The sequence below is a fragment of the Saccostrea echinata genome, unplaced genomic scaffold (assembly GCF_033153115.1).
Source record: "Saccostrea echinata isolate AGI-Se365-2 ecotype Australia unplaced genomic scaffold, CSIRO_AGI_Sech_v1 ptg000006l, whole genome shotgun sequence".
Lineage (NCBI taxonomy): Eukaryota > Metazoa > Mollusca > Bivalvia > Ostreida > Ostreidae > Saccostrea > Saccostrea echinata.
In genome coordinates, this window is record NW_026889755.1 from 2,036,466 (window position 1) to 2,108,554 (window position 72,089).

General features: G+C 33.5%; 1 protein-coding gene and 1 pseudogene across 1 annotated transcript; both read left to right on the forward strand.

The window, feature by feature from the left end:
- Positions 1-20,315: 20,315 nt before the first annotated feature.
- On the forward strand, positions 20,316-24,432 carry LOC133180146 (uncharacterized). The gene is made up of 6 exons (XM_061314719.1): positions 20,316-20,484; positions 20,843-21,082; positions 21,622-21,759; positions 22,091-22,231; positions 22,693-22,816; positions 24,270-24,432. The coding sequence occupies exons 1-6, from the start codon at positions 20,316-20,318 to the stop codon at positions 24,430-24,432; spliced, it is 975 nt and encodes a 324-aa protein (XP_061170703.1).
- Positions 24,433-33,956: 9,524 nt separating this feature from the next.
- LOC133180148 (multiple epidermal growth factor-like domains protein 6) lies at positions 33,957-47,487 on the forward strand (annotated as a pseudogene).
- Positions 47,488-72,089: the final 24,602 nt, after the last annotated feature.

The following is a 72,089-nucleotide window of genomic DNA, read 5'->3' on the forward strand; positions in this document are numbered from 1 at the left end:
TCCCTCCCCCCCCCCCGGGGGCCTGAGGGGTGGAGCTAAAACCAGCAAAATTAACTTCAAGCAGTCAAACTGTTGGCATGATTGTAATAAGCATTGAATCCTCTACTAAAATTGTGAAATTCATGGCCCAAGGGTCAGGGGTTCTGGTGCTAGGGTGGGGCTATATAGATCATATAGTGAAATTGCATTATTTCTTTAAAAATCTTCTTCTCTGCTCCTGGGAATTCAAAAAACTAACTAAGTACATAGTTATGGTGAGCATGGCAGCCTTTTCAGAAATTGTGAATTTCAATGCCCCTCTGTCAGGGGTTCTGGTGTTAGGGCGGGGCTCTATTAATTATATAGTGAAAATGCATTAATTATTTGAAAGTCTTTTCTCTGCTCCTTGGTATTAAATAAACTAACTTAGTGCATAGTTATGATATGCAAGAGTGCCTCTTCCAAAATTGTGAATTTCATTGCCCCTGGGTCAGGGGTTTTGGTGTTAGGGCAGGCTCTATTGATCATGTGGTAAAATTGCATTAATTCTTTGAAAATCATCTTCTTTGCTCCTATGCATTAAATAAACTAAGTACATAGTTATGATGAACAAGTGTGCCTCTTCCAAAATTGTAAATTTCTTGGCCCCTGGGTCTGGTGTTAGGGTGGGGCTCTATTGACTATATAGTGAAAATGCATTAATTCTTTGAAAATTTTCTTCTCTGCTACTGGATATTAAATAAAGTAACTAAATACATAGTTATGATATGCAAGAGTGCCTTTTCCAAAATTGTGAATTTTATGGCTCCAGGGTCAGGGGTTCTGGTGTTAAGGTGGGGCTCAATTGAATATATAGTGAAAAATACATTAAATTCATTGAAAATTTTCTCTGCTCTTGGGTATCAAATAAACTAAGAACATTGTTATGGTGAGCATGGCTGCCTTTTCAGAAATTGTGAATATTTTATAATCCCTGGGTCAGGGGTTCAGGTTTAAGGGCGGGTCTCTACTGATTATACAGTAAAATCGCATTAATTCTTTTAAAATCTTCGCTGCTCCTGGGTATTAAATAAACTTACCTAGTACATAGCATGGTTGTCTCTTCCAAAATTGTGAATTTCATGGCCCTGTGTCAATTAAGGTTCTGGTGTTAAGGTGGGGCTCTATTGTTATATATAGTGAAAATGCATTAATTCTTTGAAATTCTTTTTCTCTCTCCTGGATATTAAATAAACTAAGTACATAGTAATGATGAGCTTGGCTGCCTCCTCAGAAATTCTGAATTTCATGGCCCCTATGTCAAGGGTTCTGGTGTAAGGGCTGGGCTCTATTGATTATATAGGGAAAATCTTCTTCTCTGCCCCTGGGTATTATTCAAACAAAGGAAATGCATGTTTATGATAAGGAAGAATGCCTCTTCCAAAATTGTGAAAAGGGATTCTGGTGGAGGGGAGGGGGGCTCTATTGATTATGTAGTGAAAATGCATAATTTCTTTCAAAATATTTTTTTCTCCAACTCGTTATAAAGCAAATAAACAAGTGTATAGCAATGATGAGCAAGGGTGCTTCTTCCAGAATTGTGAATTCATGGCCCCTTGGTCAGATGTTCTGGTGTAAGGGTGGGGCTTTATTTATTTAATAATATAGTGAAAATGCATTTCTTTGAAAATCTATGCTTCTCGGCATATTCGAGGCAAACAGAGTAAAAGTTTTATTATGCAAAGGTATTTTTACCAGAATTTTGAACACCTGGACCATTTAGTCAAGTGTTCAGGTCCTGGCCAGGGCTCTATTAACTTGTATTCTGCTGAGCAAAGTTATTCCCCTTTGCCGTTCACCTTTGATAATTAATCACTGTAAACAATGTATTTGAAAGATTAATAGAATACGAGAATTATGCAAGAATATTTATTGTATAATACAAAAAAGTACTTTCATAGTTTAATGATAAGGTAGACTTGGAAATAATAGATGAATAAAAATGAGACAAAAATAACTTATCTTTTTAAATATTCTTCAAGGGCCAAGGAAAGCCAATGTGAGAAGTAATAATATGGGGTTAAAAAATAGACATTCTTTTAATAGTCTGCATGTTAATGGGACAGATAGATACTATACCAATTATTTTGTTGATACTAATCATACTATTTTTCTTGCTTTTGGACAAAAAAGCCTCTTTATCAGTTTATGGATCCTGTAAATTGTTGTATTGTACTCCGGTGTCCGTTAAGGCCCTTGGGCCTCTTGTTGTAAGGAGTGACGATGGGGTTTGGTTGATCATTTGCTGGACCCGGTGTTGTTTCTCTGTTTGTAAGGATTTTTATGAAGTTTAGAAATCCAGTGTAGGTAGGGTAGATCGAACTCATCCTTGTTGACTGAAATGTTTTAATTATCAAACTGAAATGTGATTTTGAGTTTCATCTTTAGAAAGGGAACTGTTTGTATAAGTTAAATTTCTAGACGTGGAATTAAAACCAAGTTCTTCTAAACTACAGTTATAATAATGAGCCTTACAAACAAAGATGATATTGTTACAAGCCTTGTCAGCTGAAACCATATCATATTATTCATGTAGTCGTTTTAATTTTGTTATTCCTTCCGATTTAGTGAAAACGGAAGGATATATGGTTTGCATGAAATATATGGAGATTACGAACAGTATTCAAGCTCATAAGTCCATCAAACAATACAAAATAGGAGCAGAGCAAACAAGGACCTCCAAACATTAGAGGTGGGATCAGGTGCCATGGAGGAGTGAGCATCCCCTGTCACACCCGCCGTGTGTTCCTTGTCATGATCGGGAAATAACGGAAAAATCCGTCGACAATTCAGTGTGTAAATAATGGCCTAACAATTAGTATAAAAAACGTTAGTCAGCATTGGACTCAATGATAAATTGTATTTGCTGACAAGGTCATTGTTTCGACCATAGAACTTAAGAAATGATGACTTTAAACGAAACAGCGGATATTCTTGTTTCATCAACTTGTTTGTCAATAATTTACCTCGTTTTAGAAATTGTACGAGACATATACATACGTAGAGCATGCTCTTGCGTATCGAATCAACTGAGAGATATATACCCCGTATGCAGGTGATAAAGGTATATTGGTGCATAAGTAAGGGAAGTTGACGATTGAAAAGTTAAAGTCATCACGTTTATCATAAAGCTTGGTTGTTAGATTACCATTAACGTCTTTTTCAAGTAAAATATTTAAATATGAAACAGATGTGTCAGACTCTGTGGTATCTTTTATCTCAAGCTCACCAGAATATATCGTATCTACATAAGAATGGAAATAGCCATTGTTAATTGACAATACGTCGTCGATATATCTAAATGTCGAGTTGAAGGCCACATGTATGTATAAAAATGCTTTTATTAATTTTGTTTTCTTCTGTTCTGTGTTCTTTAGTAGCTGATAATGTATTAGAAGCAAAGGCTTCAGTAAGACGAAACGTAAAGATAAGGCAAAGGAGATATATATTACCGTATTTTGGCCTACATAACTTTTCTGATAAACATTTACCTGTCGTCTTTTCGCTGTCGTCTGTTAGTTTTTCACATTTCGAGTTTATTTTACTTCTTAAGAATAAAGACACCATAGCTAGGGCAAGCCGAAATAAGGGATCGTAGGCACACATGAAAATGTTTAACAAAACGAACTTTATGAAATCTTAGTCAAGAAATATTTAACAAATTTTAGGCATATAGAAATTTATTAAATAATTACGAAAAAAAAAAATTCACATCTTTATGAATTTTAAATTTCTTACTGAAGGTACTCTGCACAGCTGCTCTTTCAAAAAAGTCACTGCACTTTTGTACAAGAAATCACTAATGCAAATGTTTATGGGGTTCTGTTTGACAGCGGTCATCTGCTCTTTCCTCCTCTGTTTTTTTTTTTTATCAAAATCTTCATTAGTTAGTTAAAAATGATATCCTAGTTTAAGCATTTTATTTCTTTTTTTTCAACCTTTGCCAGTTTATTACTTTTGAACTTGATCTTTAATATTGACACACTCTTGGATCAGATCATACATGGCATCCAAAGAAGCCCGCCTCGTCTTTTAAATTGTTCGTAAGTAGCACATGCTCTCTCTTTTCGAATTAAGAGGGAGATATCAAACTCATATACAGGTAAAAATGTTGTACATTTACTACCACATAAATAGGAGAAGTTGAAGAAAGAATGATGAAGTCATTATACTCACCATGAAATTAAGTTGTTTGTTTGCCATACATGTCTTTCTTTAATAAAACATCAAAATATGAAACAAAAAAACTCAAAATGTTTTAATTTAATTCTTTCACCTGGGAAAACACGAATAATTTGAGAATATTGTCCTTTGACACAATGCATAGCCACATCTAGAGACAAAACTGAGAACAGACTAGCGTCCAAATCATATTTCGAATATCTTGCAGTATATTGGGATATTTTGACATAAGGATTTGGCGAATTTATTACTAAAATCTGTGTTTGTTCTGTCTCGGGCACAGAAAGTCTCAACCAGTTCATTCAACATTTATTGAATGAATCAGGTAAAAAGCTACAAAATTAAGAAAGTCACATTCAAATGGTTGTTTTTCTATCAATAAAAACACTAAGTTAAATTTATACATGCAAAAAATGTTTTGACACAAACGGCGTTCGATAGTAAGAAAATCTTGAAAATCGCAGGAATAGGAAAGTTGCTCAATATGAATAATTCTTTTACAAAAATGACATTATGGTATACAAATATAAGGCATGATAAGAAGAATGTGAACTACAGAGCAACATTCTATGAAATAACACCAAAAACAGCTCGGGTGAATAGTAACATGTTGACAACATCAGCGACCGTAAACCATCGGTATGCAATTTTTCACAAGAGAAAACTTGCTGTAATAATATTCATGTTACTTAAACAACATTATAATATCAGTAAAATTATAAATACATACATTGTTGTGGTATACAAGTTCCAAATCTGAAATTTCCGAGCGTGGTACTTCCACGTGTTTACTTACTATGAAGGGAGATAATTCTATTTGAGAACTATGGAGCGCAATATATGTAATGAAATCCACCACACTCCCCACCTGATATTGAAAATATCACTAATATATATAAAACATGAAATGGAGAATTCACAGGTTTCTACTTGAAATAAAATAATAAACTAATTATTGAGACATGTTTATCATGTGATACAGTTACATTGTTCAGAAAGGTTAAGTCTCAGTCCCCCTTTTTCCAGCGCTCCCAGAATATATTAGCCAGATGTTGAACACAGCGCCACTGTGATTTATACATATCCTTGATGCTGAATGGTCCAAAATTCGTCGGAATATTGTAAGTTTTCTGGTTTGGGCTGAGAATCATAGGGGCTTCTGGATCAGACGACGCTGGGACAATTGGCCTGGAATTAACGATGGCACATACTTGGGCCATAAGAGTTGTCAATACTTCATGAGTAAGATGTTTTGAATGCAAGTCCATGAGCATTGAGTCGAGTATCCTCCGGGCAATCCCAATCATGCGTTCCCACACTCCACCCATGTGGGAGGAATGTGAGGGATTGAAGATCCAAGTCACCTTCCGATCTGATAGAAATTCCTGAACAGGCTTGTCTTCCACATTTATGGCATTGACGTTTAGATCATCAATTGCTCCAACGAAATTTGATCCACGATCAGATCGGATTTCTTTCACATTTCCTCTGAGAGCAATAAATCTTCGCAAGCAGTTGATGAAAGAAGAGGATGAAAGTTCTTCAATCACTTCTATATGAATGGCTCTGGTGTATAAGCAAGTGAAAAGTACGGCCCATCGCTTGCTGTTCGACACTTCACCTCTAGTTTTGTGAGTCGAAATTGCCCATAGCCCAAAAGTATCTAACCCAATGTAAGTGAAAGGAGGGCATGGTTGTATTCGGTCTGCTGGTAAGTCAGACATCAGTTGACTCTGGTATTTTCCACGTAGTCGACGGCACTTTACACATTTGTGTAGCAGTGAAGATATTAAGCGCTTCGCTCCTATAATCCAAAATCCTGCTGATTGCAGTGCCTCAGCTGTGAAATGTCTCCCTTGATGCTTTACCAATTCATGAAAATGACGTATTAGTAAGACAGCTGCATGATGATTCTTCGGAATGATAAGTGGATGTCTCCCGTTGATACTCAAGTATCCTCTCTTCAATCTACCTCCCACACGTAGCAAACCGTTTTCATCAATAACTGGATTCAAAGAGATGAGGCTACTACTTCTGGGCAATGGCTTTTGCGATTGCAAGCACACAATCTCCGAAAACCTCCTGCTGGACCATACGTATGATGAGGTCTTCGGAAGAAAGCGAGTAGTTTGAGACTGCAAGGTCCTTAGAAGAGTGATTCTTCTGAAATAGTGTTCTCAATCGGTCTATGGATCTCACTAATACTTTCCAAGTAGAGAATCTCTCCAGCCTATGACTTATGTGAAATGTCTCAAGTTGATCATTTTTGTTGTCTGTAGTTGTTTTCAGAGTTTCAACCTCTCTAGTCTTGCGAATTTTAGTGTCCTTCTCAGGATCGCAGAGATGATATTCTGTATTGAGATTATCTTCGATTGGTTCTCTGAGTTGTGGTGGGCCTAAGATCCACCTGTTGTCGATAATGGTTTCAGCAGTCACATTTCTCGTGCCAGAATCTGCTGGATTAGACTTGGTTGGAACATAATTCCATTGGTCAGGTGTCGTAGACTTCCTGATTCGTTCAATCCGGTTTTCTACATACTTATAGAATCGCCTGCTTTGGTTATGTATATAATCTAGAACAACGAGACTGTCGGTGTAAAAACAGACAGAGTTTAAGCTCATGTCAAGTTCATCACTGATGATATCATATATCTGGACAGACATCACTGCTGCACAGAGTTCCAAGCGTGGAACATAATGTCCTTTCATTGGTGCGAGCTTACACTTTCCCAAAACAAATCCCACATGAATGTTGTTTGACGCATCAACTGTACGTAAATAGGCCACTGAGGCTATGGCTGTTTCCGAGGCGTCCGAGAAAATATGAAGCTCTGTGGACAAGGTCTCTTGTAGAGAGATGGGCGCGTATGTTCTTGGAATATGCACATCTTCAAGGAATTTCAAAGAGTCTTTCCAATTAGACCATCTGTCCAATAGATGAGGAGGTAAGGGATCATCCAAATTGTACGAATCTCTTAACGAATCTCTCATCAAGACTTTTCCAGAGACTACAACTGGCGCAACGAATCCAATGGGGTCAAATATCCCATTAATTGTTGACAACAGTCCTCGCTTACTGAAAGGCCTTTCTCCCACTGATAAACGATAAGTGAATGTGTCAGATTTAAGCTCCCAGTTCAACCCTAAGCTCCTTAACATAGGAAGTTCGTCAACACTTAAATCAATATCACTGAAGTCCTTTGCCCTGTCCTCAGGTGGAAACGCATCCATAACATGTTTGTCGTTTGATGCTACCTTATGTAAACGCAGATTACCGCCCACCATAAGAGCAGCTTGTGTTCGTTTAAGCAAGTCGATTGCTTCATCAGCCGTTGGAAGAGAAATCAATCCGTCATCGACATAAAAGTTTCGACTTGCAAAATCTGTCACATCAGGTCCAAAAATATCCTCTTTGGCACAGGCAGCCTTCCGGAGGCAGTACACAGCAACAGCTGGTAAAGGCGAATTGCCGAAAACGTGAACTCGCATTCGGAACTCTATCAATTGATTGTTTATGTCATTATCTTTGTACCAGAAAAAGCGGAGGAAGTTCCTGTGTCTCTCGTCAACTAAAAAAGAGTGAAACATAGACACAATGTCTGCTGTTACAGCTACAGGTTCTTTCCAGAAACGCAAGAGTACACCTAGAAGTCTGTTCAAATCTGGACCAGAAAGAAGTACGTCATTCAATGAAATGTTCTGAAATTTGGCAGAGGAGTCAAATACAGCTCTAATTTGGGATGGCTTTTTAGGGTGGTATACCCCGAATATGGGTAGATACCAACACTCTTCTTTTTCCTTAAGAGGAGGTGCGATTTCTGCATGGTTGTTGTCAAATATCTTTTTCATGAAGGACATGAAATGCTCTTGTTTTGTGGGGTCTTTCCGGAGACTGATATCCAAATTTTGTGCTTGCTTGAGTGCGTACAATCTGTTGTTTGGTAGTCGTTGTCGCTTTTCTCTAAATGGCAATGGAGCTTCCCAATTACCTTCTACACTGAGATGAACATCTTGATCCATGGTTCTGATGAAGTTCTTATCGTCTACCGAGAGACCAACTGTATCGTCATCCTTTTGTTTCATGAAAATAGAAGAATCTAAATCTTGAGAATAGTGACCAGTATCTTTATTGTGGACTTCTATGTGTATGTCATTAGGACATGGTTGAAACATGGATGTCCTCTCATTTGGTAGCAGGTAAGTTTTGTTCACTACAACAGATTTGGGATGATGAACCTTGTTTAAACATGATTCGCCTACTATCACCCAACCCAAGGTAAGTTTCTGTGCAAAGGGTGAATTTCTGTCACCTGTTCGCTGTTCTACTACGTGGTGCGCTTCTGGAATATCACGGCCAATCAAAATGAGAATCGGAATGTTTTCATCAACTTCAGGTATGTCATCTGCAATGTCCTGAAGGTGAGTATATGATTTCGCTACATCTGGTGTGGGTGTTTCATTTTGGATATCTGGAATGTGGTTACATTCTATGACAATGGGTATGTCAACTAATGATGATCCATCTAGAGATGAAACAGTGAGATTTCGGACTTGTCTGCCTATCATGTCAGTAACTCCAGCACAGGAAGTTAACTGATAGTCCGTCATTTCACTTTCAATATCGAGCTGATCGAAGACTTCTTACTTTACCAGTGTTCTATTGCTTTGGTCGTCTATTATTGCGTATGCCTTTAGCGATTTACTTGGATTGTTGGTTTTGTGCAAGTTTACCAAAACTACTTTTGCACATGACTTCCCTGAGAATCCATCTCTACATATCTGGGTGCATGCTGATGTTGTGGAATTATCACCAGTCTTCTCCCCACCCTGACAGACTGTGGGTGTTCCGATGTGAAGTGCTGACGGATGAGAATGGCTTCCACACTGAGTACAATGAATCTGAGCTGTACACTCCTTAGACTTGTGTTCATTAGAATTGCAGCATTTGAAACAAATTTTGTTCTCCCGCAAAAAAAAAAAAAACGTTTTTCGTTCCTCAAATGACTTGTCTCTGAAACCACGACAATCATTCAGACTATGACTAGCTTTGTGAAGGGGACACACCGTAGTGGACTTCACATTTTCTGAATTCTGTGTCACTCCAGTTTTCTTCGTGGCAATCCATTGTTTCACTTGATTGTTTCTCTGACCAACCTTTCCTTTCACTGTGTAAGAATTTGTAGCACTCTCAGTGATGTACATGAATCCAGGGTCGTTTCTCATTTTGCTGATATCCTTCATGAATGAAACAAAACATGAGAATGGAGGAAAAACGACAGCATGTTGTTTTTTGTACTTGTATGCATGAGTAGTCCATTTCTCCTGAATGTTGTGTGGAAGCTTACACAGTATGGGCGCTATACCAGAAGAAGAATTGAAATGGCTTAACAGACTTCTGTACTTCGGACTAGTGATGGGGCATCGGTTAATTTTCATAATCGATCATCGGTTGGAATCGGTTACTGCTTCCGATGCGATTTTACCGATTATAATCGGATTTCATAGTTTTGTATACAAAAAGCAGACTATTACAATTATATCATACTATTTCATTAACGTGAATATATAAAATATACAATATATTATTTTCTTCGTTGTTTTGCTTCTTTTACACTTTCTAGGCCTAAAAAAATTATGTTTGTTTGTTTCTAAACTGTAACATTCCCAAAAATCAAGGGTCAGTAGGTTGGGATTTTTTTTTTTGCTTATGAATAATGGGGTCAATCATCCTAGGACTGAATTATCCAGGCGTAATAATTTACAGTGGACACTCAACATGGCTGCCTAGCGGCAGAAAACGAACTTCAAAAAGTTGTGGGGGAAATTGATTATTCTTTAGATTTAAAGATACAATTAATATTTTTGAATAAAAAGAATCAGCCGATTGATCAAACCAAAGAGCAAACACATATTTGGGGGAAAAAATCCACCCGGGGGTAAATTGAAGGGGTCGGTCGGGTTACTGGAAACAAACATAATTTTTTTTAGGCCCTATATATGCACCTTTCGGTTCTTAATCACCTCTGCTTCATGCTAGTTGGCTAGTATCATACGCCATTTTCTCTTATTAAGAAGAAATAAAAATTTTAAACCAGAAATGGATAATTCCGGAATGTATTGTATTAGAAGTATGTTTCCGATGATCGATTATGAAAAATTATAATCGATCTTCGGAATCGGTAGCATATTTTCGTCGACAATCGATGTTTTCTGATTATCGGTACAACACTACTTCGGACTTGACATTGGTGACTCGATCTCACAAAGTAAGTCTAGCAAGTCATATAATTTCACATTATCTCTGTTAGTGAGTTTAGGGAAAGAAGATAATTTGGACATCAACACAGATTCTAGCAGTTCCGGACTACTATATCGTTCGTCTAGACGTTCCCAGATCCTCTTAAGGGCTTCTGCCGGATTTGAAACATTTGCTGACCTGATACTTGTGGCATATTTTGATGAAGTTGGTCCCAGCCATTTTGTGAGAAGGTCTAGTTCTTCTGTTTTTGTTATTTCCAATTCTTTTATTATTTCTTGAAATTGCGCCTTCCAGAATATGTACGTTTGTGGCTGGTCATCGAATCGAGTAAGACGAGAGATGAGTAAGTCTTTCTTCAGGAAAAACTTAGTGAAGTAATTTATCTGGTCATGTCCATTCGTTGAAATATCTGGAATATTAGGTTGACTACGAAGAAAAGGCCGATTTTCTACAGTAGTTTCAGGAATACATGGTTGGCTAGGAAGAAAGGCTGGCGCGTACACATTCAGTTCGGCTGCTGGTTTCACTTCCTCCTTACAATATATGGCTGACTGTTCACTTATATAACGTTTGGTTCTCTCCATTGGGTCAATGGGCCTCAAAGCCTCCAACCTTTCCAAATCTCGCAGTATTGGTTTCTCATCTTCATTCTCAAGTGCTTCTGCTTCTGCCTTTGTCGCTGCTACTTCTTGTTTAGTGTTTAAGAGTTTCAATTCAGCTTCGAGTTCTTTCTGTTTCCTCAAGGATGCAGCTCGAGAGACTTCTTCCTGTTCAGCGATAGCTGCTTTCTGTTTCAGTAATGATGTCTCTTGTTGTACAAAGTCCAGCCGAACTTTTGCTGCCTCTGCCTTAGCACGCATGCGAGCAAGTTGTGATGATGAATTCGATGTATTTGTGTGTTTTGATTGTGTTGATCTGGAGATTCTTGAACGACGTGAAGCATTTTCAAGTGCTGCTTGGCGTGATTCGTTAATTTTGTCTATCACAGAGTTCACAGATTCCTTACATTTCTGCATGAATGAAGAGTGCTCTTGATTCTCTTTAATACTTTCTTCTGTTCTAGTTTTTGTTAGGAGTGACACAAAGTTTGCAGAAGTTGAGCAATATTCTGCATAGGCTTTTGAAAGGTCACTTTCAAATGTGTCCAAGTAATCTAAGTTTGTGATGGTAGTACTGAAGGAAGAAATAAGGTTTTCGACAACTGCCCATTGAGCATCTAACTTTGTCTTATAATCCTCACGAAGCTCATTAAATTGTTCTGCTGCCTTTTCAGTCAGAGTCCGGATCCGTAATTTAGAATCTTTGAGATCCAACTTGTTCTCCATCGTTGAACTTGTGAAAGACATTAGATCATATTATAGCGACCGACGTTTCCTAGCTGATTGACGATCAAATGTGAATCTCTTAGTCCATGTAGTGGTAACAATCTTTTTACTGTTCTGTCTCGGGCACAGAAAGTCTCAACCAGTTCATTCAACATTTATTGAATAAATCAGGTAAAAAGCTACAAAATAAAGAAAGTCACATTCAAATGGTTGTTTTCTATCAATAAAACTTCTAAGTTAAATTTATACATGCAAAAATGTTTTGACACAAACGGCGTTCCATAGTAAGAAATCTTGAAAATCGCGGGAATAGGAAAGTTGCTCAATATGAATAATTCTTTTACAAAAATGACATTATGGTATACAAATATAAGACATGATAAGAAGAATGTGAACTACAAAGCTACATCCTATGAAATAACACCAAAAACAGCTCGGGTGAATAGTAACATGTTGACAACATCAGCGACCCTAAACCATCGGTATGCAATTTTTCACAAGAGAAAACTTGCTGTAATAATATTCATGTTACTTAAACAACATTATAATATCAGTAAAATTATAAATACATACATTGTTGTGGTACACAAGTTCCAAAACTGAAATTTCCGAGCGTGGTACTTCCACGTGTTTACTTACTATGAAGGGAGATAATTCTATTTAAGAACTATGGAGCGCAATATGTGTAACGAAATCCACCACAGTGTTTTATATTCTGATGTATTTTTATATTTAGGAAAAATATAGGAAATTGAAGTTTTTCTTTTCAAGTCCTTTTCTTTTAGTATTTTAATCTTGATTATTGAATGTATACAGGCAATGATGCCATCCAGCTATCATCCACGCATGTAAGACCTTATGAGGGATATGTTAATTACATAACTGCAGTTAAATCCTAAATTGGTTTATTTGATGTTTAAATAAATTAGGAATAAGTTGTAGAAAGTATGATGGAAGGTGAAGGTCATTCAATGCCATAAGTCCTATTTCGAATGGCTCCGATAAAAACACAAAATTAACTTCATATTGTGTGAGAGTGCATAAATATTGTGTTAGTCTATAAGAGAGTATATCTGAACGTTATGCCTAACAATTAAATTCTCTGAAATAGTGATTTGTGACACTGTGCTTTTATTTCTCTAAGCAAGTATATAAAAGATCCCATGAGAACATCTCATGCTTCTTATTGCGACAACAGTGGTGAACTGCTGATCTATTGTGCGACGACATCTTATTACATGTACCAGTACTCTCTTAATACTCTGAATATTGATACACCTCTTTTCATAGTCTACAATGTCTGTGACTGGAACCTAGGCACAAAGTCGTTCTATATGTGATATGGTGAAATTGTTATAATGTATTTTTTTATTTAAAAGTTATATATTTGACAAAATAATTTTTGGTAAAATAATTGTTCCCGTGATTGGTTTTGAACCGTGGTCCTTTGGATTTCGAGGCGAGCTGCCTATTCACTGGACTATGGAGTAATACGACCAATGTATCGTAAATTATTTAAATAACCATAATATCAATATATTCTTATTTCAGTACTACTTTATGTTAAAATTATTTTTTGGGTTTCTGTAAGTTCTTTATTTAATTTATACATCTAAAAATTGGATTGATATAAAATAATAGTGTTTCTTTAAAATAATAATGTTATTCCTTTGTTTGAATTGTCGGTTGTTCATAACAAGACGCGCCATATTGAGATTCGGAAGCTTTGTGAAATTGAAGTCCGTAAAAGTAAAAATAGATTCTAGTTTATCGCCTCAGAAGTTATCAAAGTATATAAGTATTTATCTATTAAGTATCCTGTAAAATTTATATGTGATTTACAGCATATTAAGTGTTTATTTTGGAATTCTTAAATGAGTTGATTGTTTAGGTTTACATATGAGATTCATTGTTACGAAAGAAGCTAATAATCAAATTTATTAATTCCGTTAAATAATTATCATATCATATATCATGAAATAGTAAATAATATTTTAGTCTTGTTAAACCGGTGAACTAGTTTTTATAATTCAAGGTATGCTATTGTTACATTTAGTATGAGAGTTTAAAATATATTGATCAATGATACAGAATATGCATTTAAGATCTGTTATATTATCATATTAGGTTAACAACAATGATGTGACAGATCACACATGGATCTTTGATTTCTCCCTTACTTAGGGTATTTTTTATCCATGATAAAGATGATGCATATTGTTATATATTTACATTTACTGTGTTTTTCTACTAAGCCAACCGTGATATTGATTTGAAAGTCATTTTTGTGTATACTCACGCGTAGAAATATACACGGTGAAACTCGTGCTAAAGTGACGTCACAATGAGGCTACAGAGACGTAAATAAAATGTAACGATATAGGGCAGCAAGAAATTCAAATATTGAATATATTATCTGTGCTTTTAAACTCGTAAAATGTAAATATAAGGAATGTTTTTAAGTTTAGTGTGAATTATTGGTGTGTAAATCACACAGACTTGCACATAGGCATATTTTTCATGAAGCGCTAGCGCGCTTCATGAAATATGCCTACATGACAAGTCTGTGTGATTTACACACCAATAAATCACACAAAACTTAAAAACATTCCTTAAATATTATATAATTTTGGCTTAATAACAATGTGTACAAATTTATACAAATGCTTGAGTGTTATAAAATGTATTTATATTATTTCATTGTATACATGTATTTCTGCATTTGTATTGCAAACTATGTAATTCATTGATCTTTTTATATGCATACTATAATCAAAATGACAATAGCTTTTGATGTTAGATTTTATTACTTGTTATTTTTATATTGTAGGCCTTCACCATTATTATATATCATACCAGTAATAAAATATGGTAACCACATATACCCGGCGTGTTTCAAATACTTTTTGGTAAATCTAATGTGGGCAAAATTTCATTGAAAATCATCCATACCTTACTTACTCAGATTACTTTCGAATATTAAAGTAATGAAAATGGAAGGAAAAATGGAAGACACGGTTAGGTGAAATTGAAAAAAAACAATGTTGTCTTTAGAGATTATTCAAATGTCGATAAGTTAACTTAAATCATCTTCTACTTAGCTTAAAAATGACGTGAAAACAAAAGAAATGATTTCAGTAACCTTGAATTCAATGTGAGCGCACCAAGTAACATTTTGGATTCTGTGAGCAGATACAAATAGAAAGAATAGAAAGACTGTTGATTATGTAACGAAAAACCTGGATGAGTACAGTTTCGCGGAAAGCATTGGTAGAGAAGCTGACATCAAGATTTCAAAAAAAACAAAAACAAAAACAAAAAAGAAAAAAAAATCAGAAGAGTCTGTGACTTGCCTCAAGGTAAGATCAATGCGGGATAATTTTGTGTTCTCAGGGATTTCAGAAGAGATAGATGAGGATACCGGGGTTGTGATTCAAAATCTGATACATCGGAAGTTCACACTTGAAAATGACATCCTTGCGCGCGAGTGCACAAAATGGGCAAGTCAAATGAATTCAGCAAGTGACCGAGAAGCATCGTAGCCAAGTTTACATACTCTAGAAATTAGGAAATATATCCGTCTAAATGCAGCCCGAATGTTATATGGAACACATGCTTCGGTGAACGAACATTTTTTTCAAGAGATAGAAAATAGGAGGAAATTTTTTTTATCCAGTCCACAGGATGAAACTGCAACTTTCAGTCAACTAAATGGTCATTTAAAGGTCTAGAAAGGTGACTTAATAGCAAAGTTCTTCCATTCAGTCACCTTTCAAGTCTTTCAGTTATCTTTCATTAACTGATTGGTAGAGTTACATCCAGTAGTCAGGCTTAAAAAGAATATAAAGGTGTGAAATTTGCATGTGTGAGACTCTCTTTTCATAAATGGCATTAAATACGACGTTCCTGCTGATATCACCGCAATGCTTCTACGTTACACAAGCTGAACAGCACGACAAGAGCGAGGAGATCCACCACAAACGTCAAGACGGGACAATAAAACAGCTGCGTTACGAATCAACTCCTGATAAAATAGATACCTGAAATGCGCGGAGGAAGAGACTAAGCGCCGCAAGGTGCATTGTGTGAAATGTTTGAAATATCTGTCATTAAATGTACGGGGATTAAAACAGACTGAATAATGGTGAAGTTATATACCTTATTTCAAAATATGATAGAATTGATCTAACGGAAACTAAAAGACGTTATTCTGATGGCATACAAATACCTAGGTTCAAAACTTACATGAAAAATAAACGTAAACTTCCGTATGTTCAATCTGAGGGTATTATTTTAGCTGTTAAGGATTACGTCGTTAAATTTGTAAGAATGATAAATACAGATTTTATATGTTCTGTAGTTCAAGATGAACAAAGATTTATTTAATACTACCAAAAATATAATTAGTGGAGTTGTTTTTATACCCCCAGGAGGAAGTAGATATTCTTTAGAGAATTGTTTTTATAGAATTGGAACAAGAGTCCATCAATTTTCCTACAGATTCGAATTATTGTGTATGTTAGATGACTGAAATGCTAGAGTTTGGAAGTGCACTTGAAAAACAGTACAATATTGTAACCACTATTGAAATATCGCTTCTGTTGAATAACTATAACAATGGTGGTTGAGAATTCATTTCAAAAACTGCAATTCATTGCAACCACTATATAAGGACTGCTATTGAAACAACTATTTCAAAGTGGTTGAGAATGCATTAAAAAACAACACTACTTTGCATCCACTTCTGATATAATATACAGTTATGGACTCTTAAGAAGGGAAACATCGCCAATTACATGTGTCAGGTCTGAGTAGCGTTTTCACTGGCCTGGTTCCCTGTCCCTGTTATGCTTCGCATACTCCGCGACACTATTTTTCTACGCCGTCGATGCAATGTATCATTGTGACGTCAATGTTTATTTCCGTGGTTAACGGCAACGGCTAAAAAATCCACGATTTAGCGCAAATTTTTCTGACCAATCAAGGTACAGCATCGATTTTAATCCACCTGCCTTGGCGAGGATGAACAAGGGAAGCAGGCGAAGTTTTCACCTGAGGGCGCTTGCGCCCGAGGGGGGACACCCTACTCAGACATGATAATTGGTGATGTCTCCCTTCAAAACAGTCCATTATTGTTTGATTATCCTTAAAAATCTAAATTATTAAGTAGAAAATATCAGTCAAACTTCTTGTGTTCTCCTACACACTGCTCCGAGTCCATTTTTCAAAATATGTCAACAAACTCTGACGTCACGGTGAGAATTCATTGTTTATCGATCACGCGTATTTAAGTCAAATCATTATAAATAGAGTTATCTCGCTTACGAAACTTAATTTATTTTCATGAAAAGATGACAACACAATTGTCACTCTGGTCCCTCGCTTGCGCTATTTCATTGTCATCTGAAGGGAGACAACACAGTTGTCACCGTTAGATACATCTGAATTGTCTCCCCGCAATCAACATCTCTAATCCTATAATTCTGACGGATAAAAAAAAATCATTATTGAATAATTGCTTCAATATTGGTCATAATTTCATTAAATCACTATTGAAACACCCACCATTAAAATAAATATATTGGTTAATTGACTTGAATATTATCAGTTGTAAGCAATCCGACCGAAAGTCTCTATTGTTAACAGCATATACATATACATGTACAAATCTAAGTGAAGAATAAGAATTATCGTTGAGATTGTTGGAATTTTAATTTTCTTCAACAGATTTATTTTCTCACATGTAATAGAAGGTAATCTATGAGGAAAAATATAAAAAAAAAATATGTTTTTTCAGCACTTGTAATAAGTGTTATTTCAATAGTGGTTACAATGTTTCACCCACCATTGATATAAATTCATTATTGCATTATTATTGAACAGTTTTTCGATTTAATTATAACAAGCATTACTGAGTCTATAAAAACCAACAGTGTAAATTTCCTTATTTCCTGGTATTTAACACTACCATATTTGATAGGTATTTATATTTTGCATTTCTCTGTATACATGTAACATGGATCCTTAGGGATGGAGCATTGCTTTTTTTAAAATAATTTTTCTACTTTCCGCAATAACCCAGTCGTTTGGATACGGTGAGTTACATTTTCAACTATGTTATAAAGCGGTGAGTTTTGTTGTTTTTTTTTTTTTTTTTTTGGGGGGGGGGGTTATGGGCTTTAAAAGAATTGACAGTGATCATGCCCTGTGTATGATGATGAACAAAATCACACATACTGGGATTTGTCTTCCAAGTGGTCTTATTTCATGATTAATTATTACTTTTTCTTTATTTCTTTACCAGGTTACCTTTCCTTTTGAATTAAAAGTGCAATGGTCTTGACACAAATCATTCCTTGAAATGTATTTGTCATCTTCTATGAAAATATGATATGATATCTGATGGTTTCGACTGTTATGTCTCCTTTTTTCAATGCTTTGAATTTTGTTTGTGTATAATGTTTTCCTAAAGTAAGATTTACAATGGGGATATATCTTAAAATAGTAGACCAAAATGATTAAATGATCAGGCTTAAAAATGAAAACAATTTATATCAGTACATTCATTTTAAAAAAGTTTGGAAAAAAATACTAAAATCAAGGTTACATATACATGTTAAAGATTTTCAGATATTTTATCCGATATCTTCATACTTGAATCGTATCTTTCTTAACTAGTGAGATATTGGTATGTTTGTACATGAATTCGTCATGATGAAGGCTTCTTAACTTCAAGAAAAGTCTTACCTTCAAAAAAAAAGTATGTAACTATTTAAATTATTTCAAAAGAATTTGAATAAAAATATTTTTTCAAACTTACGTCTATGTATTATAATACTTTTGAAGGTATGAACACTATAAGGAAGCTAAAACTTCATAAGCGTTTTACATGATATATTGTCGACCAAAACAAACTGTATAGTAATTATTAAATTCACAGTATGAAAGAATTGTAGGAATATATTTTTTTGACTGCCTCCCGGTAATTTTTAAAAATTTCAATATGAAATTTAAATCGCCTTCCGACATATTTGTTTACCTGGAAATACAGACAAAATTAAGATTAATAATTAGGAGCTTAAAAGGAAATATTCATGATCCTTTCTTCTTTATATTTAACTATTTTTTTTCTTATTTATACTTATGCTCAAAGGAAGAGCCTTCCTCTGTTTTCTGTTTGTGTTTTATTTGTCTATTTATTTATTTTCACTAAAAATATGAATATATACATCATGTGCACATGTACAAGAGAAATGACATTTTGGTACCATTTTCTTTCTCATTTTTTTAATATAAGAAAATCACTTTATCATGATAATCAGGGAATCTGCAAAAATAAATAAATAAATAAATAAATAAAAATTAAATTAAATTTAAAAAAAAATAATAATCTCTGAAAAAGTATAAAAACAGGTTGGTGTTTTAGAGCACATTGAATTATGTAAATAAATAGAATATCTGTAAAAAAAAAAAAATTATAATAAAGATAAAAAATAACCCCCCCCCCCTCCCCACTCTACCTGATTTTTGTCTTTTCATTTTTTTTTTTTTTTTTTTTTTTTTTTTTTTTTTATAGAACGAAATTTTTTGCCTTCAATTATTATTGTTGATTACAGGGCCTTTTAGAGCGGTACTAAGTAGAAGACTTCAAAAGTAACAACGAAGAAGCGGGAATCTCATTCCATGCTCTTTAATTGGTCATACTATATGAAGAACCAGTTTACGAAAATTATATTTAGGATTTCAAATTAAGATTGTAAAATGATAAAACGAAATAATCAAAATAAAATCAACAATTATGACTTAGTTTATAGTGGAAAATATATAAATGCAATCTTGTGGAGTATGTAGTATACTTACTTCAGTTATCAGGATAAGAAAAAGGTTAAATATGACAATGGGATGCTCCAAGTCAGTGTCAATGTGCCATTTCTCAAATCAATGCGCATTATGGAATTTTATGGGACGTGTATTGAAAATGGCAGATAAATTTTGACTTGATAAATGAACATATATTTTATTACACTGAAATAGATTAGTAGACACATATATACAAGGAAAAAAACTGTTAAATTTGTCGACAGTAATCAAATGATACATGAGCATTAACCTTTTTCTTCCATTGCTTTTCTGTAAATTACCAGTTAATGTCATTTCTGTGCAACTTTTCAACACCTATTATGCTACAATCACTTATGATGTGAAATTCTGAATAAAAATTAGCAGCCAGAGATCCATTCGTTTCTCTTCTGATGAGTGAGAGATACAAGACATGTCTGAGACAAAGTTCCAAAAAAGTTTCACACACACACATTACCTCACACACACCCTCCGACACACACACACACAAAAGAAAAAGCAAAAACAAACACCATATACAACAAAGCAAGATTTACAATAATCTTAATGAACAATATGAAATATAAACAAAAATACCCTCTTTTATAAAAACAGTTTAACTGTCTTTTTTTGAAGAAGATTATCAAAGGATAAAGTCTCCAGTCAGATTTCAACACATCCGTGCCTTAACAATGCCTGAAGCACATTATATAGCATCCAATGCAATTGACCGAGACAAGTCAAAATGTACTAGAAACATCGAAATAGGAACACTTTCAAACATAAAAACGGTGTGGTGGAGAGTAGATCTCGGTGACATTTACAGCATCAATGTTCTATTCAAGAACTATGACGGCTATGGTGAGAATTTTTAACCAACGTGTTATTGTTTGATGTCAATTGTTGTATTAAATAAAAAGAGTAAAACAGTTTTTTTCTTAACTAAACCAGCCTTATTAATTCATGGGTTTTATTGATTTTATATATAAAAAAACAAAAACAACGTTGATTTCTCAGAAGTAGGTAGGGAGAAAGCAAACATAAGATTTACTCAAAATTTACTTTAATATACAACAATTAAACATAATCATTTAGTGTTCATCAACATGTAATTAAATATCGTGCCAAACCTAAAGGAAATTACGTATATTTCTAAATTCATAGAATATTGCAAGGAATAGGACATGGATTTGTAATGATTTTTTTATGTTCAATACAGAAATGCGACAAAAAGGCCGTATTGCGGGATTTTCCCTTTATTTATCAAATTCCAGTATTAGTGGAAACGAGATCTTGTGTTACAAGGATGAAGAACATCTACCGCCATTAAACTTTACAACTACATGCGCTGGATATGGACGATACGTCATATTTTACAATGAAAGACTGGATGAATATAAATATCCGGACGGATATCAAAGTTCGACAGTTACTGAATTGTGCGAAGTAATAGTAAATGGTAATAAGATTTTAGATCATTCTTCATATATTTGTAAAAGATCGCTCTCATATGCATGAAGCCTGTGCATGTAAATCAAGGTATCAACATTATGAAAAATAGTTATTCTGCCTATATTGAAATCAAACAAGAATTGTACTTAAAATAAGAAATATGATCATCAAGTAATAAATTAACTTGTCACAGTTACATAATATTTTTCATCTTGATGTTGATGTCTAAAATTGCTCTTAAAGTTAATGTACAGGATTTCAAATAACAATATAAAAGATTTCCTTACTATGCATGTCAAAGGATATTATAAGGATATTCTTGTTTTTTCTTGCATTATAAATTATTTTCAAACATTTCTTAATGTTTTCGTTCACCAAACTTCAGAGACAACATATTAACAAACTATAACTCATCTTATATTATACTAGCATATAGATGACTTAAACTCTATTTAAAAAGCACCTTTTTTTTTTTAAAACAATTAAGACATACATGTATGCGTTTCTTTTCTTTCATACTATCTTATTACAATATACATTGATTAGGTTGTGGCGAAGCAGGTGCCTATGGAGAAAAATGTGATGAAAAATGTCCCAAGAACTGTCAAGAACAGAGGTGCAACATCATCAATGGAACTTGTGTTGGATGTTTACCAGGGTGGAATGGAACTTTTTGTGAAAAAAGTACTAGATCATAATTCAGTCGAGCCTCGGTAATTCGGATGCCAACGATTTGGACATTTGGGACGAATTGTGTAGGCAACAGAATTAATATTTATATCTACGTACGTATACAAATTATAAAATGACCACTGCAGTGATCAAGACCTATCATTTCTCCTGAGGATTTGATTGGAAACATGAGGATCCCGATTAACGAGACTCGACTGTAGATAATAATTGAATTATTCACTTTTATCTATTTTAGTTTTACATTGATATAATCTGCTGGAAGATTAAAAAATTCCACATGGATGTTAGATTTTCGAATTAATTTCAAACTTTGATTTCATAGAATGCCCAGAAGGATGGTATGGTCTTGAATGCAAACTTCAGTGTTTTGCGCACTGCAAAGACAACGCTTTCTGCAATCACGTGACTGGTCAATGTGACAATGAATGTGCGGATGGATGGAAAGGGGCATTCTGTGATGAGCGTAGGTATTTGTAACTGTGTATGTATCTCAGCTTTGACATCTCTTCAGGCAACAATATGCATTTCAGATATGCATAAAAGAGTTTTGTTTTTCTTCGGAGAATTCAAAAAGCTATAAATTCCTGACGGATTTTTGTATACGGTTTGCTTGCCCAAATCATCCCTGTTAGGAGAGGAATGTGGCAACGCTTTTGCAATCAATCTGCAACATAGGTTATTTTATATTTAATAAAAATCAATACCACAAACGCTCCAAGAATATTATCAATTTAGAAATAATCTGAAAAAAGAATTCTTAGAGATTTGTATATACTCATAATAATCGAAAAAACTAGAACTAAAAACCCTAAGCTTTATACAAACATGCGTTCTATTAATTACTTGATCTTGGATAAGTTGTGATGCTTTGAATTATAACTGTGTGTCATGATTAGTCTTTTGCAAGGTTTTATTCAATTGCAGAGTGTTTGGAAGAGAATTATGGAGTCGACTGTAAATTCAATTGCAGTAGTCATTGTCGGAATGACGTTCCTTGTGACAAACAAACTGGACATTGTGTGACCAATCGGATATTTCGGAAACGAATGTAAGGAACGTTGTAGTGCACACTGTGTGAATGAAAGTTTATCTGACCACGTGGACGGAGTCTGCGCAGACGTTTGTGTCAACGGATATATAGGACATTTATGTAACGAATGTAAGGAAATACATATTGTAAATCGTATGTTTCTTGCAAATTAAAGAAGATAAAAAAAACAATTTTTCATTCATTTTATGGTGAAAATTGCTCTCAAATATGTTCTCCAAAATGCATCGACATATGTCGACACACTGACGGCTCTTGCATCTGGATAGATGGGCACTAATTGTAGCCAAGGTAATTAGGATACATTATTATTCTTCCTCTATATTATTGTTATTTTAATCTTTGAATCTGTTCAATCCTTACACAATGGCAAAAGATGCGTGTAATAGCATCCATTTCAATTTTTCCGACCCAGAATGTCCACCTGGATCATACGGAATAAACTGTGATGAGGAGTGTAGTTTTCACTGTGGATTTAATGACTCATGCGATATATTTGATGGAACATGTCCCCGGGGATGCCAAGAACCCTATACAGGATCAAACTGCTCACAAACGATCGGAAATTGCTCAAAGTTAACTGATGATTCTGGTAATAGATTTGTATACGGAGAACTTTTCATCCCTCTTTTAATTTTTAAACGGGGCAGATTGTGATGAGAATGATATTTCGTTCAAAACACAAGTATGTCCAGGTCAATTTAAATCGTATGCAAGTGTGGTATTGAGAGAATAATATGATGCACAAATAACCCTGAATTTTTTTAGTTTAAGATAATTTAAATCAAATTTTTTTTCCATTTCAACATTAAAGACAAACAAGAGTATTTTTTTTAAAAGTCTCCTACTTATGCTATTCAAAATAAATTTCTTTATAGTTTACCCCCTCATCAAATAGACTAAACTCAGTTAACATTTATAACTTCTAATTTTAAAAGCGAATAAAAATCATCGAAATTTTTATGTGATGATGCAGTTGCCCAATTTAAAATTAAAAAGAAGTCGATGCTCTTTGTCTCAGTTTATATAATCCCGTATATTGTTTCAGAAAAAAATTCATGTGTAATAACCTAATTTCTCATTTTCTTATTAAAAAGGGCCTACCTCCTGTTCTCACCAGAAATCCCGTTCCTTCTAATCCTCTGGTCTGGATTCTTGGAATAACTCTGTCTGGTGTGCTCAATTTGTGTCTCATACTGATTATTGGTTGGATACAGTTCAGGTAATTTTGCATCTAACTCTATGCACAATTCTCTCCTCTCTCTCATTCTGCATGTGTGTGTTGGGGGGGGGGGGGGGTAAGTAAACCAATGCTACGTTTGATATAGAAATTATGTTTTTACTAAGAATATGGTAAATTCTTTCACAAATCAACTTTTCATAAAAAAAAAGATAAGAATTAAACTAAAGATGAAGTGAATGAGATTTATTCATCTTCATTGACATTTCTAAGGAGGAAGTACTTAAGAATGAAGTCTGACACCGTTGCTTTGCAGGATGTGTTAGATTCCAAAAACAACCACTACTATAGAGTAACATCCTCCACTATGCCTGGCTATAAGGGACTAATGGATAACAGAGAAAAAATTGATTATCAGAATGTTACATCAAATTAAATTTAGATGCAGAACAGTAGCTCTCTGGATGGAACAATTCGGCAAGACAAAAGCTGATTCAAGCATTGTAAAAGTGCTGCTTTTTTGAAGCACGCTTGATTTTTTTCCAATTGCATTACATGTATACGCGTTCCTCGACCAAAAGGATGTTATCAATTAAATAACCATATAATTAACTCCCAACAACTTTATTTACCATTAAACGGTTTCAAACAGCCCTATAGGGCCTTGGGATGTCCTTTTCATAAAATTGGCAATCTGTGTTATGTATCTACTCGTTTTTTTGTTTTTTTTTTTTTTGTTTTTTTTTTTTTTTTGTTTTTTGTTTTTTTTTTTTTTTGTTGTTTTTTTTTTGTTTTTGTAAATATACATGTACATATTGTTTTCTTATACAGACAATATTGATAATATTTGAAAAACAACATTATTTTAAAGGCATATGTGTTTTTCTTTTCCGACAGGCCTACTTTAGCACGATCCCATCATGGATACCGGAATGCGATTTCAAAAAATGGCACTCAAAGGCCATATTATACATTTATTAACTGGGCTCGAGAGCAACATGCGTGTTGTCGGTTTTGTCGGACCCAAGAATTAAACTGATTGCCTGAGGCGGTTTGGTCTCCTTATGTTTCGTTATGTTTTCTTATACCTTTTTGTTTTATTAACATACTTGTATCTTGAGCTAGCTTCCATGATTTTAAGTTCCTTTACCCTCACTGCAGCTAAACTCGGTCAATTCTGTCACTGTCGAAAGCCAATGAATGCAGTGTGACGTAGCGGTCCAATATCTCATCGACAGGTCCAATATCTCACTCTGCAGTCAAATATCGATTTTAATGGACCGCTGAAAAAAAACATTGGAAATAATAGACTTTATCCAGCATACATTTATGTAGGAAACAATTTTTAAAGGTATAACAAACGGTTGCTTGGACCGCATAAAAGTAAATATACAAACATGATTTAGGAGTAAAATACATGATAAATTAACAATATATTTATTGATATATGATCTCATGAAAAAATAATGACTTAAAATTGCATTTTCAATTTTTTTTCTTATTGTGTCCCTTATGTAATTAAAATACATAGCGGGTTCCAGTAAATCTACTACCAAGCCTTTTTCTTTACTCCTCACTTTTAAATATTAACAGTAGTGAAAGAGAAACTTCAGAAGTACTGCACAACAATATATTCAACCTTCATACAATATATTTGAGAAATGGTGTAAATCAGACGAGAATACTTAAAACCCCCAATGAACTTTTAGAAATTCTGAAATCACAAAATTTTACCAAAATCAATAACTTCAAAACGTAACATCAACTATTCCTCACTATAAATTTTTTTGACATCGTAGACAGCTGCCTTTTCAATAAAAATGGTACTCGTTAATCTACTTACCTTGTCATTGGTTAATTACTAATTAATTTTGAGAAAAAAATATCCTGATTGTACACACAAGTACTCTTTAGTAGAGATTAAAAAGATGTTTGAGTTTCTGATTGACAATATTTATGTTATTCTTGGAAATCACATCTTTCCTCAATCTGTCTCTATCGCAATTTTCATGTAAACCAATTTCGCTCCCCTTATTAGCGAACTTATTTTATATTCATATGAAGCAAAATTTATTCAAAAACTTATACACGAGAAAAAGAAGACACTTCCTTTGGTCCTCAATCGATGTTTAAATGAAGCAATGACAAATCATCAATTAACAATAGTTATTTCCATTCATATGCCGACTCGATATATCCCAGTGAACTTGAAATAAAGGCTTACCACAGATCCTGCCACATCTGTTTCATATTTGTATGTTTTACTAGAAAAAGTCCTTAATGATCACCTAACAACAAAACTTTATGATAAACGTGATGACTTCAACTTTTCCATCATCAACTTTCCCTACTTGTGTAGCAATATACCCCTATCACCTGCATAACTGGTTTATAGGGTGAATTCACCATGCATCGGACACCCTCGGACTTCAACAAGTTCTAGCAATATCGCTAATATTATCTAACTTAACATGTAGTATGTGGTTAAAATATAAATGTTTGGCACAATTGTGTGCTTTTTATTGAGAAAATATCCCTAAAAACGAAATTTTTTTTAGAGATAAGTCAGAATTCACCAAGGATCGGACAATATTGGCCATGCATCGGACATACGGTATTTAACCAGAACAATATTATATCTTGATCTGTGGGCTTTAAAATTAGTGATATCGAAACATTTTTATCTTTATTTAAAAATTAACCTTCTAGTTAAATTTGAATAACTATTTCAATCCACAAATGTGAAGAAATTTTAGTTCCATCACATCGCAAAGGTTTTACAATGCAAATGATATGACAACTCGCGCCTTTGTCTCGTTGGTTATCATCATCCAGTTTAAAGAAATAAATTGAGTTCACTTCCAGTCGTCATATATCGATGACTTCTATTTTCACTGGAAATTTAGTGTTTTTTAAATTTCTATTTCCGTAAAAAAACAGCTGTGATTTGGGTTTTATATGAAAATGGAAACGATTACCTATGCATCGGAGTGTCCGATGCGTGGTTTATTTGTGTTCGATGTACGGTGAAATAAACACACTAGTAAAAAACAACTCTAAAAATATTATACAAACATTGAAGTAAACTTTTTGAAAAAAAAATTCTTTAAAATTATCAATTACTGACAAATTTATCGACAACTCTAAAAATTGCAAAATCGTAAAATTCTGGTTACTCCCCTTTGATGATGCAAAATATGATGTAATATTTATCACTACATGAAAATCTAAATCGGCATTATTAAAAAGTTTAAATATCCATCTTTAAGACAGAAACAATTAAAAACACGGGGGGGACTCATGTTCAATGAAAGTTTATTGCTTAAAGTTGTCCGAAGCAAGGTATGTGTCCAATGCATAGTTAACTTACCTTATCTCTCACTTGATTCGATATGAAAGGCCATGTTCCACGGACTAACAATTTCTAAAACGAGACAAGCTTTTGACAAACAAGTTTATGAGACAAGGATATCAACAGTCTCTTTTAGAGTCCACAATTCGCAAGTTATATGGTCGATACAATGACCTCGTCAGCAAATACTATGATAATCTCTCTTTAGGTCGAGTGCTGGCTTAGGTTTTCATACTAATTGTCAGGTAGTTATTTACACACTGAATTGTCTACGGATTTTTCCGTTTGCCAGATCATGACAATGAACACACGGCGGGTGTGACAGGTCGACAGGGGATACCTACTCCTCCAGAGCACCTGATCCCATGTCTGATGTTTTCAGAGGTCTGTGTTGTGTTGCTCCAAAATTTGTATTTTTTCAATGGAATTTCCGATTGGTAACTGTTCGTTATCTTCATATTGCATTATTTAATCTATAATGATGAATGCATTTAATTCTTGTAAGAAATGCTGTATTTTCCTCTTAACAATGTTGGACAAAATAGTAGATTCCCTTTGCAACCAATTTGTTGTAAATGTTTTCTCAATAGTCTTTAATTTCAAATTCACATATTATTTTTTAAAAATTCATATTATTGATATGCATTTTAAGAAATATTAAGGCTCTAAATCTTCAAAAAGGTTCTAGGGTAAAGTATCATAGTAAATCAAAGTATCAAAGTATTTACATGTACTATTGTTTACTATTATAGTAAATTAGAGTTAATTATAGTAAATTTTTTTAGGGTCAATCTTAAGGCTAAGCAAGTTATTATATTGGATTCAAGATTACATGTAAGACTTCGGAATTGACGTGATTGCTAAGCAGGTTCATTGTAAGATTTTCCACAGAGGTCTAAGCATACGTCATAAGAAAATATCAACTACTCCCTTCATAGATAAATCATTCCTTAGAAAAAGTAGTCTTTTAAGTATTTAGTCTTTTTATGAAACTGTTCATGGTAGCTCAGTCGGTAGAGCGCTCGCTCCGTGATCGGGAAGTCGTGAGTTCGAATCTCGGCCGCGACTCACCTAAGTCGATAAAAAAAATGGGTAGCAACTGTTCCTTCGCCATGCGCTCGGAACTTTGAAATGGAAGTTGCGGGTCCTTCGGATGAGACTTTAAAAACCGAGGCCCTAGCTGTGTCACGGCAGGCGGTGGCACGATAAAGATCCCTCGCTGCTCAATGGCCCTGAGTGCCGAGTAAAGGTCAAAGTTTGAAGCCCTTCACCGGTATATGGTGACCTCTCTATATGAGTGAAGAATTCTCGAATGGAACGTTAAACAATCAATCAATAAATCTTTTATGAATATGCTATGTATGTAGGTTTATCTTCATTTCAGATTTTACAAAAAATGAATGTAAAAGGATCATTCTCTATAAGGCCGTTTTTCGGCCTACATTGACTTCAATGTTTGAAGTAATATTTTTTCCTTTAAAAACTGCATGAAATAGTAGGTTTATGTTCCAATTTTATAATAAAAATTAATTTGTAATTGATACTACAGAATTTATTGTGATATTATAGAGTAACGTACTATTGTTTCGTAATAGCATTAGGGTAATGGGAAAACTCAAGAGGGTGGGTGTGTTCGAGAACTCCTACACATGTCATAACCACTTCTAGCCAACACAAAAATTTTCATGTACACTTCTTATAAGCATAAAAAGTGACTACCAGATTATGAACATGGTTAAAGGTATGACATATGAATAGAAACTTTTGTTTCATTTTAACAATATTTGTAGGAAAAGCTTATGACTCACAGCAAAGGCTATCATCTTTATATGTAGATTATTTCATACATAATAAACTTTCAGTTAGAGTTCATAAATTTTTGTTGATTTAGCAAGAGTTAATATAAGCCATGCACTTTTACTGGAAATGTGTAAAAATTTTTACTAAATATTCTAAAATCAAAGACCTGGAAATACTCTATGTTATGAAATTACAGATAAAGACAAATCTCATCGAACTGTGTACTAGAAATAAAGAAAAAAAATTATTATAAGGTGTGAGTATGTCATTTATAATAATTATTTTTGTTTATAATTATATTTTAGTTCATCTATGTCATTTCTTTGATTTTATTCCTTTATATCTGTTAGTAAGTACTACAAATGATAAAAGCTAACCATTTTGTAGTGGGAAGATACATAAGCTATCTGTGTTATTAACTTTTTTTTCTATAGATTCACACGTAACTTTTATAGATAGGGAATTACTGACATTAAATAAAAGTTTCATAATGGGAATTCTTGCCTCGACCTTTCATAAGGACTCCGTATGAGTGACATTAGATCCAAGTATTTTATGTTACCTTTGTGTTGAGAGGACTCAATCTCTTGAGATTTCAGGATGCAATACACATATCTGGTAGCTTTATAGCTACGAGAACAACAGTTCTGTCTTAGAAAATTAAATCAAGGGGGAGGGGTGTCCCTAAAGGTCACATATGATTGATAATTGAATGGTGCTTTAAGCCATTTTAGTATTTTCAGCCAGGTAAAGAGGTCATTCACATTAGGCGAAGTGTTACAATTTTGACTTTTGCTAGGTGTTTCATTACTGACCATGACTACCGTTGCACGGGACCTCTTTTTTAGGATAATACATAAAGACGCATGACTTCTACTTATAATGCTGAGTACTTAGCAAAGAAACAGTCACTACCCACGTTAAACAACTTAGTTTTTGACACGGCTGGAACGGGAACGAGAATTAAACTCTCGGGCCTCAAGAGTGAGCCTCAAACCCTTAGGGTTTGTTTGTACCTGGGGTGTTTTAGAAATCTGTAAGACTTTTGATATGCTAACACTTTTTGTATGCGTAATGAAAGGGAAGCCGTTGAAAATCTTCCCTGTTTTTATGGAGTAGCGTTATAAAAGAAAATGACATAGACTTGACTGCAAATGTATATGTTTGTGTTTTATAGTTTAGATAGCATTAATTAAATATAGTGTTCAACATCCATATTTAATTGATATCAAAGCAATTCTTACGATGTTCTCATTTTACGTACTAGTGTATTTTTAATACAACCGCTCTGAGTTTTATATACTGACTACTTCTATGTTTAGTCTACATGTACTTGCATTAATATTTTCACCCTGTATGAAAATGGGTTCTTCATTTTTGTAAATTTAGAATTTATTTTATCAATGACAAGCTAATTTTTATCTTATCACAAACAAAATCTGTTCAATGTTTTCAAAATTTGATACAGAATTTGGATAGTTCAAACTTAGAATACTTCGAAACCACATTTCTTATAAGTTCATTTTATGCGTAAAAAAGGTATAGCGCATCTATATAAAAAAAATACAACACACAATTACAATATTATCTTATATGAAATATAATAATTCTTTCAATTAAATTATAACTGAATATCATACAGTGAGCATTTTGTAAAGATTTACATTCAAAATATGCAGAATGTGAATGAATCAAAATTCAAGTCATAAAAAATACATTTACACTTAAATGAAACTATCTTTGTATTTATTAATTAGGATTGATACGGTTCCGACATAAATGAACATATTTTGATCAATTACATATAGAAACAACCGTTCACGGTAGCTCAGTCGGTAGAGCGCTCGCTTCGAGATCGGGAGGTCGTGAGTTCGAGTCTCGGCGCGACTGACCTAAGTCGATAAAAAATTCGGAGCAACTGTTCCTCCGCCATGCGCTCGGCATTTTGAAGTGAAAGTTGCGGGTCCTTCGGATGAGACCTTAAAAACCGAGGCCCCGTGTCATGGCGGACGTTGGCACGATAAAGGTCCCCCGCTGCTCGGTGGCCCTGAGTGCCGAGTAAAGGTCAAGATTTGAAGCCCTTCACCGGTATATGGTGACGTCTCTATACGAGCGAAAAATTCTCGAATGGGACGTAAAACAACATACAATCAATCAATCATTTTAGAAACAACCATAGAAACTTGGTGTAGATACAGAACTACCTCAATGTTTTTTTTTTATTTGACCGGTATTTCTGATCTCTAAATCACGTGACTTAGGTGATCAATGTTGACAAACAAACATCAAAATCATAAAATAGAATGATCAAATTAAATAAAATCATAATTTAAAGTGAGCTTATCGTAGGCCGGAAAATGACCTAATAGAGAATCGTACTTTGTATAGATAAAGGAATATGCTTTAAAATAATATCAATGGGACTAGATTAGTATTGTTTAAATTGATAATGATAAATTTAAAATATTAAGAAGAAAATTTAGAAGAAGAATATATAACGAGATATTAACATAGTATAATGCATGTTTTACTGCTACTTATGGATATTTAACTGTTTCCTGACACCTTGAAGTAACATTTAGAATTATCAAATGAAGCAGAAGAATCATTGAATAGAAAAAAAATTCTACATGATCTTTCAAAATACAATACCTATTTCGCCCCCTGTTTAGAAAATAACGTATATAAACACCATGAGCAACACTAACACGAAAATACACTTAAAATTTGAATTGAAAAATTATCTTCTGAATTTGGACCTGTGAATTTTGAAAATAAAAAATTCCCCCGTGACTCACAAACATGTTAATTTCAAATACAATGTATCTTAAAAAATGCATGGACTTCTAGTTTATATTATAGGAATCAAACATCGTATAGCTCACAACAGTGGATCTAAAGTACAGTCTCATCCGAAGGACCCGTAAGTACAATGCAAGTAGGTTAAAGGAGAAACGGGAAATAGAACTGATATACAGATCAGGAAGTAAATGTTTGGAGATGAATATATGTGTCTATATGCAAAAGCAGCCGCTGGTTGCTATTTTATCAACAGATACTGTAGTTTTCTCAATTAAAACATTAAATGTTAAATAGTAGTTGCAATAATATGTAGGAATGTATTTGTATTTGTAACACAACTAGAAAAAATTAAAACAAATGAATATTCAGGTTAAGTCTCATAAAATGAAACCAATAGAGAAAGAGTATTGATGAACAATCGTGTAAAATAATTAATAATTAGGATTAATCTCAGAAAAAGGGATTTTGGAGGTGGGGTATTTTTTTTTATTTTTTTATTTTTTATTTTTTTGTTTTGTTTTGTTTTGTTTTTGTTTTTTTTGTTTGTTTGTTTTTTGTTTTTTTTTATTTTTTTTTGGGGGGGGTGGGTGGGTTTTTTTTTTTTTTTTTGTTTTGTTTTTTTTGTTTTTGTTTTTTTTTTTTGTTTCCTATGCTTTGTTTTCTTTTTTGTATTGCAACGCGGTTCTTTAAGACTGAAATGTCGCACCATACCCAGATAAACTAAACTAGTTTTACCTTCCTTGTCAGACTGTTATTAATTATGTGCATATAATCAATGGACACAATGTCTCTTGAAAGACATATTTTAAAGAATGTACTGTTTTTAGTGGGAATTTCTCTTTCAAATGGATATGGTATGTACTGCATTCTGTTATTGAATACGTCGTGTTTTTTTTATGATTAACAAGAATGACTGAATTAGAGTACGGTGTTGAATATGCAGACTTGTGAAAATAACAAATTCATACAGCAATAGACTGTTTCACGATAACTGTGATACTGCTCTTTTGCAGGGCAAAATGATATTTTTGGTAAAATATGACGTAAAATCAATTGTTTAATATACGTCATTTAATTTTCTGTCAACAAGAACGTCGCCAAACGTTATTAATTTGCCCTGCAAAACAGTAGTACCGCGGTTACCGTGAAAGGACTAATTGTGTTTTAAGTATACATGAATTTAACAAAAATGTTCGAAGAAAATAAAGAAAAGTAAGGTATTGGGAAAGGCGTTGAAAATATCAACAACAAAAAGTTATATCACGAGTACTAAAAATTCAGGAACAAAACATTGAGTTGCCTGTTTATAATACTTTCTTTGATTTTCCTGATGGCTCTGACTTTTTTGTAAAGCAGTGTGGTTTACTTTACCATCAGGGTTGACCAGTTGAAACGGCATAAGTACATGTAAGCGATTGAGAGATTGAAAGTTGTTATCATTGATTTTTACATTTTGGAGAAACTTTGGCTGTTTCCGTCTCTATTAAGATGGTTTACTCACTCTCGCTATCTTACAATAAGCTGTTGATATTTTTTTTCCACAGTACTTTTCGTGAAGGAATTCAAAAATAATATTTCGCCGCACTTCTGTTATACATGTATTTTAAAATTTCTTTTGATAGGAACTTTTTGATACGTTAGAGAAAAGAAAAAGTGAATACTTTTCATCACATTTTTCTCAACGTATCAAATATTTCCTTTAAAAATGTTTTTTTTTAGAATAAAAAAGTTTATAATTCATCTGAGAAGTGTCCAATGATTGTAATAAGCTTTAATTGCAGGGGTGTTTAATAGATTTATTTTTATAACAGTAATTTGATCCGAAAAGCTGTATCTCGTCTCCTTGACTGGGGAACATCATCAGATCAAACTCGACATTTCGCGTTTCGTTTGATCGACGCCTGTCAACTAGATTTGATACGGCTCTTCGAATGAAGTTGCTTTTGTAATAATACATATTTATCTCACTGTTGAAAATATAAAAATAGAGAATAATACATGGCAAAATGGGGTGTCATATACCATATCAACCCAAGACTCCAATATCAGCCCGAGGACCTTTGGTCTGTTCGATACAGATTTCGTCATGTATTTTGCTTTTATTACATGTTTGAAAATAGTGTCAACAATTCATAAATTCATGTGAATGTATTTCTACTAATTGAATGTTTTCTTCTCTTATTGTTGAATTCCCATTTCTCATTATTTCATCCCCAAAGGTTATACAGTCAGCGATAGGAATTAAATACTGTCATTATTATTTTAACAGAATTATTAATTTGAATGATACTAAATATATAATAATAGAAAATTGCAAATGAAATGACCGATAGAGAAAGATTCGAAGAAATTCTACTTAAAGGTACAGAGGTGTTCCGAAATATGCAATAGACCGTTTCATGGTATTTGTGGTGCTGCTCGTTTGCAGGGCAAATTGAAATGGTTTAGTGAAATATAATGTAAAAGCAATTGTTTAATATAAGTCATTTAAACTTCGTCGAACGTTATTGATTTGCCCTGTAAAAGAATAGTACTGCAGTTATCGTGAAAGGACAAATAAAGTCCTGCGTAATACAGGCTGCTTGTCTGTGTTCATATAAGTAATGCAAAAACCCTATATCAAATAAAAAGTATATCGTAAAATTCATTTCATAGAAAATAATTATGTATTTTCTTCTCCTTATTGATTTTATGTTTGTTTATTGTTCCTTCGAGAATTTTGCACTCATATTGAGACGCCACCACTTGCTGGTGGAGAGCTGCAAATTTAGAGATGTACTCGTGATTTTTGGGCAGTGGGTGATCTTTTTCTGGCCAGCACCTATGGCGACACGGGACTTCGTTTTATACGGTCTCATCCGAAGGACCCGCAGTGGAATTTGAACCCAAGACGTAAGGATAAACTCCTTACTCCGCGACTCTAGCTAGAGCAAACACTCTAACCACTGCGCCTCGCGGGCGACTTTCCTTTTTGAATTGCTAAATTTAAATTGATTTTAAATCACCTGAACAAATGAATTGATTATTAAATTTGAGAAATTTAAAAAAAGAATTAGGGATTTCATTGAATTCAATATGTACCATACTATAAGCCCGCCCCTCCTATATTTTATCGATAGATAATGATTCAGTATAGGTTAAAGCATATGCAATACCTAAATTTTCTTTTAAAATTTGCAGAGTCAAAAAACTTGTATGGAAATTCTGAAATTTTTTGGTACGATTGAAATATTACGTCATTTTTCCTGCGTTTCATACCTGTCCAGAACATTGAACTTGCATGTTGTACCTGATAACTAGATCCCTTACCTCAAACAAACCAATGTCTCTATCTCTTTCTCAACTCTTTAACACAAAGTTATTCTTTTGCACTAGCATATCATACTAGAAATCTGTTTTCTTTTCCCAAAAGTCGATTTATCGAGAAATAAATCAACGAGTCAGACTTCAACATGGCCTTGCCCAGCTTCCACATGTAATACTTTGTACATCTCAAGTAACGCAGTGGATAGGGCTGAAGGCACCTGTACGAGAACTTCTATGATAGGAGGAAGTAGCCCAGATAAGACAGTGTGGTGGAAAGTGGACCTGGGCGATATTTTCAGTATTTACAGTATAAATATACTGTTTAAAGACTATCCTGGTTATGGTAAGATTAAACATTAAATCTGCGTTAATGAAAATACGTCAAAAGATGCAATACCAAGTTTCTTACTGTAGCATACATACGTATGTACCTTAATATATTAAAACTTTAGTTCTGCTTTTTTTGTAAAATTAATATTTAATGTTTAAGGGTAACCACACCTCGTGACTTGTGATGAACAATGAGAAAAAAAAGCTTACTTCCTGTTTTATAATTTGTATAGTTTGAGCACTGATGATTTGACTGGCACAGCCTGTAAGAGAGTCTTATAAACGCTTTAGATATCATTGTTTTGTTAGAGGAAAATTATGCAGTAAACTGAGAGCTACACCCGTTATCATAAACAATGAACATATCACATGATCACTGGGTGACGGAAAGAAAAAGGCGTCGATTGTTTTTAATAAAAGAACAGCAGACCTTTGAGTTTTTGAAGAATAATAATTCGTAAATAACAGTTATATCTACGAGAAAACGTTTTAGTTTATTTATACTTTCAGACTAATGAATCCATTGCGATATCGTCAACAAAGTTTGTTGGTAAAAGTTGATATTATTGCACATCGATTTGTGCAATAATACCTATCTCATTGTGTGTTTATAAATACTGAGAATAGTGTGTATTTCTTGTTTTGCTCGTTTATATCTGTCCAGCTCAGTTGCCAATAACGAGTAACTTGTGTATGATGACGTATTTGGGGACTTACCAAAGTTTTTCGAGTCATGGGTAACAGGAAAGAAAACTCTAAAAAAGAACTTTGATAACAAAGATTTTGAAACATTTTTTTCCCAAATCAGTAAGTTTGATTTTAAATCAATATTCTGTTGTAATTTAATTCATTAATGTTTCTCCCATACTATCAGGAGTTTTACTATTTTTTTTTTCTTCTTGTATCATAGACGAAATTAGTTATATTTATTTTTAATACATTTTATTAATTTCTTTAAAAATATGTTGACTGATAAAATTCAGTTTTTTTTTCGTGGTTCTTTTCTGACCTTAATAATACATGTACAAGCTTTAAAAAAAACAGAATTAGTTGAATGTGCTACTTATCAAAACACGGTGGAGAAAAATTCTTAAAAATTATGAAATTAAATTTTAGAAAAAATAATATAAATTATATTTCAATTCTTAGCCAGTTGTTAAAGGTTGATGTGCTTGCTAATAGTAATGCTCAGTGATATAAGAACATAATCTGGGGGTATGTGGATGACCCTTTAGGTATCTTCAACAATAGATTAAAGTTGAATTAATGAGTGTGAAAAGGTCAGATAAATACAGCTTTCAAAAATTTTAGCATAAGAATAAATAAAGAAAGCTAGAAAATAAAAACTCAAAAAAATACAGTAAACAGATTTTCTTTGAAATCATCTGTTTGCATTAAACTTGCATGTATGTTCAAATGCCTTAACTTCATCAGTTCTTTTCCTGGTCTACGGTGAAATATGTGGATAACGAACAGTATTCGAGCTCAAAAGTCCATTGAACATTACAAAATAGGAGTAGAGCAAACAAGAACCTCTAATACATCAGAGGTGGGATCAGGTGCCATGGAGGAGTGAGAATCCCCTGCCGACCGGTCACAAATCCGCCGTGTGCTCCTTGTCATGATCGGGAAATAACGGAAAAATCTGTCGACAAATCAGTGTGTAAATAATGGCCTAACAATTAGTATTAAAAAAAGTCAGCATTTGACTTAATGAAAAATTGTATTTGCTGACAAGGTCATTGTATCTACCATAGAACTTACGAAATGGTGACTTTAAACGAGACTGCTGATATTCTTGCTTTATGCAACTCTTATCTTTAAATGGATTTATACCTCAATCAAGTTCGTCACGTAAAATTTAAAAGAAAATGTGGTCATACTTTTATCTACCAAAATAGGGATCTGTTTCATTAAATTATGTTTAAGAACATGATGGGTAAAAATGAACATGTATAGCTGTACTCGAGAAAAAAGATCTGGGAGAAAATGTTTTTTGCTTCGTACATGTGTACATATAAACATCATCTCCAAATGAAAATTTTAAATACGAACTTATCATTTTTTTCTCTATTAGAGGTAATTATACATGAACATATTTGACGAAAAATCCAGAATTTCAACAGTTACTCCATTTGTATTGATTTTATGAATTTTCATATACATATACGTGCGCATTACAATTGAGCAGATTATAATACAAAAAAAATTATTTAAATAAATGAAAAATATTTACATTTGCTGTGTTTTTCTACTGAACCAACTATGAAATTTATTTGAATGTCATTTTCGTGTATACTCAAGCGTAGAAATATACACAGAGATACTCGCGCTTAAGTCACAATGAGGCTACAGAGATTGCAATAAAAATATAACGATATAGGACAGCGAGAAATTCGAACATTGAGTAAATTTTTGGTACTGATAAACATATAAAATGTAAATATAGGGAACTTCTTTTAAAGTTTAGTGTGAATTATTGGTTTGTAAATCACACAGACTTACACGTAGGCATATTTTTCATGATGCGCTAGCCGCGCTTCATGAAATATGCGTACGTGACAAGTCTGTTTGATTCTCACACCAATAACTAACACAAAACTTAAAAACTTTCCTTAGATATGTCACCAAAGAATTTTTAATTCTTTCTCTTGATAATTTACTTCGTTTTGACTTTAATACCTGTTATACCAAAAAAAATGTTTCTTACTTTGGATTGTGTGGCTTTTTTTCCTTTTTAACGTTTTCCTACTATATATATACTGTACTAAGCAACAACGTTGTTTGTGAAAGAACGGATCAAGTACGTTTTAATTACTAATGAAAATATCCAATGCTTTCAAACAATTATGTAAGCAATATAGCTTCATTTAGTGCTCCTCATTTTTAGCTCACCTGGGCCGAAGGCTTAAGTGAGCTTTTCTGATCACATTTTGTCTGTAGTCCGTCTGTCTGTCCGTCTGAACTTTTCACATTTTCGACTTCTTCTCCAGAACCACTGGGCCAATTTCAACCAAACTTGCCACAAAGTATCCTTGGGTAAAGGGGATTCAAGTTTGTTCAAATAAAGGGCCACGTCTTCTTCCAAGGGGAGATAATTAAGAATTCGTGAAAATTAATGGCATCATTAAAAAATCTTCTTCTTAAGAACCACTGTGCTTGAAAATATGAAACTTACGTGGAAGCATCCTCAGGTAGTGTAGATTCAGATTTGTTCAAATCATGACCCCCAGGTGTCGGATGGGGCCACAATGGGCGATCAAAGTTTTACATAGGAAATATATAGGAAAAATCTTTAAAAATCTTCTTCTCAAGAACAGCAAAGCCATGATTGTTCATATTTACAATGGGCGATCAAAGTTTTACGTAGTAACACATAGTAAAAATCTTTAAAAAAAACTATTACTTAAGAACAGCAAAGCCATGATTGGTCATATATATATGGAAGCATTCTAAGATAGTGTACATTCAAGTTTGTTCAAACATGACCCCTGGGGGTCGGGTGGGGCAGCAATGTGTGATCAAAGTTTTACATAGGAATACGTGGGTTAAATCTTTAAAAATCTTCTACTCAAGAACAGCAAAGCCATGAGTGGTCATATTTAAATGGAAGCATCCTCAGATGTACATTCAAATTTGTTCATTTCATGACCCCCCCCCCCCCCCGATCCACTTTTATATTTAAACTTATCAACTTTTCAAGACTGAACTGATTTCTGCTTTATCCTAGCCATAGTGCTCAGGTGAGCGATGTGGCCCCTGGGCCTCTTGTTTTCGTTCTTCTACCCAACCCACCTCCATTCCTACATTTTGCTAAATCTTAACGAGGGACGTTAGTTAGGCAGTGTCTTCAAATAATTTCAATATATAAAGTGTCCACAGTATCTAACCCGCATACTGAAAAAACAAGCTAATTCGGAGAATTTGTGTCCCCCGCTTAGGGAAAAAAGAAGAGCATGCGCAGTTCGGGGGGGGGGGGGTCACACTGCCCCCCTGTATTTGTAGAATTATTAAATGTATACATGTATATTGAAGCAAATTTTAAAAAAGGCAATATGGATATAAAGATTTGATTGCTTATTCTTGAATATGTGTACATCATGTACATAGAAGATTCTTTTTAATATATACAGAATATTTATCACACTGTAATAATGATTTTATGAGTTTGTACACGCCAGACATCATAACTTTTTCATTTCACATGTTGAATAGTATCATTTAGTAAATCCAAAAAAAGAAAAAAAAAAGGAAAAAAAAAATTAACAAAAAAAAAGAGAATCGTTCGGAGATTGAACCCGGGCCTCTCGCTTGCTAAGCGAGCATCAGACCACTTGACCACAGAGGCACTTGAATATACTCCGCATTAAATGCAAACATTAAGTCACATATAATGTTTATTTTCACGTTCGATATTGTCAAAATTTTAATCACTACATGGTGTCTAATTTAGCCTTTACTAAACAGTTCTAATATATGTAATTAGAATATAAAGTCCGCCGACAACCTGTATTATACGTAATAACACTCCACATGCCCATGTGCTAAAAATAGTGCCAAACGACTTTTAATACAATAAATAAATAAAATAAAAAACGGAGTGCATAGTTAGAATAATCTAACTGTGTCTCGGGATGACCCTCACCACAGTTAGAATGCCCCCCATATACCCGTAATGTAGCAGAAAATTGCAGAATCGCTCCGAAACGATTTTGGAGAAAATTAATAAAGTTGCATTGAAAATAACAGTCAAATTAATCATAACAAACCTTTTTGAGACTGTAAATACCTTTCATCTAAAAATTTGATCCATAATATGGAAGAATTTTAACACTTTTTCACCAACGTTTTTTACTCGTTTCAAATTTACACACCATGTTGACATTCGGAACTCTCGGGATTTTTCATAGTAAATGATCTGAGATAGAGTTATCTCCCGTATTTTCTTCTGCTACATTGACAATACACGAAACGCATTCTATCGTTAAACCGGGTCCGTAGGACATTTAGGGGTGGGACACTTCGAGAGGGGCGAGAGAGGCTATAGGGAGTTATGGTAAAAAATTTCATTGCAAAAGCTCAAAAGCTTCTTGAGATATGGCCCGGAAACAAAAGTGTTACACACAGACGGAATTTATGAATTTATGACCTTGAACTTTGACCTTTTGACCTCAAAATCTACAGAGGTCTTCCCTAGGCCACAGGGAGTTGTCATGTAAAATTTCATTACAAAAGCTCAAAGAATTCGCGAGATATCGCGCGGAAACAAAAGTGTTAAAACAGACAGAATTTATGAAGTTATGACCTTGACCCTCGACCTTTTGACCTCAAAATCAATACAGTTCTTCTTTAGGCAATAGGGAGTTGCTATGCAAAATTTCATTGCGAAAGCTCAAAGGGTTCTCGAGATATCGCGCGGAAACGAAAGTGTTACAAACAGACAGAAATACAGACGGACGGACAGACGGACGGACGGACAGACAGACCCAAATTAATATCCCCCACTTTCAGTGAAAGCGAGGGACAAAAAAAAAAACGGAAGTTTTTGCGTTCCTTGGTTGACAACATGATGTAGTCATAGGGTTAAGAAAATAAGCCGGCAATTATTCGAAGACGTGTTAAGTATTTAAATGTTTTGTGTATTAAAATTTACTGTTTTAAACAAAATGCGACTGTATCAGTCGTTCAATATTTACTGCATGTGTCGTTGTGCGGGACAGTATTTTCATTGTACGATTCGTTTGTAAAGAGCTAGGTTCACTTTATGCATAAAATGGCCCTGTTCTTGTATCAATTAATTGACTATCACCTGTCCTATTTCATATATCAAAATAAAGTAGAGACTTAGCGCTCTCATTTCCTGTAACAAAATTTCTTTCTGAGAATTCAGGTATTGGAAAACAGGCTTTGTGAAAATGCAATGTTCTAGAATTTTGCAGAAAACAGGCATATTTGACTACTCAGCAAACAAATAAAATATGAGCACAACCCTCGATCCAAAAATAAAAACCTGTTTTATGATCTGAAGAAACACACCTTTTAATATGTAATTGTATATTTTGGATCAGAGGTTGTGCTCTATATAAAATATTGAAAAAATATTCCAACTTTTGGCCATTTTTAAAGGAATTTCATGACGTCATAATGCATTGGCTTTGGAGAAAAATACGTCATGTTCAATAGATACACGGTCACGAAGGGTCCAAGTGATAAATATTGCATTAACAACCAAAACTGAGCAGTTTCAATTTTTCAGAAACTCACAGGGCCAAAAAAGGCCCCAAGTGGCCCTTGCTCTCAGACGCGTTCTTAATTGAAGAGTTTTAAGATAGATTCTTTTTTTTTCTTTCAGTAATCGAAAATGATATAATGCTTCCATACCTTCTTTTTCTGTGTTACTACTGCCATTTTGAAACAAGAAAATTTCAAGGAAATCATTGATAACAAAGTCATTCTCGTTTACATGACTCCAAATTAAAATATCTGTCGCTTGTGCTTAGACTGTTTTCTCTTGTGAAAAAGGGATAAAGTTAGACATGTTTTGCAATAGATAAATATTAGGGGGTATATTTCCTATAAAACTGCAAAACATCTCCCTTTATTATTATGATGTATCAAATCAGATCACTGCCAAAATATGGACATAACAGTATTTTTAAGGTGTCGCTAAATAGGCTTATAATAACTAGGGACCCTTTTTTCTGATATAGAAGCTTGTAAAAGAAACGTGAATACAAAAATCATTAACATGATTCAACCTCCTATTTACAGACGCAAAAGTAATATAAGTTTTCAATTTCGTCCTTTTAAAAGATTGACCAATTCTTGTCGCTCAGAAAGCATTAATATGCTGTAAAGAACTTATCCAACGATAAGAATTTAGGTAAAAACAATAATTCATAAATTAGTTTTCGATTTAATATTACTGTGTTATAGGTATTTTAGTATACCATTCTTTTACTGTATGGCTGTTTTGTTGTCCAAAAGGCGGTCATCAATCTGATTCTTTCCATTGTCATAAGATTTATAATTTATTTAACAAGCGTTATTTTTTTCTGTGTGCAAACAATATTTTAACTGAACCTTCCTGTATGTCAGGCTGGATAGCTGTATGGCTCTGTATGTAGCTGATTTTCAAATTGAATAAATCGGAAATGTAGTAAATATAGACAACAATCTGATATTTTGTTAACAAGAGTTACTGTTCAACACCCCTTCTTCTTTCCGGAATGGATATTATTGAGCAGAGGTTTTCAGATAATAGGCACTTACTTACATACACTGTAGTGGGTTTTATGTAGAGAAAAACCACAATAGCAATTGTTGTGCATTCAATAGTATTGCAAATTTCAATGTTTCAAATTCAGAATTGTTTCTTGTTTAAAACATAACATAAAAACATTGAATGTAATAATTCATGTCTTTATTGCTGAAATGAAACAGTGCTGTGACAAGATTAACATCTGTCCGTCAGTAAAGAATCGACCTAGATTTGCAAACATAAAGATTAATAAAAAGATTAATGGCGTAATTGTTTTTCGCATTTTGAGAAAATGCTCAAGGGGTAATGGTTTTCTAAAAAAAATATATGAAAAATGGACTGGCAAAGTTTTTTTTTTCTCTAACATTACTGTCATTGTTAGGAAAATGACTGCACAACATAAAAGCAAGAAAAAAAGACAAAATCTTTTCAAATGAAATGAATCAACAAGGTTAATTATTATTCCAAATCTTGTCTTGAAAAAAAAAATTCAAAGTTTACAATTTGATGACGTAATCAACGGACCAAGTTCATACAGAGGTAAACCTTGTTGCGACGTGTATATATTTCTACATCGATCGCATGGATATATACGTGGTGCTTTTCCAGAACAAACAGCAGTAATGCATGTGTAATGTTACAGTTTACATCATGCATGATGCCTTTCTGCCTTTTGAGATCACGTTTTCTTTTAGTGCTGTATAAGAACATAGTACAATGATGCATTGTTCTACTTCTGGTGACTCCTCAACTGCTTCTAATATACAGCCATCCATCCTTAAGAAATAAAATAATAACAATCGTGCATTTGTTTTATCAAAACATTGTTAATAAAACATTTTGAAAATACCTGTAGGTCACCTGAGTTACCCAATTGACCTACTACATTTTAGTTCTTGTCTGTCAACGTCCGTTGTATGTTCACATTTATTTTTGGTTTTGTTTGTTTCTTTTTCTCTTTTAATTTTTTGTTTTGTTTTTGTTATTTTTATTTATTTGTGTGTGTGTGTATGTTTTTTTTTTTTTTTTTTTTTTTTTTTTTTTTTTTTTTTTTTTTTTCCTCCTTTTATTGACAGCTGTTGTTAATTCTTTTCAAATTTAGACGCAAAATGAAGTTTAAATGAAATTATCAAACTCATTGAGTGTTAGGTTAAATGTGTTTGTGGACTGTAGTACTCAAGAATGGATCTCAAGATTGTTTGTTGAATTACATGCCAGTACAACTTGCATTTATTTTGGGAACGAAGAATACAATTCGATCAATTTCGTTTAAACGACGCATACAGTGATTACAATGACAGAAATATTTTATATTGTATATATAAATATGAAACTTTAAAACATACATGCTTTTGTTCTGTATCGTAATTTTCAATATTTACCATTTCGGGAAATAATAATATCTCTTGTGGACTATAAACCAAAGTACAAACGTCATATGCATATGTAAATATGTAAGCAAACGATTGCATTTTTAAATTTCTACTTACAAATTCATAGAATTTTAATACAAACAGTTGACACTTGTTCAGCGGGAAATGCTAGTGATACTTACGTTAATTCATCATCTTTGTGTGTCAAAAATCATGCCTACTTTACAATTTAACGGTACTTGTTCCTTAGGTTTGTTTACATGCTTCGGTACGCAAGAACTTCAGCTATGTTTAGTATGTGTGTTATATACTGTGGTATCTCTGGGCATAAATAAATATTCCTGGGCACTTGATTGACAAAAAAAATGCTTTTTTCTCACAGCTCTATGTTTTCCCTTAACCTCTCAGAACTCGGATCACCTTCATTTGAAAACCGTTCCCTTTGTTCATGTATGCACACAAAAGCATATGAATTTTAATTTAGAAAAAAAATTAAAATGTAATTTGATGCATAAATTATTTTCAATTTGAATATCAACACCAATTAAAAAATGATGACAATTGTTTTTACATTTATATGCATGCAAATAATTTTTTAAGATTCTATCAAAAAGACCGCTAAGAATTAAAAATAAACAAACCAAAATTTTCAGCTGAAGTATAAACATATTTTTTTTTTAATTTGGTAATGCTAACACTGGCACATTAACCTTTATTATTATACATGTCATTTATTACACTGGTTACACTGTTACACTGGCTTTCGAATTACATATGTAATCATGTGTAATCATTCCAGTGCTTTATACACGTATGATATATAAGTAACCAAACACTATTGTACTTAAAGGAAATTCAGATTCCTTATAGAAGACATTAGAACATGAAGTACATTTTGGTGTTGAAATATTTTAAACCTTTTGTTTTTTTTCTAGAGGATCGACAGAGAGGCCGCTTTGCAGGATTTTCTTTGTTTTTATCAGAGTCTGGAGACAAAGACAACAATTCTCTTTGTTACAAAGACGGACCAGAATTACCTCCATTGAATTTTACGACAAATTGTACCGGATATGGGCGTTATGTCATCTTTTACAATGAACGGTTAGATGGAGTTGATTATCCTGATGGATACGAAATCCGCACACTTACTGAGTTATGCGAAGTGATAGTGAAAGGTTTCATGTATCTTACACTTTGAATATTTTTTCCTACTACTTATTGGTACTGCACATTGTTATGAAATTGCACTGATGATCTTTCTATGCTTTTGTTGCAGATCAATTTTTTTAATTTCCTTTCAATATTATGAAGATATTCTTGTAGAGATATGAATTAGTTTAACATTTTATATGCATGTATTTTGCCTATTTCTGTTTAGCAATAATTCGTTGTTTTTGCACATATTTCCTATGAGTGAATAATACCCTTTAATAAAAATGAATTAATCAAACTTAACAATTACATCTTTATGCGATATTATTATCTCAATGTCAAAAAATATTTCTTATTACTGAACAAAGGATCCTTGATGTATGTTTGAAAACTGAACATCAACAGTGAAAGTTCTAGATCTGGGGCCCATTTTTCAAAAGAACTTACGACTAAGACCAACATATAATTCCACCTATTTCTTTTTATGGAACATATTAATTTAAATATGTTTTAATAATTTTTATTTTTAATTAGAAAGATATGTTCTTGCCATCAATTTTAAATAGAATAATTAATTTTGAAATATTCAACAATCCACTAAAGTATTTGGTCTTAGTCGTAAATTCTTTTTTTTTTTTTTTTTTTTTTTTTTTTTTTTTTTTTTGAAACGGACCCCAGGACTTAGGTCTTTAACAATATCCTCTATATTCTTATTTAATGCGACGCAAATATACTTTTGAAAATATTGTATGAGATATGATGATAACGAACAATAATCAATCTCAAAAGTCCATTGAAACAATACAAATTTGGAGCAGAGTGACTTCAATAGGGACCTCTAAAAAATATCAGAGGAGGGGTAAGGTGCCATTATCTAGTATTGTCATTTTTATGACCAAAATGCCAAAATTTGTGATTTAATTACATATTTTATAAGTAAAAGTTTTGTTTTAATCAGGTTGTAGTGAAACCTCATATGGAAGAAACTGTGATAGAAAATGTTCCGTCAGCTGTGAAGATCAAAGATGTAACATCGTAAATGGAAAATGCATTAGATGCACGCATGGGTGGACAGGAAGCTCATGTGAAAATAGCAAGAACATTATATTATCTGTTTTTCTGTCTAGTTTTAGCATTAATTAATGATAATTTAATGCAATTTAAAAAGAGTTACGGCCTACAACATGAAGCCTTTTTGTTGATATATAAGAAGATATGTAAGAAATATAGCTGCATTTCTTTTAACAGAGTGTCCAAAACAATGGTATGGGCTAGGTTGTAAAGAACAATGTTCTCGCCATTGCATAAACAATGAAGTCTGTAACCACGTGACAGTCGTTGTGATAATGGATGTGCTGCTGGATGGATAGGAATAACATGTGAAGAATGTAAATATTACACACCTATTTGACCATTGGTATAATTTTTCATTACATATAAGGAAAAAACAACAACTAAACTCATACTAGCTTGAAATTGTAATAAAGAAGTTTTTAATTTTAAGTATTTTTTTTTAATTCCAAAAACACAAAAGCCTCTGCTTTTTGAATTTAAGTTATAATAAATAAAATATATCTAAAAAAGAAGTTAAGAAATTTAACTAATCAAAGTCCAAAGTATAAGCTGCCCAAACCTTTTGAAAGTCTCCAACAGTCGTATACTGGAAAACATACTAAAACTTCCTGTATATGGTCCTTGTTAACAGCATGTAAAGATGGAAGCTATGGACCTGGTTGTATATATAACTGCAGTGGTCACTGTTTTGATGTCAACTGTAACAAACAAACTGGACACTGTTACACAGGGTGTAAACCAGGATATACAGGAAGTTTATGCAAAATAGGTATATTACAGGAAAACCAAAGCAAGAAACAACAATTAATTTTTTAAAAAATCGAAATTTAGAAATGGACGCAATAAAGTAAAACAGTTTGATTGTTCTCTCAACTTTCCATAGAATGCACAATAGGATACTTTGGGAACCAGTGCAAGGAAGTTTGCAGCCAGAACTGTTTGAATGATGAGACCTGTAACCACATTGACGGAGTATGTACAAATGGGTGCAAGGACGGTTATATCGGGGGAAGATGTAAGAAATGTAAGACAAAACTGTGACAATTTCAGTCTATATGGTCCTTATTCTAAATTAAATTAGAAAAAGAAAATACAACAGACGGTTGTTGTCTAATAACCAGCGAACTTTATCTTTGAGATTTATACTTGAGTCTTTTGTTTGTAGAATGTAAAAAAATCAGGTCATCTACTAAAATTTGGAAAATATACAATGATTTTTACTGTGTGGTTATATAGGATTCACGGAGCAATCACGAGACTTTTTTTAGGTGATTGGTTAGGTGACGTTATAACCTGATTCCAGACCTGTTAAGCTTTTTCACATGTACAGATCTAAATATATTTCATTTGCATAGACTTTTCATATCTTTCTCTTACTTGAAAATTGAATAACTATATCAAGACATGTTATATTTTTTTGTCCCCCGCATTCACTGAAAGTGGGAGATATTAATTTGGATCTGTATGTCCGTCCGTCCGTCTGTCCGTCCAGCTGTATTTCTGTATGTCTGTAACACTTTCGATTCCGCACGATATCTCGAGAACCCTTTGAGCTTTTGCAATGACATTTTGCACAGCAGCTCCCTATGGCCTAAAGAAAAACCCTATTGATTTTGTGGGCAAAAAGTTAAAGGTCAAGGTCATAAGTTCTGTCTGTTTTAACACTTTCGTTTCGGCACGATATCTCGAGAATCCTTTGAGCTTTTGCAATGAAATTTTAGAAAACAACTCCCTGTGGCCTAAAGAAGACTCCTACTGATTTCGAGGTCAAAAGATCAAAGTTCAAGGTCGTAAATTCATACATTCCGTCTGTGTGTAACACTTTCGTTTCCGGGCGTTATCTCAAGAAGCTTTTGCAATGAAATTTTATACCATAACTCCCTAGGGCCTCTCTCGCTTCTCTCAAAGTGTCCCGCCCCGTTTTTTTTTTTAATTATTTATTTATTGTATTAAAAGTCGCTTGGCACTACGTTTAGCACAAGGGCATGTGGAGAGTTATAACGTATAATACAGGTTGTCGGCGGACTTTATATTCTTATTAAATTTATTAGAACTGTTTAGTAAAGGCTAAATTAGACACCATGTATTGTATAAAATTTTGACGATATCGAACGTGAATATAAACATTATAGTTGACCTAATGTTTGCATTTAATTTGCTACTTAAACAAGTGATTCCGTGGTCTAGGGGAATGACTCTCGCTTATCATGTGAGAGGTGTCGGGATCAAATCCCGGACGATCTTTTTTTTTTTTTTTTTTTTTGATTTTTTTGGATTTACTTAATGATACTATTCAGCATGTGAAATGAAAAAGTTATGACGCCTGGCTTGTACAAACTCATAAAATCATTATTACGGTGTGATTAATATTCTATATAAAAAGAATCTTCTATACACATATTAAAGAATCAGCAACTAAATCTTTATATCCATGTTGGCATTTTTTATTTGCTTCAATATACATGTATACATTTAATAATTCTACAAATCCAGGGGGGGGGGGGGAGTCCGACCCTCCCCCCCCGAAATGCGCATGCTCGTCTTTTTTCCCTAAGCGGGGGACACAAATTCTCTGAATTAGCTTGTCTAAAATGTCTTCTGTGGCGTATCGGATATAAGTGAGATCTTATAAACAATGTCTACGTAGTTCACAGATCAGGTATGAGACACAGTGCAAAATCCATGGGGGCAATTCATGCGATAAACAGGATATTGGGGTATTGCAAGAGTTCATAATCAAAAATGTCAATCCTTCCATTTTTACAAAGTTGCTACCACTTGAACACTTTGGTGCTACATGTAGATACGTGTAGGCAATCCCCAGCAGCATCTAAAAATATTTCCGTTTCCTTCAGGCATTTTCCTGCTGTACACATAGTTTTTAATAAGCGATAAAATAGTCATAACTCCTCCAATTTCATTCAGAATTTCTCAAAATGACGTTTTATGATCATTTTAGCGATTGGTGAAATATAATAAATCTTAATGCGCTATACAATAGTGCAATCTTTAATTTAAAAATAAATCTCTTTCTAACAACCCTCGTACATGCAGATTAACCGCCATTTTTTAAATAAAGGGCAACTTGCTTTCTTTTCAGTAGCATTGATATTTTTTTTTTAAATCTCATAAATATCTGAAACCTATGTTCAATGATCCTCATTTTCATACAATTTAATCTTTCTTTCATTTCAATCATTCTCTCGATTTTTTGCTAAATTTGAATGATGCATTTCCTTTAAGACAAAAGTAGAAAATTTACATGTGAATTTTCACTTCCCAAGATACTTATCTTTTATTTTTTACATCACAGAGCACTCAAATACACTGGTATCAATTTATATTACTGATTCAAAGAATCGAAAAGGTCACCTTTACAAGCAGCTTCGCATATATTGGTAATTTATCAAATGATAATCTTTATACAATGCACATTCTAATTTTGAATGTCTGATTCTACCCTTTTCTTACAGGTGTCTGATAAGCTATATTGCAGTCTATTCGAGCACAAAATGTGTGGTTCAATTTCTTTATATTGCTCATAATTCTAGAACACAAGTTTCTAACAATTTCAATTTGTGACACGATAGCGGTGTTTTTCTTTGAAGTTTCCTGTTCTGTATTAGCAATACAGAACGGGAATACAGTGGGCGGAGCTACTTTCCCTTCTGTATTAGCCCTGTATACTGTCTTGTATTAGCCAACTGTTCTGTATCTAAAATACAGCACGGTCTAAAAATAAATCTGATTCAATTTATCAAAAGCACGTACAAATAGTAAATGATGATTTTTTTTCTTATCATAAATTTTGGAGAAACATTTCTTTAGGAATGTAAAATGTCAGAATTTCTCAATCACTTTAAAAAAAAAAATTCCACACAGAATCTACACGTCATTTCGATCCAAACGAAAAGGAAAATTCGCAATTATAGAAAACATCCTATGTTGGATAAATTCCTGAAAACCTGTTTGCTTTCCCTGCTTTTTGTGTCCCCTTCAAAATATTATAGCCAGTGGGTTAAGGGATGCAGCATACATTAGGTGAAATTCGCACCCCTCCCCCCATTTTCCACTCTTCTCGTGCAAACTCAATCAAGTCCATTTTTCAGGGTTTTTTTTTTTAATTTCATCTTAAATCCTTATCGCTGACGACTGCCGCACAACTCTTTCATTTCGTTTTTGATGTCGCATTTCAATAAGAAAATAAAAATCCGTAAAATCAAAGTCCATCGAAAAACTGTCTATATCGCCTGTATGTGTATCTAGTTAAACTGAGATTTTAAGACCCCTGAAATAAATAAGGATCAATCTCCATCTACAAAAAGGTTAAATCGCCCACCTTATCAATTAATACTGACTTCAAGCCTGTTAGTCTACCCCATTGTCGAAACTAATCTAACTAAATCTTACGTTGTCCGTGAAAAATATATACAATGTATATACTGCGGATGTATACTCCCCGTCGAGGCCTCATCTACAGAGAGAACAAACGAACTCTGGCTTAAGTTTGGATGCTGCACAGCTATAAAGTGGGCGGTGTGGTGTTTTTTTTTTTTTTTTTTTTTTTTTTTTTTTTTTTTTTTTGGATTGATTGTGTCACAAATCATTTAGAGAACTCGACGGGTTCTGTATCGCTACGCACTCGTCCACCCCCAGTTCTGTATCTACGATACAGAACCCGTCGAGTTCTCTAAATAATACTTGAAGAGAAATCAATAAAAAAAACTTTTTGCCAAATTTGTAGAAGAGTTAATAATAGGCCTCCTCCCCATAAACAGATAAATGTTTATTATATTGGAGTATTTTGTAGCATTTTAAATTCCATTTCAGCCTGTCAACACGGATATTTTGGAAGAAATTGTTCTGGTGTTTGCTCAAAGAGATGCATCAGTATATGTAAATTTACAGACGGATCTTGTATCTGTGCCCCTGGTTGGAGGGAATCAAGCTGCAGTAAAGGTATATTGTAAGCTATTATAATACAGAGAGTGCACAGATCGTGACAGCTTTTTCTTTTCACTTTCAGGAATTGTTAAATACTTGAAAAATAATTCCCGCTTAGGAGGAATTGTTGGACAATAAACCCCAATAGTCGAGAGATTTTGTTAGCAAAAAAAAACCCGAGCCCGGAAGGGGTTTTCATTGGCCATCAAAATATCGAGACTGAGGGGTATATTCTCCAACAATTCGGCCGACGAGGGATGTTAAAGCTCTTTATAGAGAAATTCTGAAGCTAGATTTTGACGTCATCAGAAGTGTCTTATGACGTCACAATAAATGCTAATCCTCGTTTATTTGTATCACAACTTAATATGTAATGCAATGTATTCAGAACCTAAAGGACTTTTTCCAAGTCAATTATCGTCACAATCAAAAGATTCCTCTATCATTTTCCTAGTGACCGCAGTCAAAATGAGAGGAAACCGATAAAAATTAATTGATAATTTGTTGATGACGTATGTGATTTATTGGAGAATAATGCTCGCGACATCGCTTTGATGTTTGCGATTACCGAAGTAGAATTGATAATTATCAGACAAGATATTTCTTTGAACTTTTATTATCGTTTACTGATGTGAAAGAATCTTTATAATTACATATCTTGTTTAATTTTAAAAATATTTCCATACTAATAATGTTAAAAATTTGCTACCAATACTGCAGGTTTAAATTTGCTACCACATACATGTTTATTATTTTTAATTAGAGACATAGATATATTTCATTCATATAGGAAACCTTATTTAAATCAAAATCCTATTCAAATGTATGCCTTTTAATGCATATCATGATCATATGCTAATTTTTTTGTAATTAATTTTGGCTAGTAAGGGTTTTTGTGAACTAACTTACATGTATGTTTGCTGGTGCACATGCAGTGACTTTAACTGCTTATTTTTTTACGACGATGCCGATTTATGAAACAAAAAATGGTATCTGAACTGCACGAATTAGAACTGTTGAGAACACTACATCATATATTGTTCAATCATTTTTTTTTTCAGAGGGGGGTATTTTCGTGGCATGAAAAGACCAACAAATTCATATCTCCAATGAAATGTAAAGGACAAGATAGGCTAAGACCCCTTTTTGGCCCCTGGTTTGGGGTGTCTTTAAGAATGATACAACAGTTTATCAATTAAAAACCTGTTGTCGTCCCTGCCACAAAATGAGTATTGTTTCTAAGTTATGGGATAAACAGAGGTCACAGGAAGGTCAGAAAATATGTAAATTTCTGAATTTTCTCACTTTTATGCAAATTTTCATCGATTTTACAGCACATTTTGGTTCAGAAAACGTAGAGCACAAGCTTGCCAATCTACCAAATTGATATATTTCATACACTAGTATCAGATGATTCCTATGTATAAAAATCTCAGATAGGCAAGCTTGTGCTCTATGTTTCCCAAAGTGAAATGTATCTTAAATTTGACGAAATTCGGCCAAAATTGAGGAAATTCGGGAAAATGTCTCACTTCTGCACCCTCTTGTGGCCTCCTTGTAAGCTTTGACTCAAAATTAGTGCTGGTTTTAAAACAAGCATCATTTTAAGTTTTTAACTACAAACTATCACAATTTTAACTGTATTCTGATTTTTACATTAATTAAGGGGCCAGATTCGGTCGTTACTATACCTTGTCCTTTCGTAACGACGTACTTTTGATGTTGCTATGTTACAACGCGAAATGTAATAACGCAAAATGTAATAAACCGGGATTATTGCATTTTGCGTTATTACATTTTGCATCGAGATCAACGCAAAATATAATGATAAGAAATGGTGTTATTACATTTTGCGTTATTACATTCTGCGTCTATAAGGCAAAATGTAATAATCCGAGTTTATTACGTTTTGCGTTGTTATTACATCCCGTGTTGTAAAATTGCTAGCGTCTGTTTATCTCAACAAATCCTTGAAGGCGTCTATTGATTACTCAAATATATAATGATAGAATGTCTTCCTGGAACATTTGGATTAAATTGTCAACATCGATGTAGTGGACATTGTATTCAGAATGAGACCTGCGATAGATTTGACGGTAGTTGTCCAAAGGGGTGTAAAAGCCCATACAGTGGATTGGCATGTGAATATAATGGTGAGTAACACGGGGTCAATCTTGAATTTCTCTTTTCTTGATTTATTTTAGATATAAAAATGTATTACAATATCACAGTTGTTGGGGAAGGGGGGTGACATCTGAAGCTATTCAAATTGCAAGGAAAACAGCAATGCATACAGAAAGTTATCTATAAAAGTAAAAATACTTTGAGTTTATTTACTTTTTATTATACTTTTTGGAAATAGTTTTACCTCTTAAACACTTTTACAGTAATTTTGTCTTGTAGAGTTTAAATGTATTGAATCTTGTTACTGTATTTAAAATCTGATGACTTTTGATACCAAAAAAGCTTTATATGATTAAAAAATTAAGCATATTTTCTGGACAGCCTAAATTTTCACAATCCAATGAAAGCGTATTTTAAATTGTAACAACGAATTGTATTTGTTATAAATCATAATAATACAAATCAGAAATTTATGTCGTATTCCACCTCACGGTTTCTTTATCTATAGATAGCATTTTTTTTCGTATGAGCACTTTCAGCAATCTCGGCTTCTGATGCTGTGTGCAATAACAAGAATCACAGTGCCATTACAATAGGCTTTGGGGTCTCACTTTCTGTGAATTTGATATTTCTTGTTGGAATTGTATTTTTATTCAGGTAAAGTAAACCATTTATTTCAAATAGTACGAAAAACAAACTATGAACAACAAAACATATAACACTTAGTTCCAAAATTTTTTTTTTAAAAATAATTGAAAATAATTCAGAAAATTTCATCTTACTATTAATTATTCTTGATTTTTTAAACATTCTCTCTTGTTGTAGGCGACAGATGTTACAAAATTTCAGAACAAATAATAATTCAAGACCTGTTGGAAAATTTTCTCAAGACACCCAAATTATTGAAGAAGTGATGGAGAATAAAAACAATTATCAGGAATTGATGGCCTCTGCAGATAACAATGAATATCAAGTCATACACACGTCAAACGAAAATCTATCAGAACCAGGAAACACATACCAAAACCTTGCCTTTAGTACTCTCTAGGGTCTTACAATAGGCATGTGTTCTACCCAGTCCATTAAATGCTTTAAAGCTGAGGATTAATTTAACATGTCAAAGCATAAAAAATGAAGCTATAACGATATTTTTTTCGCAAGAACATTTGAAATTTTGCTATGCTCAAGTATATCTGTGTCAAAATTCTATACAAAATTCTATTTTAATTAATTTATCAAATTTCAGCGTTCTACCGTGCTAAAATTGACATTTATGTACGGACATTTAGAAATTGTTCTTGCAAAAAACAATATATTTCGATATCTAGATTGCAAATCTGTTACCTGGTGAGAAAAAAAAATATATGTGGGTTGATTAAATGTTTTTTATGCATCTTATCTACAACTTTTGAGGGGTTTACCTACGATTGCATTCACGATGAAAACAACGTTTTAACGTTTAAACTAATTCTAGTGGTCTTTTGCTCTAATAGTCAGATTGCACTAGTATTGTTGTGAGGAGCAGAAAATCCAATATGCACAAGTTCAGCATTTCTCTTGTCAGTAGGAGAAAGGGTACACCAGAAGTAGAACATCTTTCGTCACTAGCTCTTAAGAATATATGAGATATGCTTCTTGTCATTGCTGTGATTGATTGATTAATTGTACATGTATGTTGTTTTACGTCCCATTTGAGAAGTTTTCACTCATTTAGAGACGTCAACATATACCGGTGAAGGGCTTAAATTTCGACTTTTACTCGGCACTCAGGGCCAGTGAGCAGTGAGGGACCTTTTTCGTGCCAACGCCTGTCGTGACACGGGGCCTCGGATTTTAATGTTTCATTCGAAGGACCCGCAACTTTCACTTTAAAGTGCCGAGCGCATGGCGAAGGAACAGTTGCTACCCATTTTTTATCGACTAAGTCGACTTAGGTCAGTCGCGGCCGAGATTCGAACTTATGACCTCCTGATTCTGGAGCGAGCGCTCTACGGACTGACCTCTCTACCGACTGACCTACCATAAACTGTGCAATGGAAATGAATCGTTTGCATAAAAGCCAAATGTTATAGACAAATTGGCACAAAACTACAGATTACATGCGTTTTGTGTAGGCATGCAGATATAATCTATGGCTATCAAAATCACATAAATAAAAATTTTCACATTTTCACAGTTACGCAACGGGAGTGCGAAAAGGAGAAAGAGATATTTTTTTAATATCCCAAAAGGGCCCCCGAAGAACAGTCTAAAAAACAAGTCGTCAAAATCAAAGCCTTCATTGCGATTTGATAAATTGGGAGAATCAGATAAAAACTAAAGGGAAGAAATATTTAATGGCTTTAACGTTTTCAATAGACTCATGTTATTTTATTGCTCTTTTCAAAATGATGGATTAAATTACAGAAAAAATAAATGATAAGAGGTATATTTCATCCAATTGATGCTGCATTTCGTAAATCGATGTCAACAAATCGAAATTATTTTTTCCTAGTTGGACAAACATGTTCATATGAGTCATGTACCTCTTTCAATGTTTTACATGTAGCAAGTATAGCCAAATTCAGAAGTCCTAACCAAGGAAGAGTTAGATATTATTTGACTAATGTTATATTTATTTAGCTGCACAGGTAGCACTTGCTATGGGTCAGGTAACGTATCTCTCTATATTCCCTCTCTCAATGTAAAATGTTTATGAATCTTTTCAACCAAAAGATAACCAACCAGTATCTTGAACCAAAATCTGTCATGAATCTGATGAAAATATGGCAAGATGTAAATAAGGATATTTTGTTTGTTTATGTGTAGTTTAACGTCCCTCTCGAGAATTTTTCACTCATATTGAGACGCCACCACTTGCCGGTGGAGAGCTACAAATTTTGTCCTATACTCGGCACTTACGGCCACTGAGCAGTGAGGGATCTTTTTCGTGCCAGCACTTACTGCGACACGGGACCTCGGTTAATACGGTCTCATCCGAAGGACCGGTCTCCACGTCCCATAGTGGGATTCGAACCCGCGACGTAAGGATCAACTCCTTACGTTGTGACTCTAGAGCAGACGCTCTAACCACTGCGCCACGCGACCGTAAATAAGGATATAAATATCATGGAATGTTATTTAAAGTAGTATATTTTTTTTTATATGAATGAAGCGCTTTGTCCGACAAAATTCATAAATATATCAATTCATATAAGTATATGTCTTTTATTAATATAATACCAACCTTAATTATAAAATTTGAAGGGAAGATAAGGATAAATAAAAGAGTTTAAAAGAGATTATTTTGTTACCAAAAAAGAACGACATCTTCTGAGGCATATTCAGATTTTCAACATTGTTCCCCTTCTTTATTCACACAAAAATGTGTGACCCTGTATTGCAACCCCATCATTGGCCTAACGGGTTTTAGTTTTTACATGAACCGAAATTAAACCGCAGAACATGAATTTTTAATTTATAGTATTAATGAATATATCATGTTTTTTATTTAATATAAATAAAGCTAACGTGGCTTTTACGTTAGGGGTAGAAAAAAAAATTGTATATGTGTATTTTATAAAATTAGAAACATATATGTCTCCCTTGTACTAATATTAAAAAGTGAATTTTTTCGGACTTTGTTGGTCCTGGAGTGGAAATGTTACTCTTGGCCTGAGGCCTCTGGCAACATTTTCACATTCAGGTCCAGCAAATCACATGTTCCCCTCATACCCAGTCAATAACTGTATAATGTTTAGTTTGAATCTTGAAAAAATAAGAGTCGAATAATCCTTGAGAGGAACCAGTTACCAAGTTTAATGTCTCTCAAGGAAAGGTTCTCAAATTATTGAACAAACAATATTTTCCAATGCCTAGAGTGGGATTACCTTGACGTTTGACCTCCTGTTGTAATAGTCTACACTGCTAATCTCCTCAAGAAAAATTTGTCTACCAAGTTTGATATAAGTCAAGAAAAGGATTCTCATGAAATTGAGCGGTAAATATCTTTTTATGTCCAGTTTGACTTTAGACAGTGACCGCAAAATCATTAGGGGTCATTTACTCTTTAATTGATACCAAAGTACATGTGTAAGTTTTACGGTTCCAAAGATATTGAATGGACAAGATTTTCTGCCTATTATAGTTTGACCTTGTGACCTCAAAATCAATAATGGTCATCAACTCTTCAGGGGGTACCAGTTTACCAAGTAAAGTATATGTCAAACAAAGGGTTCTCAAGATATTGGGTGGATAACACTTGGTCTACCGATCGACCGACCAACACACAGATGCAAAGCAAACATTAGAATGTGTTCAATATTTAAATTGCTTATAACTTTTTTTTTTTGCATAGTATTATTTATTAGTGCCCAGCTACTAATTTTTTTTAAAAGAAATTTATCTTATATTTCCACTGTAAAATTTTTATTCTCTAGTTTCCTCTTCCTACCCAGAAGGTCGTTTGCATTTAATATTACTAATTATTGCACTGCTATTCTTGAGATATACATTTTTAAAAAAAAAAAAAAAATTCTTTCCTTGATCCCCGTAATAAAAATGCTGACCCTCTATTGAGACCACACCCTACCCAATGGTAACGATTAAAACATTTTTTAATCAAAATTTTATCAGAAACCTTTTTAGTACGTTTCTACTTTTCCGGCCCAGTAGTTATCGAGAAGATTTTTTAAACATCTGCCCTATTTTGCATTGAATTTACGATCACGATAATATACAACACTGATAGCGCATATCTTTTAATTTCTAGAAAGATACAGTCGACAGTAACATTTTAAGTGCACAGCAAAAAACAAAAAAACAAAAAAATATATATAAAATGAGATATTTATCATATCTCATTTATATTAGAAATGATAAATATTCATCATATATATAATGAATATATGTCAATGACCAACAATTTCCTTGCTTAAAGTTGATTAAGTTCATGCATACGTGACTTATCACTGAAAAATATTTTGATTTACTAGTGCCAGACCTAGAATTGTCCCAGAAAATGGAACCAATATTCAATTTTTATTGTCACCTGAGTCATTCGGGTGACCTATTTCTATCCGTTTTTGTACGTCGTCGTCCGTCGGTCGTAACCTTTTGACAATTTTCAGCATTTCTTCTCTTGAACCACTGAACCAATTTCAACCAATTTCGGTAAATAGAATTTATGGGTAAAGGGAAACACACATGGGGACTGAGGGGTTGGGCTAAAACCATCAAAATTAATGCAATCTTTAAAAATCTTCTTCTTTACTCCTGAGCATCAAGAAATCAAACTATTGGCATGCTTGTAATAAGCATTGAGCCTTCTACCAAAATTGTCAAATTCATGGCCCCAGGTTCAGAGGTTTTGGTGCTAGGGCGGGGCTCTGTTGAATATATAGTGAAAATGCATTATTTATTTTAAAAAAAACCTTCTCCTCTGCTCCTGAATATAAAGCAAACCAACTAAATGCATAGATATGATGAGCAAGAGTGCTTCTTCCAAAATTGCATGCTTGTAATAAGCATTGAGCCTTCTACCAAAATTGTGAATTCCATTGCCATTGCGTCCTGATGTTAGGGTGGGGCTCTATTGATTAAAAATTGAAAATGCATTGTTTAAAATATCTTCTCCTCTTCTCCTGGGTATTAAACAAACTATAGTAATAGTATATTACTGCCTCCTCCAGAATTTTGAAGCCAGTCTCAGAGGTTCCGGGATTGGGCTTACTTAAAAAAATACTAAATTAAATTAATGCTTTAAAAATCTTCTCCTCTGATCCTTTGTATTGAGCAAACAAACTAAATGAATAGTTATGATGAGCAAGGGTGTTTCTTCCAAACTTGTGAATTTCATGGCCCCTGGGTCAGGGGTTCTGTGATTGGGCGGGGCTCTGTTGATTATGTAGTGAAAATGTATTGATGCATTGAAATTTCTCTCTTCTGCCCCTGAATTATAAGCCAACAAACTAAATGTAATAATATAAATGTAAATTTATAAATTAAAAAAAAAAATGTGCTTCTCCTCTGCTCCTGGGTTTCTAGGAGGCAAACAGAGTTCAAAGTTGTAATAAGTGAAGCAAATGAGAGTTACTCCCCTTTGCTAAATTGTATTAAGTATCAGGAATTCCTTGTAAATAAGTTAATTAACAGATTATTACATTTTGCGTTGATCTCGAGGCAATTGTAATAACGCAAAATGTAAAAATCCCGGCCTGTTACATTTTGCCTGGTTGTACATTTCGGGTTGTAACAATGCGTTCTTACAAAAACACCCTCCACCCCAGCCCCCTACCCACACCCCTATAGACAATCAGAGTTCTTTTCTTTTTTTAATATTGCAATTATTTCACAAAGACGTACATATAATTATTTCTGATACACTCTTCCATAATAATGCGTAACACTTAACTGTTACTATTTTACTTCCTTGTTTATTGAAGCAGAATGTTTAGTGTTGACCTAAATTTGTGTACTCCTGTATATCCCTCAAATGAATCAAATGATCTTTTTTCTTATGTGGAAACTTTGTTTCTTATCTGGACCAGTTCCTACTTTTGGATACGGTAAGAATTTGAGATGTTTCAAATAAGACATGGGCACTATATTTTTTCCTTCTTAAGGAAATGTAAGATATTTATGCATCAGAAAATTAACTGAGCATTAGGGGTGGGGTACTTGTCAAACAGGTCTGACAAGTTTTCCTCTATTGAAGTCAAGAAGAAAAATATAAAATCGCTATAGATAAATACTATGAAAAGCTTAACGACTTTCTCTCAGGTATACAAATATATATTTCCAAATAAAAGCACTCATACTTCATTTAAATTGAATACATAATTCTTACAATTTACCCTAACGTTTAATTTTTAAATATGGGGATGTAACGTATTAGTGAATATTTATATTTACAATGCTTTCCAATATATAACACTGTTTGAGCAATGCTTCCATGCTTTTATCAGTACAGACTCATCTAATACCTATCTAATATTAAGTCTTATCATTGGCTTGTCAGAAGACTTTAAAGTTTAAAAATGACTCTAGAAAATGCTGTTTAGAGTAATACTGACATAGGAATCATTGCACTGGGATATCATGAACCCTTCATTATAAATAATGACAGCTAAAAAATTATGCATTCAGCAATGATTGTACTTTTAGGGAAAAAAATGCCGTTATAATATATGCATTGTCTGTTTTATGATATAAAATACAATTGACCTAGATACTCATAATATTTTCGTTTATTCATTGATGAATTCGTTAATATAATCTCAAATTCATCCTGTTTTAATTGTAACAGGGGCCGTAATAGTTGTTCCAAAAACGCTCTCTAACTTCCTTTGGTGCCTTGGTACAACGCAAAATGTATTAACAATGTAAAATGTAATAAACTGGGATAATAACATTTTGCGTTATTACATTTTGCGCCGAAATCTACACATAAGGTAATAACGAAAAATGTTATCACACTATTTTTTGGATTTTTACTTTTTGTGTTATTACATTTTGTGTTAGTTTAAACGCACATTGTAATAACACTAAATGTTATATTCCCTTAAAGTGGGTGCATGTATGTGTATGACGACCATGCCATCTTGTTTTCACTATTAATATATCTTTATATTCCGAGAATCAAAGCATTCCATAAAAAAAAAATGAAAGTTACTGCTTTATGTAACATATTGGTTATTTTATGCATTGTACGAGCGCGCACGAGCATGAATGTGCATTATGACCATGTCCTCTTATCTATACTTTGAATATGTCTTGATATTTTCGGTAACAAAGCATTTCATCAAAAATTAAAAAAAAAATACGCCAATATCAAGTATATAGGTAATTTTACGCATTGCACACGCGCTCACGTGCATGCAAGTACATGTTTGACCATGTCTTCTTGTGTACACTTTTAATTTATTTTTATATTGTGAGTATGAAAGCATCGAAAATTATAAAGTTACGGCTATATGAAGTATTTGCGTGCAACTGCACGGAAAATGATCTTCCTTTTGCAAATCTACATAACATGCCTATTAACGCTAAAATGTTTCATCTCAATTAGATGAGTAGTCTTCGAGATAACTAACGAACAAAAAAATACCCAGGAAGAATAATAATAATAATACCAATATGAGATCTCGTTGCAAGAAACCAGTAGGGCTTCCGTTAGATTTTGATTGGGAACGTTTGATTGATAAAAGAAGGCAAAACAACTATAAATGGAGAAAAAAAAATATTCGTATCTATTTTTCAATAATTTAATTTTGATTGTAAGGATTCATTTGATTGGATAAAGAATTTTGTTTATAGCGCATACCCTGTGTTGCCTACGTCATAATACTTACGTCAAAACGTATCAATCCGCTTGACGTTACATTTAAAATATCTACAATTTGAATTCATTTTTGAAGAAGAAATAGTCTTATTTTCTACACTTGATGATGGAAAATTAAATCTCATTCATAAGGAATGAATTTAATACCTACCCAAGTTATACGGGTATAACCTGGGCTGGAACAGTTAACGCTTTTTTATAAACCGCTTCGCGGTTTATAAAGCATAAACTGCCCCAACTCAGGTTATTCCAGTATAACTTTGGCAGCAATTAAATTCATTCCATAGAAATATGTTTAGCAACACATAAAAAGTAAAATCTACCAATTTCAAACAACTTCCGGTCTTTTCATTCACTGTCAGTATGACCGGAAGTAATCAACATGACTTTTAACTCCTTCCTGAGTGTGAAGGAATCATCCCTCAAAGTTTCGATGAAAAATACCCATTTCGACTAATTCCGATTTGGATGAAATAACTTCCGGTTGAAATTATATGACTCGAAACACTCTATTTGCCTTTAGTTATATAAACATTTCAAAAAAAAAAAATGAAAATTTGCAGATTTTTTAACTGGACAACCAACGTCACGGCAACAGAAACTAAACAGGTTTTTTAACTCTACGAGTCACAATCTATCATCCCTAAAATCATCCCTCAACCTGTAACCGTTTTGGAGAAAATTGGCGGACAAAATACCACTATAAGAACAGAAAATTGACCGTATCACGCGACGGGAAGTGACGACGGCATAAGAAAAAGCATTATTTTTCAGATGATTTGTCATCATTGCTGAAAGTTTAATGAACATCTATCAAAGCGTTCTCGAGAAACCGTCTGCACAAAGTTGGTAAGAAAAAAAAACTATAAAAGTGGGGGAAAACTACAGAATTATAAGAAGGGCTTCCGTTGACTAGAAGCTTGTTGCTATATGTGCATTGGTTGTTTTTATGTACAGGAACATGTACAGCATTTACTAGTTTAAGTAAAAGTAGGGACTATCTAGAAAATGTCCTGTCAGTACTTATGATACTTTGATTTTTACTGCAAAAATGAAAGGAACTTTCCTGAATTAGATATTGTGTTTATTGATTTTTGTGTCTAGAAAAACATGCATGTAAATACTAGTTAAGAAAAATAATGGAAGTATCAAGAATAAAAATGTTCTTTCAGTAGTTATTGTACTTTGATTTTTAATGCAATCGAAAGGAACCTCTACCCCGCTGCATTTCATTTACGGAAATTTGCATTGCATTTCCGACATTTTTTTTTCATTTCCGAAATTTACTTCTTTACCTTTTCGGAACTTTTAGAGGTACCTTTTCAGCAATTTAATGATAACCAAGTAGACGGAAATAAAATTTTAACAAAATTTAAATATAACACTAATTTCGAACCAAATTTTCAAATAAATATATTACAATACACTGTATAGACATGCACATGCAAAAATAAGTCTAATTAAAAGTTGTGTATGAGTTAAATAAAAACGGAATAGGTCTTCCGTTCTAATATTAAATTATCTGCAATTGTTTTTCTGTACAGAAACATGTTCAGTATTTACAAATACCATTAGAAGTAAAAGTACATTATCTAGAAAATGTCTTATCAGTACTTACCGTACTTTGATTTTTGATTTTAAAAATGTGATTCATGTATAGTTTTATTTTTGTTTCTTGAATAACATGCATGTATAATACTAGTAAAATGTTGTTTCAGTAAATTCAGGGAATATCTAGAAAAGGGCCTTTCAGTACTTAACAATACTTTGATTTTTTTTTACTGGAAAACAAAAGAAGCTGATATTTATACATGTAAAATGTGTTATCTGATTTCAAAACAAATTATATATTTGACATTTATAGACAATTCTCTATTATATATAAAATGTCTTTTAAAAATTAATTAAAAGACAAAAGAGTCAAAAATTGACGAAAATACAAATTCTTTTCCGGTTGGGACAGGACGTGAACGAAACATACGTTCTTCATTGACAAATATCACGATCTACTATTTCTGAAACTTTCACTTCTTTATCTCAAACTATTTCCGAGAGAAACACCGGACAAAAGTCCATTTTAAAAATTTGAAATTCCGCCGTAACTTCGGAACGGAAGTGAATTTTTCAAATATGGAATTTTATATGAACTTCATATATCAACCTAATATACTGTGAAAATTATAAAAGTCTATTGACACATCTCTGAGAAATAGCGATCACAAAATTTGGGAGGAATGATGATAATTATAATAAAAAAGAAAAAAAATGCAATCACTATAGGTTCTCCGTTGTGAACGGAAGACCTACAGTAATGTAATAAGAAACACAGTAAAAACAATGTTCCCAAACCCGTTTCGAGAACATAATTATCTCATTTACTGTAAGCTTCCATTTATTTCACTCTAACTGCAAAAAACTACCATCGGATTTAAACTCCTTAGTAAACAGTGTTTAAAGCTTCTATCATAACCGGGTCAACCTCATTCCGGACTCCAGCCTAATGGTTCTTATTTTCTGTACCTCAACCACTGAAGTTTGAGGAGGCAGAGTCCCGAATGACACTGGGCCGATCATGCATTTGTTTGTATAACCCGGGATCTTTGGCTATGCAAGTGAGAGGACGCACCAAGTGGAATAACTCTTATAATCTTTGAGCTTGGTCGGAGTGACCCAAGTCACTTTTTATTTTTGCTAAAGGACGCTTGGCTAGTCAAATTCCACCTTCCATAAATGAGGACCTTTCCTGACCAGAGCGGCTCACAGGTGTTGGGGAGTGGAGATGTTACCCAACCTGTATAAAATGCAACCAAGACAGTCACAATTCAGCTTTCCACTCTTTATTAAATTAAACAATCCATTTTAATATCTATAAATTACAGTAAGTAATTTCACACAATCTACTAAACATTTTAATAAATATTACTACTTATAATATTAAATATTTTAACCTGTAAATAAAAAGAGCCATCTGAAAATATAATAATTTTACCAAAAAAAAAAACGCGCAAGTCTACAAAACTATCTCACCTGTATAAAATGCAACCAAGACAGTCACAATTCAGCTTTCCACTGAAATTGTGTCTATCCCGGCCGCCTGTTTTATGCCAGAAGTCGTACATCCCCATATTTGTAAATCCTTCAAAATTTGCAATAACTACTTTTGAATTTTAATTTTAATTTTAATTACTATTATTCTGTCCTCCAACACTCTTTAATTTCCTAATGCACTTTAAAAATCCTTTCCTATCTTTTGCATAATCTTTAAATATTATTTGTTGTAGCTAATTTATACCAACAACTGACCTCTGGTCACTTCAATACTATTGGTTGCTCCTTCCTCCTAACCAAATACATCTTTTGATAAACAAGTGAACAACCACCTGCTAATGAATCATTTTCTTGGAACCGTCCAGGTGAAAAGGTTAAACCCTAGTGGCCAGCATCTATGTTTATTTTTATCTTCAGAGCTTCGCATCTGTTATCTCTCTCAGCCGAATAGTGCAAATACACCAAAATATGTTACATTCTTATTTTATTGCAATTTTTGTTATGATAAATTCCCCCTACTATCGAAAATCTTGTCCCCAAGATTTTTTTTTTTAAGTGTTCATGATCCGGAATACCCTGTCTTGCTGCGAATTTTACTTAAAGTCGAATGTTGAAAGTAATAATTAATTATGATATTTGCCCCGACTTCACATCTAATTGGAAATTTATTTAAAAACATGCCTTTTCAGATGGCTTTTACAAAGAATATGCACAGATACATATTAGTGTATATATGAAGTACAAATACACGCACAATGGTATAGGATTACAAAATACACTTTCTAAAAAAGAATTACAATATTTAAACACACCAAAGATTCAAAAAACAGTATGTACAATTGCCTTGGCTCTTTAGCTGGGTAGAGGTGACAACATTTTAGAATAGTGCAGTAGTGAAAAAAACCTCAAAAATCTTGATTCACAAAAACAAATGGTTTGACAATTCGTTGAATACAAGCGCTCTTACTGCAGCTCAAGACACTTCTGCCAAATAACCACAAAAATATCAATGTCGATGAATTAAACCCTTTTGCTTTTTCACAATTGAAAAAAAAAATATGCTTCTCACTGTTCCGCGAGGTATACCCTTTTATTTAACAAAAATTTACTACATAAGAAACACAATCCCGTTCAAATGCATATATTCCTACATCTGACGCATAATCTACATTATTTTGTTTACTTTGAAAAATTCTCATATAGTTAAGTCTGTGTCAAATTTGAAAGTAGGAATGATTCTCGCAATATTTTAGCACAGATGGATAAAAACTTCGCTTAGAACTCCCATTTATGATATGAAATGAAAGAAAAGATAAGAGTTTGGTATACCAGATAGAAGAAATAAATGAATGATGGTTTAGAAGTCCCAAAACAAAATATTATCCTTCATTTACTATACCCTTCCTTTCAATTAGTTTATTTCAACCAGCCCTCGTTTATTCGAGTATGAAATCTTGACTTAACTTTTTTTAACCTAAATGAATGGTACGGCTTTACCTTTACTATATAAAAAGGCCCTTCCCATTTAGGTTTTAATTTGTTTTCTCCCTAGATTTCGTTTCATAACTTTTAACAACATTTCATCTCTTATTTTGCAAGTACTTTTGCGTTTTTGTCATCAAGCGTCAACAACCTTATATCAGGTACTTTTTAAAATATTGTTCATGTGAAAAAAAAATTGTCAACAATGCGACAACATTCTGAGTACCATCGTCTAAGAATCTTTCTAGCATAATAGCGGTAGACATTTTTTAAAAAAAAATGCTGTCCTACCTGTACTATTATTATTTTCAAAGTTTTTGGACTAAAATATAAATATATCATGTCCAAGCTCTGTTCCTTACTTGTGTGGCCCAGGAAGTTGTACCACGAACAATTTTGTTACTCGAAAGACGAGTCATTTCTGTGTCTCGGACGCCCCTGCTCCGGCACTGTTCCAACTATTGGATAGTTCGTCTTCCTTGCCACGAGAGTAAGCGACAGTCGTAGGGAACACATGATTAGCACGGGAGTTTTTAACGTGTGTATAACTTGCTGCAATAGACTTGTGGTCGAAATTGGCTTGTCAAGATTTAGTGCTGGTTTTGCCCAGGGTGTATCGGGACTGTTACGAAAAATGGCCTCGTCGCTCGTCTGACGGCTCTGGTCCTCCGTCAAGGGTTCTTGAGGGTTCGTCTGGTCCTCGTCTTGGTCGTGATAGAGTTCTCTGTCCCAATTACCAGTGGGATTGTCGTCTAATCCATGTCTGGGGGCGACTACGAGAACTGTCCAAAGTTCCTGTCTGGAAATATTCCAGCGACACTGTCACTTAGCTGGTTCCAGGTTCCTGTGAACTTATCCAAAAATTTTGGATCTGCTGTTTCTGGGGTCCTTGGATGTTTAACGCTTAAATTTTCGTTAACTAAATGTGGCAGTGTAATATCCGCAATATCTGTAGTTTCAAAATTGTCCTCAAAGAATAAATTGGTTTGTAAATCCTGGACCATTTGGTTTTTCTCCTCGAGCGTCAATACGTTGGTAGTTTCTTTTCTTAGAGCTCCAGAGGAAATGACACTTGGCTGATATGTACTTGGGTTAAACAAAATTTCACTGTCATCTAAATCTGGTTGAACAAATGTTTCAGGGGAACGTGATGGCCCAAGTCCAACTATTCGTTGCAAACGCTGTAATGGTGTTTCAGAGTTTGGAACAGGTAAATTTTCCATAAAGAGGATTCCCACCACTTATCATAACCGGGTCAACCTCATTCCGGACTCCAGCCTAATGGTTCTTATTTTCTGTACCTCAACCACTGAAGTTTGAGGAGGCAGAGTCCCGAATGACACTGGGCCGATCATGCATTTGTTTGTATAACCCGGGATCTTTGGCTATGCAAGTGAGAGGACGCACCAAGTGGAATAACTCTTATAATCTTTGAGCTTGGTCGGAGTGACCCAAGTCACTTTTTATTTTTGCTAAAGGACGCTTGGCTAGTCAAATTCCACCTTCCATAAATGAGGACCTTTCCTGACCAGAGCGGCTCACAGGTGTTGGGGAGTGGAGATGTTACCCAACCTGTATAAAATGCAACCAAGACAGTCACAATTCAGCTTTCCACTCTTTATTAAATTAAACAATCCATTTTAATATCTATAAATTACAGTAAGTAATTTCACACAATCTACTAAACATTTCAATAAATATTACTACTTATAATATTAAATATTTTAACCTGTAAATAAAAAGAGCCATCTGAAAATATAATAATTTTACCAAAAAAAAAACGCGCAAGTCTACAAAACTATCTCACCTGTATAAAATGCAACCAAGACAGTCACAATTCAGCTTTCCACTGAAATTGTGTCTATCCCGGCCGCCTGTTTTATGCCAGAAGTCGTACATCCCCATATTTGTAAATCCTTCAAAATTTGCAATAACTACTTTTGAATTTTAATTTTAATTTTAATTACTATTATTCTGTCCTCCAACACTCTTTAATTTCCTAATGCACTTTAAAAATCCTTTCCTATCTTTTGCATAATCTTTAAATATTATTTGTTGTAGCTAATTTATACCAACAACTGACCTCTGGTCACTTCAATACTATTGGTTGCTCCTTCCTCCTAACCAAATACATCTTTTGATAAACAAGTGAACAACCACCTGCTAATGAATCATTTTCTTGGAACCGTCCAGGTGAAAAGGTTAAACCCTAGTGGCCAGCATCTATGTTTATTTTTATCTTCAGAGCTTCGCATCTGTTATCTCTCTCAGCCGAATAGTGCAAATACACCAAAATATGTTACATTCTTATTTTATTGCAATTTTTGTTATGATACTTCCTTAATTCCTATGCGATCTGCAGAATACCAAATTAATTAAGTAAGTAATCCAATATATGTAACAGTTTTTCCACTACATTTTAGATGATTTATCTTCTGGCAAGAATGCTTCCCAGGGTCGAGCTTATGGTAGCTGGAGGACGCAGTTATATGCAGCTGCCAACGCTGTAGATAGAAATAAAGGTTCTTGTACGAGGACTTCAATTATTGGTACTTCGTCCCCCGACAAGAAAACATGGTGGAACATAGATCTAGAAGACATATACAGTGTCTTTAGCATAAGGATTTTATTTAAGTATTATGGAGAGGAAAATGGTACAGTATGACGTAATTTTTTTTATCAAAAGAATGCATTCAAGAGGGCACGGGAACATACATTTCCTCTCTAACGTATTGAAATTTTAATGTTACATGATATCTACGAAAGTTGATCCAAAAGTTATGTCGAAAATGATATAAAATCTTTTTACAATCAAATGTTGAGAACAAAAATTGAGAAACTTATGATTCGATCCATTTTGGTTTTTTGCTTTCAAATTTTATTCGATTATATAAAATACTTTTTAAAGTACATGTATTATAAGATAAACACAACGTTCGGTTTCTCTATCGCCACATGAATATGGTGAAAACTTCTCCCCTTAACCATATATAATATTGTCCCTTGAGTCATTTTTCATTAAAGGGTATAAAGATTATGACCCCCTTGAAGTCATCCTCGCCCTGAAACTGGAAATAATCACAATATGACCTGCATCAAAAGTGTGGCGGTGATAATCTGCTTGACATTTTAGTCCTGGCCCCTATGGGCAGCCCACCTTTCAAGAATTAAAAAATGAAAATCATTCAGAGACCCCCATTAAAATTTGTTTACATATACATTTTTGAATTATTTACAAATTATTTTATATCAAAACGACTTATGAATAATTTGTATACATAAAAGAATCGGGGGGAAAAGACAAGGATTTCTGTTTGCATTCTCTTAAATGTTGAAAACTCATAAAATTTAAGAATATTAACACGGCCTTTTCCCACTTAATTTATTATCATTATTTAGTGTTTCTCTCACACATACACGTTTATTAAATCAATTATAAATCATGGACTTTTTGGTAATATGCCTAGCACTCCCATGAATCAGGAATGTTGATATTAAAACAGGTCTTGCACAATCTCTTAAAATTGATTAAGCTATGTAGTTGAATTAGCTATTACTGGTATAGCATGATTTTGCTATTCAAAACACTTTGATTTAGCTAATTAATCATACTTTTTTTAACATGAATATTTTTATTAATATGGATAAAAGTTGGATTATGTTGACATGGGTTTAAATTTCTAATTTTCAGCTTTGAGTTTTCTGAAAACAATGCATGAAAAAAAGTGTTTTTCAAATATTGTGTCTCCTGAGCATTTGCTATCAGAGGATTATAAAGTTTTGCATAGGGCAAATAGAGAGAGATTACCCCAGGTATATAACCTGGGGTAATCTCTCTCTCTCTCCTCTTTCTCTCTTTCTAACATCTACCTGGGCTAAAAATTAAAATGGAATTATGACGTTTTTTTTTAGATTGATGACTTTTTAGGATTTTACACTAATTCATACTGCAGCGAGAAAGGTATCCCTCCCAGAAATGTAAAAAAAAAAAAATGTTTACTCACTATCTTGTCTTTGATCTATATCTATTATTACAAAAGGACACATCCAGCAGTCTTTCTTGGTTTGTTACAAATTTCACATGTAACTCCTAATACTCAAGATCGGTAGTTTCAGTAGGCAGAAATTAGCTCAATTATGCTTGAAAAGTTCTCACTGTGAACAATCACCTGACTTGTTGAAGACAGGTAAACATACACCTCAGGGTAAAATTTACACACATAGGCCTTTATAAAATTGAACAGTCAGGATTAAATCATCATTGTCGTAATTAAAATAAGAAGAAAAACACTAGAGGTGTGATGAAATATTTAGAAACACAAAGAATTTTATTTCTCATGTAAAATATTCTTTCCTGTGTAAAAATAATTGTTCAAATGAAGGGTTAAACCTTCTTTTAAGGGGAGATATGAATGAGTGAAAATTTCATGGTATTTCAAAATTTTCTTCTCAGGAACTACTGGGCCAGAAAAGTTTAGAATTGTGTGAGACCTCATTAATTAGTGAAGATTTAACTTTGTCCAAATCATGACCTTCATGGTTAGGACGGAGCCACAATAAGGGATCAAAGGTTTGTAAACATTGGAATGTACAGTAAAACACGCTTATAACAAAGTGCCTGGGACGGACAATTTTGTTTCATTTTATGTGTAATTGCTTATGTAATCAAGTTTACAATATAAACTTTAAGTCATGGGGAATGAAAATTGCGTAGCTGTAAGCGTCACTTCATTATAAGCATGTTCGCTATAAGCATGCTTTACTGTATAAGAAAAAAACTGAGAACCCTTTGACATTAGGATTTCAAACTTGTAACATAGAAAGAAGTGTGACGGTACTACAAATTGTCGTTTTGTATGTATTGTCGACGGCGACAATATGAACCTTCTCTCACTGCATATATTGTCGTTCTTCGGTACATATTGTCGCCGGCTGAAAAGTTACACATTGAACATATTGCCGCTGGCGACATGATGTGCCTCACCCTCACTGCACATATTGGCGCCCCACAGATATTGTTGGTTAAAAGATTCTTTTGTTGTTTTTTGTTTGTTTTGTGAATGTAATTGGTGTTCAAATTAAACTGACGTGTCTCGTATGCTACTTCATACAGCGTGCTTGTGACCGTACATTTTTTGCCGGCGACAATGTGTACCACCCTCACTGCTCATATTGTCGTCCATCAATACATGTTGCATGACAATGCAGGACATTGCTTCCATAAAAAATATGACTTATCATTGCTTTGCTGTTTATGAGAAGAAGCTTCTTAAAGAATGCTCCTATATATTCCTCTATAAAAACTTGATCGCCCAATGTGGCCCCACCCTAGCCCTAGGGGTCACGATCTGAAGATATCCTGTCATATATGTGAAGGTGTGTTACTGTTTATGTTCAGTAAATTATTTATTTATGAAATTTTACCTGTGGATTAAATTGAGGTATACAAGTTAAAGCAATATGAGCTGCAACTTTGATGAATGTTTGTTGCAGAATTGTAATTAACTATTTCAATGCCAGAAAAAAAGAACGTTTATAAACTTCTGTTGTTTATATTTGCAATGGAAGAACTATTCAAAAGCTTTGATTGAAGCAAAGTTACATTATTGTCGTCCTGTACAATATTGATTTCTTATATAATACTATATATTTGATTGTACAGAATCCTTTATTCTGAAACAGTTTGATACTTTATTTCTGTCTAATTATCGAAAAGGTGTAAATT

What these genes read in the sequence shown, in the direction of transcription:
- LOC133180146 (XM_061314719.1), top strand. Translation starts at nt 20,316, where the DNA reads ATGCCTGAAGCACATTATATAGCATCCAATGCAATTGACCGAGACAAG. An exon ending in CAAGAACTATGACGGCTATG is followed by an intron (nt 20,485 to 20,842) that starts GTGAGAATTTTT and finishes TGTTCAATACAG; the next exon opens with AAATGCGACAAAAAGGCCGT. An exon ending in GTGCGAAGTAATAGTAAATG is followed by an intron (nt 21,083 to 21,621) that starts GTAATAAGATTT and finishes TACATTGATTAG; the next exon opens with GTTGTGGCGAAGCAGGTGCC.